At 53.9% G+C, this 60,948-nt stretch overlaps 1 protein-coding gene across 2 annotated transcripts; it reads left to right on the top strand.

Moving 5' to 3' along the window:
• Positions 1-3,558: 3,558 nt before the first annotated feature.
• Positions 3,559-43,517, top strand: KIAA1755 (KIAA1755 ortholog). 2 transcript variants are annotated; one of them, XR_008417730.1, is made up of 15 exons: positions 3,559-3,823; positions 13,767-13,964; positions 18,603-19,932; positions 20,379-20,549; positions 25,144-25,267; positions 27,762-27,855; positions 28,701-28,787; positions 29,710-29,826; positions 31,562-31,660; positions 32,616-32,764; positions 34,754-34,892; positions 36,125-36,247; positions 36,939-37,142; positions 38,499-38,738; positions 40,943-41,052. XR_008417730.1 is itself a non-coding variant. In XM_053890263.1 (14 exons), the coding sequence occupies exons 1-14, from the start codon at positions 3,821-3,823 to the stop codon at positions 41,528-41,530; spliced, it is 3,426 nt and encodes a 1,141-aa protein (XP_053746238.1). In that variant the 5' UTR covers positions 3,560-3,820; the 3' UTR covers positions 41,531-43,517. The 2 variants fall into 2 exon arrangements, 1 of the variants encoding a protein (XP_053746238.1); XM_053890263.1 differs by lacking the exon at positions 38,499-38,738 and having other exon boundaries at positions 3,560-3,823; positions 40,943-43,517.
• The last annotated feature ends 17,431 nt before the right edge of the window (positions 43,518-60,948 follow it).

Here is a 60,948-nt window from a genome sequence, read left to right on the forward strand (position 1 = left end):
CCTGTTCTGGGTCTTTGCTTCCGGCCCTGACAATAATCTCTGTGCCTCCCCTTAGTCCCAGCATCCCGGAGAGGAGCGCACTCCCTGGTAACCCAGACTCAGGCAGCTCAGCGCTGTGTGAACCACATCGTCTGCAACAGATGCCAGAGACAGAGTTAGAAGGGCAGGCAATTTGTTGGGGGTGATGCCTCTGAGGATGAAGGGGAGCTGGGGGCAGGAAGAGCCCGGGAGAGCCTGCAGACCGTGCCACAGTCCTGGCATCTGCGAAAGGAAGAGGGGACGAGAGAAGGACGGTGGAGAAAGAATGTCAGACTGTGGGACAGCGCTGAGAAAGTCTCAGCCAGCCCGGGGGGGACCTCTGGCACAAAGATTGTTCGTAAGAGAGCCCACATCAGGCAGACATGTGCACACTGTGCTTAGCCGGACGCTACCCCAGAAGCCTGTATCCTAGAAGAATCCACGACTCATGGAACTTCCCGCTAGAGGATCCTTCTTGAAGGGAAGTCTAAGAGGGACACTCCATTGCTGATACAGTGCCTCAGTCCCTACTCACTCTAATAACGGTCTACAGGGGATTTTCACACAGGAGTCAAACCCAAGCCTTCTGCCTCCAGAGCCTGTGCTGTTTGCAGTGTTAATCTTCCTTATACATCAGGGACCGTAAATAACAAATAAGCATTGTCTTAATGCCAACTCACATTGATTGGTAGTGGCTGCTTGGGCTCTGTGTTGAGGGGCGTTCCGAGGCTGCTTCTAAGTTCTGCAGGAAGTTCCATGATTAGTTAATGATGTCTACCATGGGTAGGGAAGGGGTGAAGCGTGCAAACGTGTGCCAAGTATTTGCTATTCTTATGGAAGGAACAGATAAATATGTATTGAAAATGAATGAATTCTGAAGTAGGCAACTCTCTTCCCCCAAGTGAGACCGTCTCCGGGTGAGGTGTCCTGGCACCCGGCCCTGGGGAATCTCAGAATCATAGGGACAACTGGCATTTGCTGAGGACCTACTATATGCCGGGCACCGAGTTCAGCTCTTGCAATCATTATCTCGTTGGATTCTCCCAAGAGCCTCATGAGGAAACGATGAGAGCCTCCATTTTACGCGGAGGAAATTGTGGTCCCCAGAGAGGAAGGATCTGTGCAAAGCTACCCAGCGAATCAGTAGCAGAGACCCATTTGTACAGCGCTTCCCCTTATATGCCACACCAGCATGTGTAAGACCAGTGATGGCTTTCATTATTTCTCTGAATCTGGCGTAGCAAGCGGAGCAGTATTCAGTGAATCGTTTGCCAAAGAGAGAGGAAATACTTTGAACAGTCCTTGGAAAGTCCTCTGGAAAGTCCCTGAGAAATACACCAAATCCAATCCAATAGTCAAGCCTGTGTAGCTGGAGACTGATTTCACAACCATTGGCCCCTAACATAAAAACACCATTTTTCCGGGTTCTGTATTGATTCTGCTGGGTACCAGAGACAGAGCAAAGTGCTTTACAATCATTAGCTCGTTTGATGTCCAGCATGGTTTCGTGAGGACGGAAGTTACATGCTCTCTGTCTTACGAAGGATGGATCTGACGCTCAGAAGGGTGAACTTCCTTGAGGTCACACCCAGAACAGAGCCAAGCCATACAAGGCTGTAGGTAGGTGTGTGCACATTTTTGGCTGCGTGCAGAACAGCACCAGGTCAACAGGGAGTATTTTTGGAAGAGTGTGGATGGGAACAGAGGTGCAAGGATGTTGAGGGGCCCAAGGGCTGGACTGTTATGAGTACTGATACTTATCAGCCGTTTCAGATCCAATCCCACCTTCTCACGCAGCCTAAGTTCCCTTTAGGTGACCAGCTCTTCCCGATTATGTTCAGTGTTAGGGGACCTTGCGCACACGGCCCGATTAGAATCTCTCCGTTAAGTCTCTGAATCTGCCAGGGAGCGGCACGCGGCTTGGGATTCATTCAGGTAGCGCAGGAAGGTGGCTAGCAACACGATTTCTGGGAATGGACAGCCTCGTTCAATTCCAGGCTCCACGGTTAGGACCTATCCCACACTGGGCAAGCTACATAACCTTTCTGTGCCCTGGTTTTTTCATCTGTAAAATAAGGACCGTAATAGAATCGACTTCATAAATGTTACACACGTAGAGAAGTACTTGACACAGAGAAGGTTCTCCTTTGGCGTGTTTTTCTGTCTTGTTGCATTGCCATCAGTCTTCAAGGGTTTGCAATTCATTCCCACAATGAGACCCCCGGCGCATCTCATTTGGTTCCTGTGCTTTCCAGAGGGCGGGTCCTTAGCCTTTTCATTGGTTCTGTGAGCTCCCGAAATTCTGCTAATCCATTGTTTCTTGATAAACTAACTCAGAGTCAGTCTCTGTTGCCTGCGACCCCAGAACACTAGATGTAGATGTCATGTCAAATCTGTCTCCCTGCAAAGCTGGGACTCTGGTCCCTCCAAGCTGTGATCCCTCCAATTCCCAGTAAATTCTGCACCTGACGTCAACAGGGCTGTTCTCTCCCAAGTTCATGTCTGGGGCAGTGTTACCAAAAGCAGACTGGCTCCTGAAGGCTGGAGATGATTGTTTGATTGCTTAATACAGACTATCGGGGGATTCTCTGGGCTGAAGCTTAATGGTATTCAGGGCCTTTGCACATGCTGTTCTTTCTGCCCGGAACTCTGTTTCTTTCCCCCAACCCTACCTCCACTCTTCACCTAATTCCTTACCCTCTTTCAGATCTCGGCTTCTCTGTCCCTTCCTAGACCACCAGCTCCAGGATGGTCCCCTACAGTTCCCAGAGCCAATATTTGCCTTTGCCTCGGTAGCTACCACACTCAATTATTATTTTTTCCTGTTTCTCTGTTTCCTTGTCCAACCAACAGGTATACACTACCTGAGGGCAGAGACTCTGACTTATTCTGGCTCAGGGCTTGGACCCTGTTTGGTCAATATATGGATGAATCCCAGATCAGCCAACCAGAAATCATTTAGTTTCTAGTCTCCCTCCAAAGCGGAGGAACAATGGCTTGACCAAGGTCACAAAGCTGTCATTTTCTAGGAGAAGGAAGCCCAGAACTCGCCAATAGCCACTGTCACCTCTAAGTCTTGAATTGAGCCATCTTGATGGTGTGCAACATGGGCTTCACAGGGGAAGGACGTTGGGACAGACGCCTACTCCTCGCCACCAACCCTAAGAGGCAGATACTATCACCATCATCATACTATTGCCAGCAGCATCACCCCCATGTTACAAATGAGGAAACTGAGGCTTACCACACTTCGTGACTTGCCCAAATCGCCCAACTGGGAAGTAGACGAGGAGGAGCCTCGAACCCAGGGCTGATGCCCAGGTCGGTGCGCGCCTCACCCGGCGGGGGGCCTGGCCCGTCTGTGAAGCGGGAGCTGAGGGGTTGCGAGGACAGAGGGGAGCAGGGGAGCGGTCGGAAAGGCGGCGGGCAGCCCAGCTCCTCTTGGCAGCCGAGGCCCTGGCCGGGAGGGGGGCGCCTGCCTGTCATCCCGCGCGGCGGGCGGGGCGCGGGCGAGGCGCCGGCACAAAAGGGCTGCCGTCGCGCCGCCCCGTCCCACGCGGGGAGCAGCGCTCCGACCCGCCCCTGCGGCCGCCGGCGGCCCCCGCTCGCCTCGCCCTGCCGCCAGTCTCCTCTGGCCCGCCGCCTCTCTCTGGCTCTCTCCCTGGGTCCCCGGCCTCCCCTTCCCCTCCCGGCCAGCCCGCTCCGCTCGCTCCAGGGCTAGGTGGGGGCTGGGGCTGCGCACCGGATAGACGGACCCGCGGACCGACTGACCCAGCACCGGCTACAGGAGAAGCCCGTCATCATGGTAACGCCTGCCAAGGCCTGGACCACCTGGCGCTGTCCCCTTTTGGTGGGGGTGTCAGGGCAGACCCCGACCTTTTATACTATGACCCTCAGCACCTCACCACCGGTCCGTGTTAACTGGTCCCGGGGAGGGGGGGGCGGTTGGGAGGGAGGTGGGCTGGCGGTGCCGGGTACCCCCCTTCTGGCCACGTCCTCTCTCCTCTCTGGGCCCCGTCGATCGAGGCGCGAAGTGGATGGATAAGATTGGATGACTTGGGAACTTCTGATGTCGCCCCATCGCAGGCACAGATCAGAGCTGAACTCCAGCCCTTGGGCCTTAGACGGAACGGGGGGGGGGGGGGGGGGCTGTTGCATTTTAGACTTGGGGTGGAAGGTCGGGTATGCCCAGTGTCCCCGCACAGGGTTTGGATGGAGAGGGAGGTTAAAGGCCCTTCCCAGTCCCACAGAGCTGGGCAAGGTGGGTTAAGGGTGCCCAGGGGAGAGGAGGGAGCTGCTCACCAAAATTTGGGGTGCTCTTGCCACTTGAGAGTCAGGGCAGGAAAGTCAGATGTGCACATAGTCCTGACATGAGGTGGCCCCATGGGAATCGGGTGGGGAGGTAGGCCTAGGAGGAGGGCAGGGGGAGGGCAATACCTCCACACTGCGGCTTCCTCAGCTGGCACCTCGATAAGGTTGGGATGCTCTGGGAGGTGTGTGTGTGTGTGTGTGTGCACCTCACGCATGCCAGTATCTGGGAACAGGGGATGAAAGAAAAGTCTGTTTTCAGGGAATCCCAGCCCCGCCCCGAACAGGCCCCGGAGCCCCGGGGCGGATTCATGGGAGCCGTGGGGATTTGGAAAAGTGCTCTGAAGACAGGCCAAGGCTTTAACCTCTTAGCTGTGATCGAGCGTGTCAGATTGGTGTGGACTTTCACTGGGTGCACGTTCACACGCAGACTTCTATTTAGAGACATGTGTGCACCCAGGCTGAGCACACCAAAACGCGTGCCACTGACTTACGTGGCCGAACCCACGCGCCCTCTCGCACACACAAGCCTTACCTACCTGCTCTCTCTACCGCTGAAATATGGGCACACACCGGCGTGCGTGCCACAGACCTGTTGCAAAACCAGGCTGCTAAATCCACACGCCCGCAGGACAGGTGGATTCACACATCGCTCTTGGAGCTGTTTGACGGTAACCTTCATACGCTAATGGGTATTCACCTCTCACCACAGGCAAGGTCCTGTGCTGTGGGATTTGTGTGCAGGAGCTCGCGTAGCTCACACCAGCTCTAAGAATACACCTGCTGGTATCTCCACCCCCACAGATGGGGACCTGAAGCTCTGGGAGCTTCCGTGACTGCCCAAGGTCACCCAACCAGAAAGCAGGAGGTAGGATGGCCTGAATTCTGAATGTGCATTCAGCTGTCACGGCCACCCCAGAGCCACACCTGCACCAAGCAGTGTTTGCTAAGCTTTACCTAGTTTTGGACCTAACTCTGTGATTACTTTTTTAAAATCCAGAAATTCCTTGCTGAACGCCAGACTCTCAAATCAAGAGTCAGGCCTTGGGGGGGCTCCTTGAAAAGGTTTAGCAACTCCTTCCTGAATAGGAATGACGGACAGATTTTTCTCCCACCCCCCACCTACCTCTCTGCTCTCACCTCTGTACTTCAGCTGCTCTGACATTGGTTCACAGCCTCGTATGCTTCAAGCTCCCTCCCGCCACAGGGCCTTTGCATATGCCGTGCCTGCTGGGTGTCACCCCTTCACCTAAAGAATTCTTATCCCTCCTATAAATCTCCACCCCGATATCGTGTCCTCAGGAAAGTCCCACTCTAGCATGCCATGGACATTTTATATCAAGACCATGAAAAATCTGTATCCATTGTCATCAACACAAAGTCACTATAAAAATGTATGCCATGAAGGCGAATTTGTATCCGTCAATTCTGGCCGGAAGAGGTCGGCTGTGGATGATTCCAAGCCAGGGGGCTGCTTTCTTTTTGTTAAAAGGAATAATCGCTCAGTGTCTGGGAGGTATTTTAAGATATACCGGCACCGAACTGAGACCGTCTCTTTGGTGTTACCGTGAGGACTGGATGAGAGTTGGGGTAACTTTCTTTCTGTGGTTTCACATAGAGTTCACGTCCTCCCCAACTCATCTTGTGGTTACTTGCCGTCCTATCCCAAGCTTTGAGAAAAGCCGGTTGAATCCAATTGAATTCATTCAACATTGCCAAAGTACTTACCTCATGGCGATCCCCCGAGGTGCTGCGCCCTGTGTAAGGACCCGAATGAGAGAAGACGAAGCCCTGGGCCCTGGCCTGGGGTTACAGTGCCCACTCACTGAGATTTCCAGGCTGGGTGATGGGCGGCGGGAGTTCCTCTCTTTGCATAGAAGCGTGTCAAAAAAGAGAGATGCGGGTTGTGTGGGTCTCTGAAGGGTGGGAAGGACGGGGCGCCTGGGTGGCGCAGTCGGTTAAGCGTCCGACTTCAGCCAGGTCACGATCTCGCGGTCCGTGAGTTCGAGCCCCGCGTCAGGCTCTGGGCTGATGGCTCGGAGCCTGGAGCCTGTTTCTGATTCTGTGTCTCCCTCTCTCTCTGCCCCTCCCCCGTTCATGCTCTGTCTCTCTCTGTCCCAAAAATAAATAAAAAACTTTGAAAAAAAAAAAAAATGAAGGGTGGGAAGGAGCTCACCCGATCCAGGGAGGGGTGCAACGCGAGTTCAGGCAGTGCTTTCAAAGTGGGGCACCTGCCATGGGTCCCAGGGCGGGGGGAGGGGGGAGGGGGAGACTTTGGCTACACATTTATCGTTCTACAATTTTTCGGCTTAGTGTTAGGAAGGTAATTTAAGCAGCGCAAACACGTGATAATAAATAAAAATCAGTGGATTTAAGTCGGAAACAAATTGGCCGAAAAGACAAACGTGAAGTAAGCAACAGTCCATATCAAGTAAAATAAATTGGGGTACGTAAACCACAAGCAAAACTCCTGTGCGAGGCGCGCGGGTGACTGGGAAACCCCGGGCCAGGGTGTCAGGTGTGTTAGGAGAAGTGGGAAAGGTGGGCTGGTGTAGACCGATGGCTGCTATTGGCAGGCTGAGTTGTTAAGACGGTGGGGAGCCACTCAAGACTGTTGAGCAGTGAGGGTCACAACCGGGTCTTGTGTTAAAAGGCCATCGTAGTGGCCAAAGGAGAGCCTGGCCTGGTGGGAGGGAGCAGGGGAAGGGGCAGAGGAGCTGGTGGTGATGTGCACGTGTCGATACCCCAACTCTACCATTTGCTGGTGGTAGAGAGCCTTGGGCTCAGTTTCTTACCCTATGGAATGGGAATAATAATACCTCTCCCACAGGATTATTGGGAAGAGGAAATCAAATAATGTTAATAAAAGGGGGCGCCTGCGTGGCTCAGTCGGTGAAGCGTCCGACTTCGGCTCAGGTCATGCTCTCACGGTCCGTGAGTTCAAGCCCCGAGTCGGGCTCCGTGCTGACAGCTCGGAGCCCGGAGCCTGCTTGGGATTCTGTGTCTCCCTCTCTCTCTGCCCCTCCTCCGCTCTCAGTCTGTGTGGCCCTGTCTCAAAAGAAATAAACATTAAAAAAAATTAACGTTAATAAGAGAATGGAAAACGCTTAGGATAAAACCTGATACAGAAGTTTGCTCAGTAAGCAGCTCTAGTTATAAGTGCTATTATCATTATGTTTTCTGGGTGGCAGACGGTGAGCCCCAAAGCAAAGGCCAAGGGGATGGGGAGCAAAAAGAACAAACACAACACTAAGCCCCAGACAGGTGAAGGGACTTGCTCAAGGTTACCCACAAGACGACACATGACAGAACCGGATTTCTGAATGTGGGTCTTCTAACACCTACTTCCTTCTCAGTTCACTGCATCTGGCCTGTTTTTCCAGTTTTTGAAAGTTTTTTTTTTTTTTTTTTTAATGAGGAGCCAATTCGCACCCCTACCTCCACCCACACACAAATACAAGGGATTTAAAGCAGGAGAAGTTTTAGTTGGACATGATCAACCACTTCCTGGCACCCAGGGCAGCAGAACCCTGGTTTTGGGACCTCCAGCCTGGAGAAGTTCAAGGGCAGAGTCCCCGATCGTTGAGCCTGGCGGCCAGAAGCTGATACCCACTGGGCTGTAGCTGACTCACAGACGTATTTGGCTTGGCTAAGCTTTAAAACATTGGGAGGCTTTACTAAAATATCAGCAGATCCGGCAACGCTGGGCCAAGGCAAGGCTGGGCAGGAGCTGATGAGGTGGGGCATGTGTCCCAGCCCCATGGCTCCCTACTGCTTCCCGGACACGGAGGTTGACTGTGAAGGGCCACTCACCGAGGGACCGGAGGGGTGATTTTCTCACACTTGGCCTACTTCTGTCTTCCCTGTCACCTGTCGGTCCCCTGTGGGCATTTGTGTCTGTGGCTGGTGGTGTAGACTCTTCCTGGGCTGAGTACAGAGATGGAGAAGGGTCTTTTCGAACTTTCCCACCAACTGAGGATTACGTGGGTCCCATTTAGAAACCACGTCCCAGCTCCAGACCTTCTGGAGTCCGATCACAGCTTGAATTCTAGAATGGCCCCGACTGGAAGGACCCTTAGAGATAGATAAGCCCAATGCCCCCATTTTACAGATGGGGAAATTGAGACCATGGTCACCCCATGAATCAGGGGTGGAATGTCACCTTCCCTAGATGTTTCCGCCACAGAGGACAGTAGGGGATGACAGCAGCCCTGGGACACTGCCTGCCTCAGCTTTTCCCAGCCTTCTGTCTTCCCAAGCTAGGAGGTGCTGATGCTAAGTGATGCGAAAAAGCTTTGAATCTTGCAGTAGATGGGTAAATCTGGGCCTTTAAGAAGAGTTCAGCACACATCTCAGAAAGCCCAGCTAACAACATCTGGTGAGACCATTTAAAAAGGGAACAGGCCTTAAAAACACACGCAATCGCACTTTTATTTTTCCCCCTTGATTATAAAAGCTACCCAGGCTGGTTACAGAACGTTCGGAAAATCCAGCAAACTATGAAGAAAATTAAAACGGTGCCTTACGAGGCCCCTGCCCCTCACAGCGCTCAGGGGTGACTAACAGTTAACACTTTATTTCATGGCCTCTTGGCTTACACGCGTTTTTACGCAACGGAGATCACACTGCATGGGAATTTTTCTTTTAAAAACTCCCAACAGTCGGAAGAGTAGTTAGCTTCGGGGTGAGGGCCATGCCGGGGAGGGAGCCGTTTTCTGGGCTGGTGAGATCCTGTGCGTTGACCTGGGTAGTGGTCACAGGGATAGGCACGTAGGTAAAGATGCATCGACCTTGTTTATTTTCCTGTAAAATAATAATTGAGGCTCATTGCAAGAGGCTGACACAGAATTCTAGAAACCCCTTTCCTCCCTGCTCCTCTCATACCCAGAGGGAACCAATGGGGACAGACACTTTTCTATGTGGCCTTGAGCTCCATACCAGGTTCCCCGAGTCCACCCAGAAGGCCCCTGCACATCACACATAGTTCTGCGGCCCCCCCCCCCCCCCCAGAGGGGACTCCTTGTCTCCTGCCTGGGAGGGGCTGGAGGGCTGAGGACAGACGGCTCTGGCTTGTCTCACCTTCTCCCTTTCCAGCTTCACGCTGGCTTCTGCCGAGGAACAGTTAAAGGCCCAGCCTGGCTACACTCACTGGGAAGGAATGGAAACACATCGATTAAGTTTCACGGAAATCATTTTGAGGGGCCCGCGTCTGGCCAACGGTGTTTGGGTTCCTGCGGTCCCGGGCAGGGCTGCCCTATTGATTCTGAGGGGAGAGTGGCCAGCTTTCCTTCGTGCAGGCTCCTGGGCTCGTTATCCCATACTTGGACAGCTTATGACGCCCTGGGGTGCGGGCCCGTAGCAGGTAAAGCTCTGGCCAAGAGCTTGGAGCCCCATTAACTTGGAACATTCTTGTTTTTTACTGGCTGCCCCTTAAACGGTTACAGCGTGTGGCCAGTGAGCCAATTTGCGAAAGCCAAAGGCGTCCCATCTGTGCGCTTTAGTGTGCGAGAAGTAAACAGCTTCTTCAGGCCCCGCTTGAAACACTGGAAGACAGGCAGCTGGGAAGTCCGCCCCAAAGGCTGGTGGCTGCTCGTGGCCCCAAGACAGGCAAGACACTGGGGGCAGGGGAAGAGAGCGCACCGGACTGCCCAAGGCTGCGTTGGATGCTGGGTCTGTCTTTCCCCTCCTCTCTGCGACCTTGGACAAGATCAGCTTTGGCTTCTTTATCTGCAAAGTGGGATGTTCCTTCCCTGCTCCAGTCCGATCATGTGGGGAAGCAAGAGAATGTGAGCACAGGGCCTGGTGCCCAGCAGGTGCTTGGAAGCTGTTGTTATTCTTGGGGTAACGGTAGTGGGTTCAGGAAGGGATCAAGAGGGGGCCTTGTCTTCACACAGAGGCGGGGACTCTAGGCTGGTGTGACAGGAGCAGTAAAAATAAAAAACAGGTGGTCGTACCTTTTCCTTTTCGTGGGACCCCTACATCCATCATTGCCCCGGCATCTGCAGAACAATCATCAGAGCAAGATAGGATAATTCTAGAATCCCCGTTTACAGGTGGGGAAACTGAGGCATGTCATGGCAGAGATTGTTTAGTTTGCTGTTGCCCAGAGGTTGGTATGCAGGCCATGGTTGGGCCACACGCTGTCACGGACTGGAGCGAAATAACGCGGGGGACCATGTGCTGGGAGCCTCGGTCTCTTTGAACTTCCCTCTGATCTTCTGAGGACCCCCAGCGAAAACCCCCCTCTCACGATAAGATGTCTTTACCATTACCACCTTTCTAACGCAAAGAGAACCTTAATGAGCCTTCAGGAGGTGACTACATGTCCTAGAAGTTCATTTAGAAAATGTATTTGTTCTCATTGGATATGCTAAAATTCATGACGATGCCAGTGAATGATTAAATTTCCAAAACTAAGATGAAACAAACCTAGCCCAATGCAATGTGCACAGGAGAAAAGAGGCCCAGAGAGGGAAGGCATCTACTCAAGGCGGCACAGTGAAGGGGAACCCAGGAAAGGGAGTGCCCCGAGAGAGGCTGGGTGGAGTGGGAGGGCATGTGGCTGGGCTTACCTGACTTAGTGTGTGTGTGTGTTCACCGATGTCAGACCGGGTCCTCTAACTCTGGGTCCCCATTCCCACTGCCGTCCTCATGATTGCGTGGGTGAGGGGGTAACTATTAGGGTTTGGCCTTACTTTGGAGGGGAAGAGCATTAGGAGAGGTTGCCAGGCCAGAGGAGCCTTTCCTTACTCTGCCAAGTCGAAGACGTCCCCCTCCCCCCTTACCTGGCCCCTCAGCGTGAAAATAGCCCTTCCTGGGCACGCGCAATTTTGTCATCAAGTGCCTGCCTGCAATAAATACATCATCCCCGTTGGGTTTCTGCCACGTCGGGGGCAAAACCCTCCTTCCTTCAGAATGGGGGTTGCAGACATTCATTCATTCCTCCTGCAGAGAGTAATGGGGGCCCTACGCTGTGTGGGTGCTGGGGACAGAACGGTGACAGGGACATTTGTCCAAACGCCATGGGCTAGCGTCCCTGTTTTACAGCCTCCTGGCATTGGACTCTTACTGAGGTAGAGTAGTGCCATGTTTCCTCCTCCTCAAAGTCCCTGTTTAATCTCCCCGGTTCAAGGGACCTCATTTGTTAAAAAAAAAAAAAAAAAAAAAAAAAAAGTGATTTTTCTGTCTTAAGTAAGCTCCTTTGCGCGGGAATCTTATTTGTTCTCAGCTTCCCTTACATCCCTCCGTGACAGATGGACCCAGAGCTTGCAATGAGTCTGGGCCACCCAGCCTGGCTTCCATTAGGCTTTTTAAGAGTTGAAAACCATAACCCATGGGTTCTATTACACTTGGTCAGAAGCCTCTGGTCTTGTCCAAGCTGTTTTTACAGATGGAAAACGTAGTGGTTCAGAGAGGGACATTTTGTTTGTCCTCCCACAACATCGACTCAGCCCCTAGGTTGGCCCAGGCCCCGTGCCAGGAACGGGAGACCCCAGATGAAGAGGAGCCAGTGCCTGCTCTGGTAGTTTCTGTCGCTGCTGAGGGTGGTCACAGACTTGGTAGCTTAAAGCGACACACAGTTATTGCCTCGCGGTCCTGTAGATCGGAAGTCCAACGCGGGGCTTGCTGGGCTTAAATGGAGGGGTCGGCAAGCTGCATTCTTTCCAGGAGACTCCAAAGGAGAGCCAGCATCTAGGGGCAGCCTGCATTCCTTGGCCCGTCCTCTGTTTTTAAAGCCAGAGACATCACATCTCTCGGATCCTTCTTTCATCATATTCCCCCCTGACGCTCACCTCTCCGGTGCCTCTCCCGCTTTGGAGGACCCTTGCGATTGCGTGGGGCCCACCTGGAAAATCCAGGAAACCGTCCCTATTTTAAGGCCAGTTGATTGGCAATGATTATTTTATCTGAAGCTTCAATTCCTCTTTGCCTTGTGAGGTAGCATATGGACAGGTTTTGGAGATTAGGTCACGGGCGCCTTTGCGGGGGGCATTATTCGGCTTACCTTTCCCGTCCTCAGAGAGTCTAGAGTCCTTGAGGGGGATGACAATCAGGGTGGAAACTGCTATGATAGGGGCACCATCGAAGCCCAGGAAAGGGGGCGCCTGACTCGGGTGGTGTGGGAGAAGGAAGTCAGAGAAAATCCCATGGAACAGATGAGGGCTGACCCAAATCTTGACGGGTGAGAGGGAGTTAGCCAGGTGGAGAGGGAGTGGAAGTGGAAGGCATCCCAGGAGGAAGGTACAGCATGTGCAAAGGCCCAGAGGTGAGTGAGAGGATGTACCGTGGCTGAAGCATGAGAGAGGCAGAGAGGCTGGGCGGGGAGGGGGTGGGGAGGCTGAGTATGGGATGCCAAGATCACAGGGGACCTGAATGCCTGGAGGCCAGTGCTTTCCTGAAGGCCGTGGGGAGGGAGCCTTTGAGGGTTTTGAGCATGTTACATCCGTGATCAGCTTTGCATTTGAGGAAGTCACTGTGGGGTCCTGGTCTAGCATGGTTGGAAGTGAGGCAGCCTAGAGATTGGACGGCAATGAGGAGGGGATTGAGTGGGAGAGCCAGAGGCCTGAGTCAGGGCGGGCACAGGGCAACAGGGTTGAGTGGGCAAGTTGGTGAACTCTGGAGGTGAGACAGGTATAGGAGGACATGGCTGAGGATTGTGTGTGAATAGAGGAGGCAAGAGGAGGGGCGGGATGATGAGCAGAGTTCTGGGAGTCTGAGTGGACCATGGGGCCATCACTGAGGTAGGGACACGGGGGAAGGGTAGGTTTAGGGAGGTATTGAGTTGGGTTTGACGTGTTGATGATCTGTGCCCGATGGACATCTAGGGGAGGCATCCAGGAGGCACCTGGTTATGTGAGTCTGGATATAGGAACTCACGAGGCAGCTACAGTAACTTCCACTCATCAGTTACCACTGTGTAACAAACCACCCCGACACTCAGTGGTAAAAAGCAACAATTATTTATTATCACTCACGCACCCGCATGCTGACGCACCTGCGTGTCGACTACAGGTTGGGCTTCACTGACCGCTCGGCTTCAGACAAGGTCTGCAGATCTGTCAGGTGGTGGGACTTATGGACGCTGAGCTCCCCTTTCCTTTGGCCCCTGACCTGAATCCCCCTTACTCTTCCTCCACTCGGCCTTTAGCCTGTGGGTGACATTTGAGCAAAGACCTGCAAGAGGTGAGGGAGTGAGGATGTCTCGAGGAAGAGTATTCTAGGCAGGGGGAGCAGCCGGTGCAAAGGCCCTGAGGTGGAACGGTGCCCGCTGTGTTTGAGGAACAGGAAAGAAGGCCAGTGTGGCTGGAGGGCATGATTGAGGGGTGCAGGGGAGGTCAGGGGCCTCGGTCATATGGGGCCCAGAAGGCCATGGCAAGTGGCCACTACCCTTATTATTGCTGCCACTGTCACTTTTCACACTCTCCTCCTATCCCCTACAGGACCCCCCGTCCCTGGACACAGCCATTCAGCACGCCCTGGCGGGCCTCTATCCCCCTTTTGAGGCCACAGCGCCCACCATCCTGGGGCAGGTATTCCGTCTCCTGGATTCTGACTTCCAGGGGGATGGGCTGAGCTTCCTCCTGGATTTCCTCATTCCTGCCAAGCGCCTGTGTGAGCAAGTGCGTGAAGCAGCCTGTGTAAGTTGGAAGGGACAGTGGGGCCGGGGGACACGCTCTCCCAGAACCGCGGGGCTGGCGCTGAGCAGAGAAGGAAGCGGGTCGGTGCGTGTCTTGTCTCAGAGCAGGAACCGAGGACACGGGGTGGTTCTCCAGGTACCACTGCTCGCCCAAGGGAGACTTCAGCCCCCCAGTGGAACGGGAGGTTCATTTGACCCTCTGCTCTCTGGCTTCTAGGAGCCCATCACGCCTATGCTTTTATCCAGGAGGAAGTCCTGGATAAAAGACATCCCTGCGTGATGGCCCCTCGGAGCCTGCCCTGGGGCTGGCATTGTGGGCAACACCAGGCTGCCTTGGCCGAAGCGGGTCAGCTTCAGTGGAAATAGAGAATGTTCCAGATCTTTCCTGGAGCCCTTGAGGCCTCAGGACTCACTTTCTTCCCAGCAGACCCCTTTGAACCCAGATCTCAGGGAGGCCTCTCTAAGGCAAAGTGGAAAGAAAAGTGTTTTAGGTAGGGCTCATTGGCTGCAAATAACCCGTTCTTTACTCAGACCGGGACAAGGTAATCGGTCTCAGCCCCGAGTTGATGCACCAATCAAATGCCTTAAGGGGTTTCTGTCTCTTGTCTCTGCTTCTCCTTGCTTGCCAACATCATTCTTTTTTTTTTTTTAATGTTTATTATTTATTTTTTAGAGGAAGAGAGAGAGACAGCATACAAGCAGGGGAGGGGCAGAGAGAGGGGGAGACACAGAATCCGAAGCAGGCTCCAGGCTCCGAGCAGTCAGCACAGAGTCCGACGCGGGGCTCGAACCCACGAACTGCGAGATCATGACCTGAGCCGAAGTCAGACGCTTAACTGACTGAGTCACCCAGGCGGCCCTTGCCAACATCATTCTTATAGGCTGTCTCCACACGCCTGGAGCCCAGGGCAGCTCTGGGTTCAAATCTTGTCCTGGGGAGGAGAAAGAACTTTTCCCCAACAACAGCAGATAGAAAAGTTGCAAGGAAGGATCCTGATTGGCCAGGCTTGGGTTCTATGTCCATCCCTGGGCCAATCACTGCAGCCAGAGAAATGGGATAGCAGGATTGGCCAGGCTTGAATCATACCCCTACATCTATGGCCAGACGTGGTGACTGTTGTAAGGGTGGGGACAGGCTGTTGGAGACCACACCCAGGAACTTGTGCACACCCTTCACGGGATTGCTCGGTCCCCTGCGGCTCCAGCCTCAGGAATCACTAAGAGGGTCCGAAAAGGTCCTGCTGGCTGATGTGCGTCAGGGACACCATACATCAGGCACAAAAAGTAAGAGCAGAGGCTGTGTGCATCATTGCAGTGGTAGAAAGAAATGGAATGTGGCAGTAGCTAAAAGCTCGGGTTTTGGAGCCAGAACTAGAGATGTGGGACCTGGAAGGAGATGGAGGCCATTCATCTCACGTGCTCAGGATGGTTCCTGATACAGATACAAACAGTGACGTACAGTCATGGTTACTGCAGAGGGAAGACTCACCGAGCTTGTGCTGCCGACTCCCACATATCCACCCCGACACTATTTCCCGTACGTCCTTCCCCTCCTGACGCCTTCCCCGTGGCAAGCTTTAGAAACTCCCGCTTCCCTTTTCTGGTCATTAAAACTGCATTTGCACGATCTCCTTCCCTGTTTCTCCCGGGAACAAGGGTCACAACGTTTTAATTTCTCTATTTTCAACGACAGGCGACTTTAATTATAATTATAGGTGACTCCCTATCACCTCCGAGCCAGGGGTGGGATCAATACTTTGGTTTTAGGAGTCAGGTGCCCCAGGTTCAAATCCAGCCTCCGTCACTGTGGAGCTGGGGTGGGGGGGTGGTCCGTGTCGCCTGTCTGAGCTTCACTTTCCTTAATGGGAAAGTGGGAATGTTAGTAACACAGCCCCTACCTCACAGAGATGATGCGCGCAGCTTAGCACGGAGCGTGGCGTGCAGTGAGTGCTTAGTAGCTGTTGGCCGTTTACTATCACACTCTTGCCTCTCTCCCTTGGAAGTAATGCGTCAGCTTCAGTCTGTCCTTGTAACCGCCAGCACCCAGAGGCAGCCAGCACCCTCAGATGAAGTCCCGTGGGGATTAGGGACAGACACAGGTGTCCGAGCCTCATGCCCCCTGAGCCTCAGTTTCCTCGTCTCTAAAGTGAGGACGGTGATGCCTGAACTCCCTGCCCCACTGAGTTACTGCGACGTTCAGATAAGACGATCATAACCATCATCTCTATGGTGCGTTGCCGTTTGCAAACTACGGCCGGGTTGTCCGGCCTCGTTCAATGAGACGGTGAGGGACAGCACGTTGTCAACAACAGAGCACTAAAGGAAAGTGGTGGAGGAACTCACGGACTCATGGGGTCGATGGATGTGAAGTTTCCCCGAGGCAGCTGAACTTACAGTGTCACTGACGTGAACCGGCGTATCAACTTAGGGTACAAATACACTCGGTTCTTGATATTTCCCCCAGTTCATAGTCCCAGGAAGCACCTGCTTCATTAGCGGGAACGTCAGCGTCATCGTGTGGAGGTCTCCCCGCCCCGACACATCCAGATTACATAAGATTATCCGGGTTCTACTCAATCCGCAGGAATCCGACCCTTTTCCAAAAGCCAGGTAGCGAGAGACCTGTTGTCAGTCTGGCGGGGCTGTTGTTGCCACGTGGGGTCACTGCTGGACGCGGGTCCCGCACCACCCAGTGGAGCGGTCCCACCAAGAGGGATCGTTGTGTTCAGAAGGGCTCCTGGATGCCCTGCCGTGTCTCTACAGAGAATTGCTGGCACCTTCTGTGTAAACAAAGCTTTTTTTCAGTTTCGCATCACCTGCCACGTTGTTGCCCAGGAAAGGGACATAAACAAGGAAGTAAGTAGATCATAAACCAGGAAACAATACACATTCAGGCCCAGAATAATGGAATGATTTTTTTCACGGTCATCCAGCAAGTTAGTGGCAGGGTCAGATTTCCTGACCTTTCTCTCAGTATCGTTTTGACCTCTCTGTAATCTCTTTGCCTAAAAATTAGAGAATGGGTGGGGGGGGGTTGTGGAGCGCCTGGGTGGCTCAGCCAGTTAAGCGTCTGACTTTGGCTCAGGTCACGATCTCACGGTTCGTGGGTTTGAGCCCAGCATCTGGCTCTCTGCTGTCATTGCAAAGCCCACTTTGGATTCTCTGTCCCCCTCTCTCTCTGCCCCTCCCCTACTTGCACGCTCTGTCTCTCTCTGTCTCTCTTTCTCGAAAAGAACATTAAAAAAAATTATAGAATGGTATAAATGCAGTAAGTGACCATGTTATTTTTTTTTTCAAGTTTTGTTTGAGTAGGGGAGGAGCAGAGGGCAAGGGAGAGACAGAATCCCAAGCAAGCTCCGGGCTGTCAGCACAGAGCCTGACACGGGGCTCAATCTCACGAACTGTGAGATCACAACCTGAGCCAAAATGAAGAGTTGGACGCTTCACTGACTGAGCCACCGGGGCGCCCCTGAACTGTTTTATTTTATTTTATTTATTTTCTAAAAATGTTTTTATTTACTTTTGAGAGAGAGGGAGAGACCAAGGGGGGGAGGGGCAGAGAAGGAGGGAGACACAGAATCCGAGGCAGGCTCCAGGCTCTGAGCTGTCAGCACAGAGCCCGATGTGGGACTTGAACCCACCAACCCATGAGATCATGACCTGAGCCAAAATTGAGAGTTGGACGCTTCACCGACTGAGCCACCCAGGTGCCCTTAGACTGTTTTATTATTTTTTTTAAATTTTTTAATGTTTTTATTTATTTTTAAGACAGAAAGAGACAGAACATAGCAGGGGAGGGGCAGAGAGAGGGGGAGACACAGAATCCGAAGCAGGCTCCAGGCTCTGAGCTGTCAGCACGGAGCCTGACATGGGGCTCGAACTCATCAACCATGAGATCATGACCTGAGCTGAAGTTGGACGCTTAACCGACTGAGCCACCCAGGCGCCCCCAGACGGTTTTATTTTTTAATTGAAAACTCCCACAATCTTTCAAAGGGCAAATGTCGAGAGGAGAAGAAATTAATGTTTGTTGAACATCCACTTAAGTAGTGTATGCCAGGCATACACACACACACACACACACACACACACACACACACACACATAATCTCACTTAATCCTCCTGCCAACCCAATCATATGATACATATTGTTATTCCTATTTGCAGATAGGAAAGTTGAGGCTGGAAGCAGTTATATCATCTGTACAAAGTAGTGATTCAGACCTTGGAACGCACGTCTCCTGGCTCCAAAATGGAGGGCTCAGACTTGAGCGAGGTTGAGAGAGGTTTCAAATAGGTGGGGAGAAGGGACTGTGACCCGAGCAGAGCGGTCTTCATGGGAAAGGCACCTGCTAATGGGTGCCTGCCACGCAGAGCTTTTCTCCCGTGGGCTAGTAGGCTAGCAAGCGTTTTCAAGGTCACGGCCGGGACTAGGGCGAGGCAAGAGAAGGCACCCACTCTCAGGTTTGTTCGACTTGCAAGAGACGGGCTGTCCTTAGGTGCTGCGCCTCTTAGAGGCCAGGCACCTCTCTTGCCCGACCTGCTCGAGTCCATCTGGGAGAGGGAAGGGAGCAGACCCGCGGGCAGGGGCAAGGTCTTTCAGGGCGGGGCTCTCTGACATTGCCCTTCTGTCCACAGGCCCCGTACTCACACTGCCTCTTCCTGCATGAGGGCTGGCCACTGTGCCTGCGAGATGAGGTCGTGGTGCACCTGGCCCCCCTCAACCCCCTCTTATTGCGCCAGGGAGACTTCTACCTCCAAGTGGAGCCCCAGGAGGAGCAGTCCGTCTGCATCATGGTCAAGTGCCTCTCCTTGGACCTCCGCACGGTGGACGCAAAGCCTGTTCCCGCGTCATCCTACCCTACACTCTTCACCCAAACGTGGCTGGAGGCCATCAACAGTGACTTTGACGGAAGCCCTCTGCACAACTGCCTGGTAGCTTCCGAAGATGGGATTGCCCCTGTGCCCTGGACCAAGATAGCCAGCCCAGAGTTTGTGGATGACAGACCCCAAGCAGTGAACGTCCTCTCCCGGGCCTGGGGGTCCCTCGAGTTAGAGGCCCTTGATTTGAGCAGCCCTCCAGAGCCTCATCAGCCCAGGCCCTCAGGCAGCCAGGGGCTGCTTGCCCGGAGCTTGGCCAAGGGTAAGGGCAGGACATATGGGAACAAGTACCCAGGACTCATCAAGGTGGAACAAGCCAGGCCGGGGGAGGTGGCCTTTAGGATGGACGATGTGGCCAGCCAGGACTTAGAAGGAGACTATGTGGCCCTCCTGGAGAGCAGAGGAGGGCCTCCCAGTAGGGAAGTGGAGACGTCCAGTGGGTGTCCTTTGGGGGCACTGGAGGAACCATCCAGAACTAAGGAAATCCTTCTCTCTCAAAGGATGCCGCCCCTCTCAGGGGCCAGGGGGGGACCTTCCTTGGAAAAATGGGCTTGTGAGAAGCCAGCAAGCTCAGAAGAGGAGCCCTGCAGGTTGGGCTCGAGGAGAAAGGTCAACTATAAAGTTAATGCATCCACCCAGGACTCAGAACCCCAGCCCCAGGAGCCCTACCTCCGCGCCCTTGAGGAGCCACCGCCCTGTGCCTCTGGCCTTGAGGCAGGTGGTTCCTCCAAGATGCAGGAACCTCTGGGAAGCCCAGAAAACATGGCGCAACTCAGGCCTGCACCAGAACGAGCGTCCTCCCTGCACCTGTGCTCGGCTTCCCCTCCTGCGGCTCCAGCCCCCGAAACCAAGTTGGAAGAGAGGGCCAAACAGGGGCACGGGAGACTTCCCAAGCCTGAGACTGGCCCCAGTCAGAATACCTCCTCTCCTACATCCCCTACTTCTGGGCTCAGATTCTCCCTCTTGAAAGGGCAGAGGCAAGCCCCTGGGCCCCCAGAGAAAGCCTCCCTCCAGCCCGACAGGCGCTGGAAAGTCTTGCGTTCACCCTCGTCTCCCACGACCAACCGAGCCAAGCGCGTGGGGAAAGGTAAGGTGTCCGCTCGCTCAGCCGGACGGGGGTGCTGTTCTCTGGATGTGACCAGGCGACAAGGTGGCGCGGGTCGCCAGGGACGGAGCCCCTCTGAACTGGCTCAGTCTCGGGGATTTGGTGCACAGGTGGCATGTCGAGAGGCTTGAGGTCTCATGGGTCTGGAACTGGCTTGGGTTGAGTCGGCCTGAGTCCGCACCCGGCTGGGTCTGGGTGACCTTGATCAAGGGCTCCTTCTCTGTGCAGTGGGGGCCTCACCTGCCTCCCAGAGTCGTTTTGAGGTTCAAAGACACGCCAGAGGTAAGGAGCTTAGCACAACGCCGGCCACCCAGTAGGAGATCAACAGCCGGAAGCTTCATCATCAGTCAGAAGGTGAAAGAGAAGACATTTCCTTTGGGAAAACCCAGAGGATTAATACCCTTTTCTTTGTTGTCGTTCATCCCCAGCTGGAAAGACTCAGACCGAAACATCTGGCCCGGCTGCTGACTCAGGCCCACGGACTGGGGAAAAGGCCGGCTTCCCAGAAGTCCCTCTGGATGAGGAGCCCCCAGGGCCTGAGCCTAGGATTGGGGCCCTGAGTGTGGAGATCCTCCAGTCGAGGATGGCTTGCCTGCCAGGTCTCGGGGGTCGCAGGGCAGCTGGAGGTGAAGGGGAGGGTGCTGGTGGGGGTGGGGTGGGGTGGGGCTAGGGCGGCCTCTGAGCATCCTGGTGCTGGTGGGTGTGGAGGAGACAGGGAAAGTCCTAGAGGCTTGTGTTCGGGGCCAAGCCTCTCTGAGACTCAGGTTCTTCATTTTTCCAGCGAAGGAGTTGGATTCTATGAAGCAATTTCTAGATACCCGTCCATCCATCCAGCCAGCCATCCATCCTACTTTCAGTGAGGCAGCCAGGTGTCTTAGGTCAGTTCCGTAGAAGCAGGGCCTGAGACAGAGCTCCTTGGGAAAGCGATTTGTTGAAGGTTGCTCTCAGGAGAAGGGGAGTGAGAGAAGCAGGACAGGGCAGGGGAGGAGCTAAGCAAGGATGTGGCCTGACCCCATGAGGAGCATCAACTCATACCACGGAGCCGGTTCCATTTTAAGGTGTAGGGGGCTGGGCTTTTGTAGGCTTGGGTCCGTTGGTCATCACCCCAGGCTGATCCTGGGATGGGGGTGCATGATCCAGGATGCATGAATGCTGCCTGAGCCCATGATCCAGTTCAGTTGGGGGCAATTCTCCAGAGAAGGGAACATCTGTGAGCCAGTACAGCCAACGGCCAACCGCCTCTGGGGGATGGGTAGTCTGGTCTGGCAAAGGGATCGGAGTGGGGTGTTACCCGCATCCAATACAGACGGTGTTATCACTCCTGTTTAATATTTATGCATCTTTGCAATAAATATTTTTTTAGTACCTGCCGTGTACAGCTAGGCTCTGGGCTTAGCACTGAGGACTCAGCAGGGAACACATCTGATGTGGGCTCTGCTCTCAAGAAGGCTATATTCTAGTGGTAGAGAAAATTCGACAGGTTTTTACAGCAGGTTATTACAACCCCGCGTAAACATATCGCAGCTGTGGGGCAGTACAGGGCTCTGTGGGAGGACAGATGTGCACCGTGGCCCAGGCTTGGGGTGGAGGAGAGGTCAGGGAGGAAGGAGGAAGCAATATAGAGCTCAGTCCTGTGGTATGAGTAGGTGTTATCCAGGTGAAGGGGTGGGAACAGTGTTCCAGACAAAAGGAGCAGGATGTGCAAATGCCTGGGGTTAAGAGAGACCACAGTGGTCTTTGGGACCTACTGTCTTGAAATTCTATTTTACCTTATAGACTTCGGCATCTCTGCAGGATCCGGGACAGTGCTGTGTCTTTTCGAAGCTCCTAGGGGAGCACTGTCTGTCTTCTTCCTGGTCATCTTTGTTGAAGCTCATGCTGTTTTTTCCCCATATTAATTGCACACAAAGGATCTCACCGTCCTTTTAGGGCTGTCACGTTCCAAGCGCTCAGATTTTATCCATCGAAGGGCCCTGCTCTGGGAGGTGGGAGACCCTTCTAATTTCAGATCTGTCAGCTTCCTGTGTGACCTTGGAAGAGTCACTTGCCCTCTCTGAGCCTCAGGCTCCTCCTTGCGTAAAAGGAGAAGCAGCAGACAGGACCTGGCTCACCGTCACTCTTTCCACAATGACTCTTGTTGTAATTTTGGGACTTGCCACATACACTGATGGGTCCCAAGTGCCTGGAGCAGGGTCTGGTACATAGTAGGTGCTCAAAAGGCATATGCTGAGTGAATGAATATTTTCCATGTAGATGCTCCTTCCAGTTCCTCCCTTGACCCCCTCGTCTTCGGTGATCTTGTCCTCGCTCCCCCAGCGACTCCTGCCACAGCCACCTCTGTAATTACACCATACTACCCCTCTTCCCTGCTCCCCCACCGGCCCAATTTTAACCATCTTTTGGTCCCCCAGGCCCTCAACCTGTCGGTCCGACCGCCTTCTCATTGTCCCTCCTCACCTCCACCCTGTGCTCACTCCTTCCCAGCGTAGATCCCAGGCTCATTACAATCTCTCCCTTTCGCTCACAGGCCCCTAGCCTCTCCCTGCCACCTGCCAGCTTCCCTGGATACATCCCGGCCCTCCATTAAGTCCAGCTCCCTGCCTGTTCCCGACCCGCACCCTCATAGCTGGACAAAGCCGGGGATTCACACAAGAGTGCTGACCGGTGGCCCGCCAGACTAGTGACCACTGACCGGCCATGGGGCCCTGTGGTGCTGTGGATCCCCTCACCTCCCGAGTCCTAAGTGAATTCCCCCACCGGCCTCATCGATGACTTTGCACTCCACTTCTCTGACCTTCCCCACTGCCTCCCTCAGCTTTCCTCTCAGCCCAGAACCTTCCTCTATCTCTCAATGATCAAGGAGAAGCAACCCCAAGGAGGCTACAAACTCCTGCTGCCCCACGTAGCTACCTTTTGGCCTCTGCACAGCCAGCGTTCTAGAACAGGTGAGCCCTCGCCGGTGCTCCGCTGCTACTCACCTACTTAGAGACATCCCTCCAGCAAGATTCTCCTCTCCTCCCTACGTGTTCACCTTCCTCTTCTCTCCCGGACCAGTCACACCAGCATAAGATGAGCTGGTACATTACCCATCTGTCTTCCTACCTTTCTCTGACCGCCTGAAGCCAGGGAAGGTGTTCGGCTTTTAAGGATCCCATGATTAGATTAGAGTATGTGACTAGAGTGCGTGACCCAGGCTAATCTTCCAACTGGAGGTCCTGCTTTAATCATATCTGCAGAGTCTCTTTGTCCGGTAAGCTGGCGTTACTCACAGGCTGTGGCATTAGGACGTGGGCATCTCTGGAGCCATAACTCTGCCGACCGCAGGCCCAGGCCTTTGGAGAGGGCTTCTCAGAGTTGTTGCAGAGAAACCCCGGATGCAGAAGAAAGTGAACAGGGTCCCAGGGGTTGAGACCTCACCCCCAGCTCTCAGTTGCTCTGCACATATCTTTGAAATCTTTTCCGTCTTTAAAATTTCTGTCCATTTTGTATGCGACTTAAGAATACATTCGTATGTGTTTCAGTATTAGAAAAAAATGCTCTAAATTGCTTGCCAGTTAGATCACGTACCATTTCCCCCCGAACTGGGAGTGAATAATGCTGCAGAAAAGTGAAACAGTTTTTTCTTAACGTTTATTTATTTTTGAGAGAGAGAGAGAGAGAGAGAGAGAGAGAGCGCGCGCACGAGCAGGAGAGGGGCAGAAAGGAGGAGACAGAGGCTCCGAAGCAGGCTCTGCACTGTCAGCATAGAGCCCAACACGGGGCTCAAACTCATGAACCATGAGATCACGACCCGAGCTGAAATCAAGAGTCGGACGCTTAACTGACTGAGCCACCCAGGCACCCCAGCATTTTTTTTTTCCACTTGAGAGAGAGAGAGAGAGAGAGCTCAAGCCAGCGAGGAGCAGAGGGAGAGGGAGGGAGAGAATCTTAAGCAGATCGGGGGACAGCTGCCCATGGCTCAAGTAGACCCAGCCAGCATCTGGGTGCTCAGTTAGCCCTGGTGGTGTGCAGGCCCTACCCCAGGCAGGGCTTCGTGGGGGACCAGACACATGAACAGATAGCCGTGTCCCCGTGGGTAATGTTCCGAGTACTTGAGCCCTCTGCTACTCAAAGTGTGGTCTGGGGACCAACTATGTCGGCATTTCCTTGGAGCTACAGAGAGATGCAGACTCCCAGGCCCGGTGAGTCAGAATCTGCGTTCTAGCAGGATCCTCAGGCACATGGAAGTTTGAGAGGCACCCCTCAAAGTTTGGGGTGCAAAGTTCGAGGTCTGCACCCCTGTGTATGACAGCACTTGTGAAGGTAGTTAAGTCTATGTCTGAGACTTCACGAGCCACAAAGGGTCTTACACACTTACACACTGTAGAGGGCTGTGCCCACGTGGAGTGGGGGTGACCAGTGCAGGAAACTTCTGTGTGAGGCGACTCTGGGGTCTGAGCCCTGAGTGTGAGACAGGCCCCGTTTCCACGGGTCTGAGCCTCTTATTCCCATTGTCCTTCTCCCTCGCCCCGGTGCGACCGGGCCGTGCTGATTCCCCGGACCCTGGACCCTCAACCCCCGTGGGGAGAGTGGGTCACACAGCCCCGATTCCCGGAACAGGAAATAGTCTGTGGACAAGCCGTGGGTAAAAGTCTGCAACAGTAAATAGTGAGCTGGCGGCCGTGGCTGCATACCAACCATGCGGGGGGCAGAGACGAGGACAGGATGATGATCCTTATAACAACCGCTGTCACCGAGCCCTCGGCTCAGCGTCCTTCTCAGGAGCTGTCTCCTTTAGTCCTCGAAATCACCTAATAAGCTCAGCATTTTATTCTCCCCATTTAGCAGATGGGGAAACAGGCTCAGAGGCACATTGACGAGCCCAAGGACACAGTGAGTCAGTGCAGAGCTGAGACTTGAACCCATCCACGTGGCTGCAGTCTGTTCCGCGAGCTGTGCCTCCCAGGGTGCCCTGTGCAGGGTCCACAGAGGGGGAGGCTAATTCTGCATGCGGGGGGGGGGGGCATTCAGGGACAGATTTTCTGATGAAGTGGCGTTCAAGCTGGGTCTTAAAGGCTGACTAAGAGGTCAGACTTCATGGGGGACGAGAGAAAGGGTATCCCAGGTGGAGAGACCCGGAGGCCCCAGAGCAGATTCCTGGAGTGAGGGCTCCACCAAAGTTCTCGCTGCTCACGTGTGTCCTCTCTCCTCCAGGTGGTCGGGACAGGGCTGGGAGGCGCCTGCTTCTGGTGTCAACCACCGAGGGGGCCTGGGAGGCACCGTGGTGCACGGCCTCGGAAGTCACCAAGCTGCTCTCCTACCTGTGCACTGTCCCCAGGTAAGGGGTCGGGCCAGCTGGTCGCTCTGTCCCCCGTCAATTTCTTGGCCCAGAGCCCAGGACCGGGGACTGAAGGGAGAGACCCCAGGAACTTCTGTTCCCAGAGCCAGTCCCAAGCCAGATGCTGGGGTGACAGGGGGGTGGGGTAAAGCAGGACAAACTTAGTCCCTGACATCAGGGGGTTCCCAGGTTGATGGGGAGGTGGATGGAGTGCAAGAAACAGCATGGAAAAGAAGCGCTCAGGGGGGTCTGTGTGGTGAAGAAAACGGGGGGATGGTGTAGATCAGTGGCTCGCAAACCCGAGCATGCATGAGTCACCCTGAGCGCTGTTAAAAACACATCACCGGCTCACACCCCAAGTTTCTGAGCCGCTAGGTCTTGGGCCTGAGAATTTGCATTTCTAACAAATGTCCTGATTCTACTCATGCTGCTTGGCCAGGGACCCATTTGGAGAACCACGGTTGTAGAGTGGAAAGGGTGGGTGACTAATTTCAATTGGGAAATAAATCAAGGAGGGCATCTCCGAAGAGGTCATAACTGAGCTGGCAGGTGATAATCATAAATAATATTAAACAAATAAGGGGCGAATGGGTGTGTATGCGTGGATGAGTAAGAGAGTGAAAGAAAGAAGTTGTGAGTAATGGGCGATCCAGGCTGATGCTAATACCTCTCCTCCCCCACCGTTCAGACGTCACATTGGACCGGCTGGGGAAAGTCACCATTTTTCCTCGCGAGTCCCAGCCCCCGGCTAGGAGGGTCTCAGAAGTGGTGTCTGCTCAGGACCGTGGCGATAGACCCCAACCCAATCTAGAGGTTGTGCAGCTAGGGGTAGGGGGTGGAGGGACTCGTGGAACCCTTTGGAACCTTCTCCCCGTGCTCCATCTCATGGGAGCTATCACTGCCACCTGCTGGCCATTGAGATTTTTCTTCCTCTTCTCCAAAGTGGTGTGGCTTTTCTGGCCTGAGGGGGGAGATGGGACCCCCTCTTCCGTGCTGAGAAGTGGCCAGTGTGGTAAACAGAGCCCTGGAATCCCACCAACTTGCCGTGTGACCTTGGGGCGGTAACCTCCCCCTCTGAGACTCACCCGATCAAAAGGAAACACCAAGTGGACTCCGATGGCCAGTGTAAACTGTGGGGTACTGGGCCCAGCTTCACACTGGGACATGCCAGAGCCTCTGACTCCTCACATCGGCCGCTGCCCTCCAGGGGCCTCCAGGCTGGTGGCAAGGCAGGTGTGGAAACAGACCGCTCTCCCAGCACGAACACAGCCAGAGGCAGGTGAGGTGTGGGACATGAACACAGGGGCTTCATCTCCAAGAGCCTCTTCTCACTGTCTGCTACGTTGCTGCTCTGTGCCTCAGTTTCCCTTCTAGGGGAATAGCAACGGAAGACATTTATATTCCTCTTACTCTACAGCAGTCACTGAGTGCCTTACGCTCATGAATTCATCGGTCCTCACCGCAGCCCCGCAGGGCCGAAACTACCATTCTCCCCATTTACAGATGGGAAAATTGGCTCTCGGCAAGATGAAACAATTTACCGGGGTGACCAGGTACTACGGCAGTGCCGAAACCCCACCTCCACACTGGCGATCTCTGGTTTTATCTATGAACTGGCTGGACATAAGGCTGGAAGGCACTGGGGGTTATTTTCCCAACCTGCCTGATCATCAGGATGGCCAAGGGCACTTGGAACCACACAGACGCCCTGCCCCACCCTGTCCGTGCTGGGCCAGACGTCTGGGGGCTCGGGGTAGGGGCGGAGGTGAGGAATCGATATTTTTAACAACTCCTGACCATTGAGCCAGTTTGGGAAGTCCTAACGTAATCGCTGACAAGAACAGAGTGAACCAGTGACAGCGTTTCGGCTGCAAGTAACAAGTTCCAATTCGAAATGTCTTTACTCATGAGGAAATTTATTTCTCTTGGTCTCTGCTTTAGAGCTCTTAGTAAGAGCCTCTTCAAGGAGAGCCTGTCTTTCCCAGAAGTCCCCCGGCAAACGTCCCCTCACTCCTCATTGGACAGAAACATGTCACGTGACCCCTACGTAAAGCAACCATTGGCCAGAGGAATTGGCTCGCTACTCTCGGCCTCAACCAATCAGAAACCATGCCTGGGGGACCTGTTCTATGGAGGGAATTGGATTCTTGAACGAAACCAGAATTCTGCCCATGGGAAGGGGGTGGGGTAAATGCTGGGCGACTCACCCACAGCAACTGGGATGGTGGCTGATAGCTTATGATTGTTAGGGTGTGAGAGAGGGCTGTGTGAGGTATTGTGGGAACACCAAAGAAGAAGCAATGGGCTCTGCCTAGAGAAAGATCACGGAGGGCTTCCTGGAGTGGGGTGGCCATGGGCAGTCGTCTTGCGAGATGAAGAGCTCACCAGTAAATCAAGGCTTCTGGCAGCCAGCCCCCTCCCCTTCCACGAGGTCCTTCCCCCAAGAAAGTCCCATCCATCCAGCAAGACTGCCGATTCCGTTTACCACCCACAGGCCTGAAGATAAAACCAAGGGGCTGGCGGTTATGATTGATTCCAGGAAACAGCCTCCACACCCTGGTCTGGTCAGTGCCCTGCAGGCCACCCAGGTGAGTGGGAGGCGGACAGCCTCAGCCTAGCAAGGAGCTTGGGAGCTCCAGGTGACTTTTGACATTCATGGGCCCCAGGGGGCACAGACCTGGGACCGGAAACCCCAGGCAGGAACTCTTCGTTGCAGATACAGAAATCCCAGCCCAGTCTTGAAGACAGAGTGAGCTCATTGGTCCACGTGACTTGATAATCCAGAAGTTAAATGCCTGGATTCAGGGGCTCAGATATTGTCACCAAGACCTGGTTCCTGTCTCCATTTCCGGCCGAGTTCTCCTGGGAGGGCGCTATTCTCAGCCAGGCTTCCCGCCCTGGTGGCAGTCTGGTTCTCACTTCCCATGGTTTTTCATTGAAGCCCACCCAGTAGGAAAGAGTGAGAGATTCGCTTCCCAGAGGTCCCAGGAGGTTTCTTTCTGTCTCCTTAGCTCAGGTGTTCATCCACCAACCGATCTCTGTGGCCACCCCGATGGGCTTAGACTTAGGTCCCATGAGCCTCATGAACAGAGGAGCAAGGAAGAGGTTCGTAAGTTGCTGGCTTAGGCAGCGAGAAAGTGGAAGGTTGGCATACACTTACTTTATGGTCTGATCCCCTCCTCTTCCTTCCCCTCCTCACTTTATAGATGGGGAAACTGAGGCTCAGAGGGGACTGGTCATCTAGGAAGCTTGCAACTCGGCTTGGACCTGGTGCTCTACTGACTTCCAACCATTCATCTTCCAAACATACCACATAAACGTCCCAGCCGAGCCCCCCCCCCCCCGCCCCCGGCCCCAGCTGTTTGCCTGAGTCTTAGCAGGGGGCTCAGTGAAGGTCTAGACAGAGCACCTCTGAAACGGTTCTCTCTGACAGGCCCTGGCCCCAGCCTCCATCCGTGCTGTGTTCTACCTGGGAGAGAAGGAGGCTGCCCTCCAGCTGGAAACATTGCCTGACGTCCAGGTGAGGGGGAGGCTGAGCTGAGCCGGGGTGCAGAATTCACCAGCTGGGACCCGCCTGGAGTGACCTAGTGGAGGCTGGGCGTTACAATTGTCAGCCCTGCCGCCGTGGCAGGTGTGGCCAAATCAATCATCTAGTGCTCGCTCTCTGGCAATCCCAGAAGCTCTGTGCTTTTTAAGGGTTTATGTGCCAATGAATCCCTTGGGGACCTTGTCAGAGTGCTGGTTCTAATGAAGTAGCCCTGGATGGGGCCTGGGATCCTGCATCTCTAACATGCTCCTAGGTGATGTTGATGCTGCTGGTCTGTGGACCACACTTTGAGTACCGAGGATAACAGATGGGCCCAAACAAACAGAATCTGCCCAATCCCAAGCTTAGGTATCTGGAGCTGTTCCTAGCATAAACCTCCAACTTCACTGTCTGGGAGAAGCAGCCACCTCGTCCCTCCTCCATGTCTTAGAGGATATGGTCAGGATTTGGTGACCTTTCTCAGCCCCAAGAAGGAGACGGCACCTTGGTGGGTCACTGGAGAACAGAACAAGGATTACAACAAAGAAGTTACGTGACCAGGGTCAGCTTTCATCCATTTGTGTGATTTCCTGGAGATCTGTGTTGGGAAAGAGCCCAGCTTAGAGGGAGTCAGTGTGGTGATTGATTAATGATGTCTGCCTCGGGCACGTGCTGGGGAAGGGGCAGTAGGAGTGCCGTTTATTTACCATTCCTTAGCCAGGGGCTCATTCTGAATTTTGATTTGTCAGACTTTCCAGAGAAGATCCTTGCCCGGAAAAGCAACTCTTAACGCCAGGGCCAGCCTTACCTGTGGCAGATGGAGTGGTGTTGGGGCAGGGATCTGGCAGGCCCTTCTCAAACAGGTGTGGCCACGCTGAGCCCCCTGGTCATCTTGACTGTCTTCTTTCATCTGCAGGTAGAGGTGGTGACCTCACTGAGAGCTCTCAGCCACTACGTGGACCCTGGGCAGCTGCCCACAGCCCTGGAAGGCCCCTTCCCCTACTGCCACAGCGAGTGGGTGCAATTCTTCCAGGTGCCTACCCTCAAAGCCTTTACCGCCCACCCTAACTCCTTCTCTTCCTCCCTTCACTCTCCTGCCCCCTGGATCTAGTGACCCTGTCAGGTCCAGAGACAGTCATCCAACATACATTTATGATGAGGGTGCAGAGTCCAGTAACGAGGAGCTCAAGCTCTGCACCCAGACTGCCTGGGTTCCAGTCCCAGCTCTGCTGTGTGACCTTGGGTAAGTCACATAGCTTCTCTGAGCCCTTTTCCTCCCCTATAAAATGGGCGGTAATGGCAGTACCTCTCGAGGGGGCCGTTGTGAGGTTTAATTGAGTTCATGTGGGCGAAGAGCTTAGAAGAGTGTCGGGCGCATGCTAAGAGCTGTGTCTACGCTAAGTGCCGATGAAATTGACGGACATTCGTTCTGTGGACCCACGCAGCTCGGAGAGCTCAGGGTCTGGTGAGGGAGGCAGACTCGTTCCCTCCTGAAAGCGGGAGGGAATAAGGAAACTCCTTCTCCCTATGATCTCAGGCTCGTCTCCGCACAACCCTGGAGGGGGCATTTCGTGCCCACTTTAGTACATGAGGACACACAGGACGGGGGTGGCTGGCACAAGAACACACAAAAGATTCCTGGCTTAACTCGCACAGAAAGCAGTGCCCGTAAGTGCTGCCCCGGACTTTCCCTAGACCAGGGCTGCTCACCTTCGGCCCCAGTCACGTTTGGGACTGGCTGCTTCTTTGTTGTTGGGAGCGATCTTGTGCACTGCAGCGTGCTTAGCACCGTCCCTGGCCACTACCCACTCTGACAGGAGCACCTCACAAATGATGACAAGCAAAAACATCTCCAGACATTGCCTGTTGTCCCCTGGGGATCGAAATCACCCCTCCCCCCGCCCAACAGTGAGAACCACGCGTCTCCACTAACAATCTAATGCGGTGCTTTGTTTATTTGTTTTTGGCCCCGGTGCTCTCCCGCTTATCATGTGTCTGTTTTTGAACAGGCAGTATGTGAAAACTTCAATTGGTACTAAAGGGTATATATTGAGTGGTCTCCTTTCCTACTCATCCCACAGGCGCCCCCCCCCCCCCCAGTTCCCCTCTGGTGAATCCAGTGGCTCTGAACTGTATTTTCACTTTAAAACCTTCCCTCGAAATGACATCTAACCTGTAGACCCAGAATGTGAAACTGATAATGATGTTGGCTAATCAGATACACTGAGCACCTCACACAAATGCACACGTTTCACCCTCACGCTAGCCCCTAAGGTAGGAACGACTGCGATCCCATTTTACAGAGGAGCATGCCGAGGCACAAAGAGGTTAGGCGATTGGCCCAAGGTCTCACAGCTAGTCGGCGGGGAAGCTGGGCCGAAGTGGGACCCAGCAGAAGACGCCCCCTAACTCTGCCCTCCCCCATCTGCTCCTTCCCCTTCCCCAAAGGATCCCCTTGGGGGCCTTCTTTCTCCTCCTTCTTTCATTCCCAGCACCAGTGGTTCCCAAAGTATGGTCCCTGGACCAGCAGCATCGGCATCACTTGGGAACTTGTCAGGTGCACATTCTCGGGCCCCACCCAAAAGGAATGAAACCGGGGACTCGGGAGTGGGGCTCAGCAGTCCGGATTTTCTCCAGACCTCCAGGTGATTCTGATGCAGCTGAAGTCTGAGAACCACTGCCTAATGCCCTCCCTGTGTCCTCCTGGAGTGGGCAGGTGGCCTCACTGGCCCGGGCTGACACTCCCACTCTGGCTTTCCATCGTGCAGAAGCTGGACCCCTTCCTTGCTGAGCTGCACCAGGTCTCCTCCTTGCTAAAGGCTTCCATCAAGCAGTTTGAGAAGAGCGACCTCCCTGGAGGGGTGCAGGTGAGCCAGGAGCATGGGGTGGGGAAGCCTCACTATACCCCAGATTCCATGGACCAAGGGCTCAGGGAGGGGGGCAGCCGGGGTGGGCGTCATCATCCCGTTTTTTTTTTATCCGCTCACTTGACTAATATTTACTGGACACTCACTATATGTCATATCCTGGAGACCCAGCCTGGGGCACACTGTCCTGTCCCTGCCCTCATAGGGTTTAGGGTGCAGAGGTAGGAGTAGTCATTAAGAAAATAAGCAAAGAAACGGGTGCGTAGTTCCAAATTGTGCCAAATGCCATGAAAATAAGATTGAGAACAATGGGGAAGGAGGGAGGGCCTCCCTAAAGAGATGGCATTTCGGTTGAAGATGAGAAGGAGCTGGCCATGGGAACAGAGGGGGACTGCTCCACCTGGAGAACAAATACGTACCAAGGTGCTGAGGTGGGGTTGTTCTGGTATGTTCGAGAATAGCATGGAGGCCAATGTAGAACAGAGCGGTGGGAGCGGGGCAAGAGAAGAGAAGAACTAGAAGAGAAGAAACCAGAAGCGGTTGTATCAAGGACTTGGGTTGGGATTCGACTCTAAGCCAGCAGGAAAAGCCCTGGAGAATTTTAAGCAGCAGGGCGAACACATTGCCGCTTTGAGATCCTGCCAGCTGCCATGTGGGGAACAGACTGCAGGGGGAGCCAGAGAGCAGCAGGGAGACCAGTGAAGAGGCAGGGGTGAGTGTCCTAACAAGAGGTGTAGACCCTGGATTGGTGGGGGTTGCTCCCGTGAGGTTGCCATGGTGACAAGAGGAGGCGTGGCTCGAGGAGATGGTTTAGCGATAGAAAGGATAGACTTGATGATGCAGGACCTTGAATGCCGAACTGGGGGAGTCAGGCATGATCCGGGTGTGGGGAGCCCTGGAAGGCTGTAGAAGGAGAGTGGGGATGGGGCCTCAGGCCACCTCCCTACACTGGCAGGAAGCCTCCAGGTGTCTGAGCAAGTCCAAGGAGCTGATGGAGACCGTGCTGAGGGACCCAGGGCTGCTGGGCCTCCAGCGGGAAGGGGGAGCCACTCTGGCCAGGCTACGGCAGGAAGCCAGTAGGCTGGACTTCAACCCTGATGTCAGGTATGAACAGCCAGGTTTTTCCTCCCCAAGCTTTGTCCACTGGCCTGGGAGCTGGGAGCGCATAGGGTGGGCCCTAAGGATGCCCAGCATGGGGGCATTTGCAGGGTCCATATCCTGGGCTGAGGCTTTGGTAAGGTCCCTTCTCTGCTGCCCCTCCTTCAGCCCCGGCCATCTTCAGCCCAAAGTGGGCATCAGAGGACAGCCCCTGCTCGTTTCCAGTCACCCTCAAGCACTTTCTCTGGCTTTCTAAGACACTGGGCTGAATCCCTTCAAGGGTCCATCTCGTTGATTCCTCAAAAGAACCTTGTGAGGGCCACATCGTCCTCATTTTGCTGATGGGTAACCGAGGCTCAGCGAAATGATAGATGAGCCAGGACATCTGAGCAGTAACCCCTGCACCACCCAGCCTTCCCTGGTGGGCTTCTCAGCCTGGCGGAGAGAACCGTCAGCCGTGGCCATGGTCTCAGAGCCACAAAACAAAACAAAACAAATACACGTTCCTGGAAATTACGGGTTTTCTTAAGTTTAGGGGCAGGGGTGCCAATCAGTAATTAAATCAGTTATTGGAGATATTTTGTCTCCGTTAGAACAAACACAATTACTAAGTTCGCCTAAGCTTCCAAGAACAACTTGTTTATTTAACTAACACCTAAATAGCGCTTAGTATGAGCATAGCCTTGTGCTAAGGGCTTTGCAAATATTAACATGTCTAATTCCCACTAGGTGGAGTCTCGTATTATCCTCATTTTACAGTGGAGGGGTCTGAGGCTCGGAGAGAGGTTAAGTGACTTTCCCAGGGTCACACAGCTGAGATGTGTGGGGGTCAGGACTTAACCCAGGCAGCCTGGCCCAGAATCTCGAACACACCGCCCTGAGCTGCGTCCACGGACAGATTCGCACTGAAGTGGGTCCTGGTGCTTGTCACGCAGCCCGGCACTGTCTTTCCCAGCGTGACCCCGCCTCACTGTCCCTGTCGGCCATAGGCCTCCCCAGACTGTTGGCCACCAGCAGCTCCACCAGGGGGCGGTGTGGTCCCACATGAGTCGCGGCGCTTGTTCTGCAGAGGGGTCCCTGCAGCTCCCGCCTGCCCACCCCTTCCTCCCGGTGTCTGCCAGGCTGGCTGGCATTTTCCATGCATCGACCCTGGGCCTTCACCCCTTCCTGGAGAGGCAGTGATCTGCGGGAAGCTGCAGTCAGATGGGGGAGGCCCAGAGCAAAGATGGCAGGCTTTCCTTCCGTGTCCTTTTTTCCCTTTTCCATCTGAAATAAGACCCTGTAGGGCAGAGGAGGGTGGGGTGGGATTCCGGAGAGTCCTCCCCTCACCGGAGTGTCACCGTGCCAGACTCCCGTCTGCTCCCTTTCATTTATGTCTTGCTGGCTTTGACTATTTTTTTAAATTATGTGCAAAAAAAGCTGTAGACTGGATTCCAATTCAGAATGCGATGCGTGAGAGTCAGTTCCTCTCTCTGGACCTCAGTTTTCTCATCTGTAAAATGGAGGCTGTGGTGGAAAGGCGGGTTACAGCCACTCCCCATCATTACAATAGGAATAATAAGCACTAACAGTGGGTGTTGGATACTGTTAAGAGTTTTGAATGTGTGAGGGCTGGTTCTCAGCCCTTGCTGCCCCCCTGAAGCCATCTAAGAAGCTTTAGAAAATGCTAATGTCCAGGCTGCACTCAGAGCCTGACTCAGTTGGCTTAGGGTGGGTATTGAGATTTGACCCCAGATCTGTCCAACTCGGATTCCCAGGGCATCTCCCAGGGAAGGGGAGGGTCTTTCGGTTTCCCACTGTGTCCTCTGGCCTTCTCCGTCCCAGGAAAGGCCGAGTCTGAGACCCAGAGAGGTATAGGGACCTGCCCAAGGTCACCCAGCAAGTCGGCAGCTGGAATACCCAGGCTGGAGCCACGGAACTGGTGGGGGCCGGGGGGGCAGGCGTACTGGTGGGGAGGGCATCTTGGGCCCTCTTGCACCCTCTTCCACCTCCCAGGAGCCATCTGGCAGAAGCTGTCGCCTGGTACGGCCTCGTGGATGAACAGCTGCATGTCCTGGTCACTGCCTCTAACCACCTCCTGGGGGCGCTGGAGCTCCGCGTCCGCCTCGGCCGCCTGGAGGCTGCCATCCACCAGGTGAAAGGGGAGGCTGGCCTCTGGGTGGGGGAAGGCCCTGCTCCAGGCCCTGCCCCAGCCAGGCACTCTGCTCTGGTGTAAGGACACGAGGCTGGCCGTTCTTCAAGAGCCAGGCGGGCGGCCTGTGACGCAGCGTATGACACGGCACTACAGAAGTGCCGCGCGGGTGAAGACATAACCCCGAAAGCTGTTCTCATCCTGCCGAGCCCCGGGCCAGAGCCTTTGCGTATACAATGATTTTCCAACCTTACCGCCTACCAGGGATGGGGGAAGATGCTAGGATCGCTCCCACTCATCGATGAGGAAACTGAGGCCGGAAGACATTACGTCACCTGCCTGTGGTCACACACCTGGGAATCTGATGTTGGAGCCCACCCCCGGCATCACCTCACCCGACTGCCAGCGTCTAGAAACAGTGCAGCCCTTCGTGCTGGGGGCTGGGGGGCACACGGACGGCCTGGGTTCTAGTCCTGGCTCCAGCACTGACCCGGACCCCAGACAAGTTATTTAACTATTCATTGCCTCAGTCTCCTCATCTGTCAGATGGGGGGATAATATGAGTGCCTGCCACGAATGGGCTTTTCGAGGGTAAAGGGAGTGAGTACATACTCTTTAAGGCATCCCAGGGTAAGAAGGGGACTTCTGCTCCTGGGTTCGAGGGCCGTTTTATCCCCTCTGTCCCTCATCGAATCCTCACGCCTACCCCATTTTGCCACTGGATAAACTAAGGCCCAGAAAGGGGACGCGACTTGCCCAGTTCGCACAGTGAGTTAGTTCACAGCGGGCCCACGCACCTTGCTCTACAGAAGGCAGCATTTCCTGTTTGCATAGCCCCGGGGATGAGGAGCTCATTACTCTGCAGGCTGCCTCTTTTCTGATTAGCAGCGCTGAGTGGTTAGAGTAAGCTCAAATTTGCCACCGTGAGACTTCATTCAGACAAGCGCGCACGGACGGCCTACTTCGTGCATGGCACTGGCCGGGCCAGGTGCCCCCTGGGGTCCCACTCGGAGAGTCCTGTCCCCTTCAGCTACTTGAAGAACATGACAATGCACCCACCCTCCCCAAACTGTCCCTTCTGCCCAGAACCGGGAGGGTCTCGGTCCAGGCCAACGGGCGCAGGCCCCGCCACCGAATCAGTGAGGACACGATCCCCACTTCCCAGGGAGCGGGGAGCTGGCCGAGGGACGTCTCCCAGGCACCCCTCATGTCCGCACTTCCCTCCCCTGCCCCAGGTCAGCAAGTGGATGGAGCAGGAGGGGAGCCGGTGCCTGCAAATGCTGACCCCCAAAGACAGAAGCTTGGAGACTGTGGAGAAAGCCCACGCGGAGTTTGAGGACTTCTTTCTCCAGGCCGCAGTGCGTTCCTAAAGACTGAGGAGCAGGATCCGAGCAAATGGAGAGGGCCGTGGGGGGCGGGGGTGGGGGGCACTGCTAGGGCAAAGGTGTGCAGGTGGGAGAGTGCAAGGAAACGTCCAGAGACAGTGAGGAGACCAGCATGGATCGGAAAGGGTTCCGCTTAGATGCTGTCTCCTCCAGGAAGCCTTCCTGGATCACCACATCCAAAAGAAGACCTATCTCAGAATCCCTGGAAGATTTTATAAAATGCAGACTCCAGGGTCCCACCAGAGACCTATTAAGTCAGCCTCACAGGTCAGGGGCAAGGAATTTGCACCCTTGACGTACGGGAGCCTAGGACACGGGTGATTCAGCCCCTCTCAGCCCTCAGGGAGCTCCCAGGCCAGTGGGGGCTAGGGGTGCCAGAAAAACAGGGCAACACACAGAAAGGGAGAAATGTGGGGACGCATGGCAGGAGTCCCTAACCCAGACCCTGGGTCAGGGAAGTTTCCCCGAAGGAGGTGACAGCGAGCGGAGTCCCAGCTGGGCAAGTGAACTGCTGAGGCGGAGGCCCGGTGCCCATTTTGTAGATGACACAACAGAGGTCTGGGAAGCCCGACAACTCAGCAGTGGGGCGGCAGAGGTTCCTGGCCTCTGAGGGAGGCCTCAGCTAAGATGGCACCCGAATGGACACCTCTCCTCTCCCGCTCAGGCCCAGTACCGCCGGGGCCTGGAGCTGTCCAAGCAGGCAGCTCAGCTGGGAGCTGCGGCCGGAGGAGCAGAGCTCCCGGAACTGGTGGCCTTCACCTCCACCCAGCGGGCCTTCCAGGCCAAGCTGACCCACTTCTACATGGCGGCCGAGCGGCAGCGCACGGACCTGGAGACGCTGCTCCGTCTATACCACTTCTGCAAGAAGGTGAGCCTGTGGCCGCCCGCACAGACCCTCCCCGCCCCGTCCAGCTGGGAAGTGAGGGGGGAGGGGGCAGGGAGCAGCCCACACACAGCACGAGGCCCTCTGGAGGATTCATTCTATTGTTACCTGCATTTTCCAGAAGAGAAGCAAGGTTGGAGAGGATAGGTGACCCCCTTAAGTCAGTCCCAGCCGATCTCGGACCCCAGCTTGTCCCATTATACCAGGCAGCCTCCCAGCAGCCTAGAAGTCAGCTCTCAAAGGACACTCAGATATCATCTGCCTCTTAAACGTTGGGATTAGGGGAAGGGGACCTGGTATTTCCGAGAATCCAGTCAAAGCCATAGACTTCCTCTCTACGCATAGCTCTCCTCAGACAACTTCAGGCGGTCAGACCAGCCTAAGAAACTTCCGTTGCAGAGTTGGGGAAACAGGATCAGAGAAGGACTGACACTTAGCCAGTGTCACACGGGAAGCCCGTGGCACCATCGTAGTGCTCTTTTCCATGCCTCGCCTTGCCTTACACAGTGGGTGGGAGCTGGGGAAGGAGGGGACAGTTGGCGGAGGGTGGGCCCGGAGTCTTTTCTGAGCACCCCCAGAACAGAGGCCTTAGTCCTGGCCAGGAGCCCAGAGTTTGGCCAGCAGTGGGGAGGAAAAGACAGGGCTCCTCCAGGGGAGGGGATCGGGGGCAGTGCTGGGGTCGGAGGCAAGACGAACTCTGCTGCTTTGCATCCGTCGTCTCTGGGCAATCCAGTGTGGCAAGGCAGAGTGGTCCCATTTTACAGATGAGGATGCTGAGGCCCTAAGAAGAGAAGGGCCTTGCCCAAGGCCACACAGCTGCAGAAAAGAAGAGCTGGAATTTGAACACAGATGCGTTCCTGCTCTGTGTTCTTCTCCAAAGGTGGGGGTGTGGATGGTAACAGGTTCCCATGTTCAATCAGGTGTGATGATGATAGGATTATTATGAGAGTAGCCCGCATTCGTGACTGTGAACTCCCTGTTGGACACTCTTCTAAGTGCTTCACAAACCTTATCTGATTTGATCTCACCATATCTTTCTCTTTTTTTCAATTCTTTTTTTTTTTAAGTAGGCTCTATGCCCACTGTGGAACTCAAACTCACAACCCTGAGATCAGGAGTCACATGCCCTACTGACTGAACCAGCCAGGCTCCCCTAATCTCACCATATCTTTATGGGGGAGGGGCGCGAACATTGTTTCCATTCTGCAGATGAGGAAACTGAGGAATGTGCCTTGCACAAGGTTCCCCAGAGGGCCGATGGTCAAGCAGGATTTGACTTAAGAGACCCCACCCCCCAATCCATTTGAGCAAATCTCTCACTTTTCTCCTGGGGGCACTGAGGCCTAGGGGGACCAGCAGCAGCCTGGGAGAGCTGTACCCTGGATGGGACAAGAACCCACAGCTCTGGTCCAGGCCCAGCACCCCCAGACTCGCCCCTGAGGACAGAGCGGGGGAAGAGCCTGACCCCAGCCTCCCAGCTGTCAGGCTGGCTCAGCACACAAAGGATGGAGAAGTCAGGATGCTTCAGAGGGGAAGCGAGAGGGACTCTGCTCAAGTCCCCCTGGGGCGCTGGGAGGACAGGTCATTTTCTCTGCCTCTGAGGCGCAGCGGGCAAGGAATAGGGACGGTGGCAGCCAGGGGATCCCGCTCCCAGCTGACAGAAGAGAGCCAGGCAGTGGCAGAACCTGAGGCTTAGAGCCAGGGGCGGCTCCTGCCCCCCCAAGGCTGTGTGACCACAGCCACGGTCTTCACTGCCCTGGGCCTCAGCTCCTCGTCAACAATAACGATCAAAATAGTAATAATAACCAAGGCTTCTGTAGCTCTTACTATGTGGCAGGCCCTGTCTGTCATTTCACATATCATTTTATTGCCACACCCATCCTCTGAGGCAGGTGCTATTATTATGCCCAATTCACACACAAGGAAACACAGAGAGGTCAAATAACTCATCCAGGGTCACACAGCTGGGAAATGGCCGAGCTGAGATTCAAACGCAGATCATCCGGCTCTTGCTGGGTAGTGAGAGAATTAAACTCAATGTAAGTAACCCCCCCAGGCTTTACTCAAATTTGGGATGATTATTATAAACGCCAATATTATTATCATTAGCAGCAGTAGGAGTGGTAGCAATGCCCCGCGCGTCAAGGGCAGCTGGCCCCTTCTCTCCTCGCGTGCTGATTCCGGCTGATCTCAGCCCCATAAAACACACTTGCTGCACCTCTGGGCCTTCTCACTTGCCCTTCCCTCAGTTGGGAACGCTTTTCCTTAAGACCGGCTGGTTTCTTAACTTTCTTCAGTGCTCAGCTCACATGTCCCCTCCCCGCCGAGGCCCCTCCTGGCCCCCATTCCCTCTCGTCCCCCCCTGTTTTTCTCACTTCACGGTGCTCACCGTGATCTGGAATTTTCCTGTTGCCTCCTCACCTGCTTGTCTGTTGTCGGTGACCAAGTGGATGGAGGAACAGTGAGGAGGGAGGAGGGAGCAGGAAGGTTGGGGGCATGTGGGAAGATAGAGCCCCACCCAGGCCTGGGAATCCTACGGGAGGTGGCACCCTGACCTTGAATCCCACTGCGCGTGGCCCTCTCGCTGTTTGACCCGGTTCCTCTCCGGCCCCGGATCTTCATCCGCACAACGAAGGGTTCAGCAGGCTGCCCCCATCCCTGTCCAGCTCAGCCTGGAAGATCAAGTGCCAGACAGACAGACAGACAGGACAGCCCTGTGCTGGGCCCAGCCCTGGGCAGAGAGCGCGCGTGCGGTGGCTTTGGCACTAAATAATAATAACACAATCGCGCCGCTAACAGAGATTTATGGAGCCCTTTCCCAGCCATGAGCTCCGTGTGCTTCCGCGAATATGAAGCCATTTATCTAAAGACAAGTTCCCTTAATCCGCGGAAAGATGGTTTCCTTGGAGAAAACGGTTCTCCAATCCCCACAGCTAACAGCTCGCTGTCGGTTCTAAATTAATGGAGAGAAAGATTATGTTTTTCACGAGCTGCTGGGAAACGTGTTGGCTCCTTTGCAGCCTGTAGACATTTTGTGGGTGAAATAGGGACACGCAGAATCCCACAGTGGGGCAGAGGCCGGGCTGAGGGAGGAGGGCCACCCCCACCCCCACCCCGGCCGGGTTGGCTGATGGTCTCTCCAGCGACTGCCTCGGGACGCAGCCCTGCCTGGGCCGGTGTCGCCCGGACAGGGAGGTGCTTGCAAGATACTCTGTCAAAGACTGGATACATTGGAGTTCAGATCCCACACTGAACTGCAGTGTGACCCGGGGCAAGTGATTTCCTGTCTCTGAGCCTCGGATTCGTCCTCCGTAAAACGGGCTGCGGGGTGCGGTTCAGTGGGATCGCGCGTGAGATGCACAGAGCCTGGCCAGCCGGAGGTGCTCCGTAAACATCAGCGCGACGCCTCCCTCTGCGCCAGTCGTGAGGGGTGAATGCAGTCGTTAGGACAACCCGAGGAGCCGAATGCCCCGCTCTGGATCGCCCCCCGAGAGGGGTGAGGCTTGGCTGGCCCCCAGGTCATGCCTGAGGATCCCCAGGGGGCCGGGGGCTGTTTGCTGGTCGCAGGTGTGTTGACCTCAGGGGTGAGAGCGAAACCGTGGCCTTGGCTGGCGGCAGAGACTCTCATGACCCCACAGAGGAGGCCAGGGCATCGACTGGGCAACGTCTTAAGAATTCAACCCGGCAGTCCGTGTTTTCTGCTCGGAGATGCACATCCCATCCTCGTGGAGCCCCACGGCCCCGCTCCCAGCCTGAACCCCACATCCCTCTCTTCTCGCCCCCAGATAACCTGGTTTCACGTGGACTGTCAGGACCTGATGAGGCAGCTCAGGCTGGGCAAGACGCAAAGGGCCAGCCCCGGAGACCAGCGCCTCCTCCACCGCTACCTGCGGCGACTGGCATCCGAGTTCCCTGCCGAGAAGCTCACGGCCATGGGGCTGCAGGTGGCCTCTCTGAGCCAGGAGGGCCCCGGCCAGGCCCTGTGGGAGGAGGCCCGGGGGAGACACGAGGAGATCCAGACCCTCCTGAAGAGGGCACTGGCCCACTGTCCGTGCCCAGCGGGGCCCGCCGCCCACTCGGCACACCCAGAACTAAGAAAGGCAGCGGCCGAGGGTCGGGGTCTGAATGCAGCGGTCGCTTCCAGGGGAAGGGGAAGGCGGGGCCTGCCCCTCCGGGACTCCCTGGGCCTGGATCGACCGCCAAATTCCTATTGGCCTCGGGCCCCCCGAGAGGGGCAGAATGGAAGTTTCCAGGCAGGCCTTCTGGCCCAGGAAGCTGGCCAGGCTGTAGAGGCTGATGAAGGCAAAGGTCCCCGGGAGCCCTTTGATCCTGCCTCGGAGCCTCTCCTTGCCCCTCTCGTCTCCTGGCAGTGACTCCCCAGGCAGAGTCACACCCCCCACCCCGCTGGAGGCAGCTTCTCCTCAGAGGGGACAGACTCACAGACGTCTCTGTAGGACTCACCCCAGACAAGTCCCCTGCATCTCTCTAGCTAGGACCCCCACCACTCACACCAGGCTCCAGGGGGTGGCTGGGGAGGGGCCCAGCGACAAGAGGCAGTTCGGGAGCCCTGGCTGAGCCCCTCTGGACGTGGCTCCTGACACTTGCTGTATGTGTCGCCAGGAGATGGCAGGAGCCTGAACCCGCTCTGAGCTCCAGAAAACTCCAGGAAGACCCGACTCACATAGAAATGGGGAGTATGGAAAGCAGGGCAGGACACAGTAGAGCCCGGGACCCCGGGACCGACTGCATAACCCCCGGTCCCGTCGTGGAAAGTGTAATTGGTACAGACCCTTCCAGAAGTCTCAGAGGCAACCACCTGGAGTTCAGGGGTGCACAAGCTTCCCCGGGGGGCCCACGGGGCACCCTTGTCATGAGCGGGGGGACTCGGGAGTGGCTTCTTATCTGAGACACGGATTCCAGTGCCTGTTTATCTGGCGGTGAACTCAGGATCCTCCGGTGGAGGAGTAGAGGGGAGTCTGGAAAGGGAATAAAGGGTGTGTTGTTGTCAGGTAAATCCCTGCACAGCCGGCTGTTTATTCTCTAGGCCGTTGGCCTCCGCGAAGAGAATCATCTCCTAGAAGCCAGTTAGCGCACCCCAAAGGAGTAAGAATGCACTCTCTGCTCTGCTCCTCCCACCGGCGAGGGCCCTCTGTCTCACCTTCCAGGAACCCCACTTGTCCTGGCCCTCCAGAGAGAACCTGCTTCCCCTCCCCACATGTCTTCTCAGACTCTATGGGGCCCACTCCCCCGACCCCAGGACACTCTTTAGGCACAGCGTCATGGGGTTCTGCTGGTGTTGGGACTGGGTGAGAGTGGGGAGCCACATCCCCGTGAAGCAGGGGGTCAAGGTGGGGAGGCCTTCGCACCTCTGCTCTCAGAGTATCTAGAAGACAGCCGGCCTTTCACATGGCCCAGAGTAACCCCTGCTAGCACCTCCCCGGAATGTCCTGATGCTGAGAAACTGTGAACCCCTGTCTCCACCTCCGGTACGTTACCAAGGTGGCCCCTGGCAGCCCGGCCCTGGAATTTTCCTGGTTCCAGACAGAGGGTGGGGCCCTTAGCTCATCTGTGGAAGGAGAGGGAGGCGGGACTGGTGTGGAGGACAAGGCGAGTTTTTCCAGAGACAGCTCAGCAGGGAAAGCAACACAAACCTCAGTGCCCAAGTTGGCTTTCAGGAATCTTCTAGGACTTAAGATTTTGGCAAGTGTGGTCTGTGGCCTGCCTGCCTCAGGACCACGAGCAGAGCTGATCAAAGGCAGCCTCCTAGGGGGTCCCGCCCAGATAATTAAAATCAGGCCCTTGGGGCCAGGGCATGGCTGGAATCTGCATTTATAATCAACCGCTCAGGTGTTTCCCATGTGACACAGCGAGGTGGGGTGCTGCTGGGCAACACTTGGGGCTGGGGTCTGAGCTGGCCCCCCACCCCAGGCTAGCTCTGTTTCTTGCATTCCACTCTCCTGCCTTGCAGTCCAGACGGGCCTGAGGATACAGGAGGCATTTGATAAGCCCACCTCCCTCCATCCATGCCTGTCGCCTCAGACAGGGGGCCGAAGGCTCTTAAAATGCTGTTGCTATAGCAACAGCATCCAACCAGTGGGGACCACAGGCAGGGAGCCAGGGCACCTGGGGTGCAAGGATGGAAACTAACTTCTGAGAGAATACAGACACTGCGAGGGTTGAGGGGGGCTGAGGAAGGGGACGGATGGTCCTGGAATTCTTGGAAAGGAGGGCTCCCCAAAGCCATCTTGCACATCCCTCTGCTTCCTAAAAAGAGCCGAATCCCATCACAGTAGCCCATGGAGAGGGGATGCCGAAACGAAATATAATAACGAATAAAATAATACATAATGTAATAGCTGACGTTTACTCTGCATTTTCTTCCTGCCTAGCTCGGTGCTAAACACCTGAAAAGCTGTACAGGGTTCACTGAATCTTTCACGACAGTCATGTGAGGCCAATACCAATTTCACTCCGTTTTACTGAGGAGGAAACAGACTCCGAGAAGTGCCACGCAGAGAGTGGCAGAGCCAGGACCTGATAACACGCTGATGCTTTGGACTCACCTCGGGACAAGCCCGGGCGGATCGCTGGTTCTGCGGTGGTCGCAGCTTTGTCCCCTCGGAATTCCTGCGGAGCTTGGCCGCTGCTGTGTGCCCAGCTGTGTGCCTAGGCTGGACCAGTCTTGGTCCTTTGGGCCCTTCACACCTGGTCTCCAGTAGTGCGCGAGCCAGTGTGGCAGTGTGGTCAGTCACGTGGCTCTGGAGTTGGACAGACTGGATTTCTGCCCAGGCTCCGCGGCTCATGAACTGTGAGTCCTTGGCCAAGTTGTGTGGTCTTTCTGTGCCGTGGTTTCCTTTCTCGAGAGAATAATCAGATCTCAGAGGCTTGCTGCATTACATGAGTTAGTATGTAGAAAGTCCTTAGAAAGGTGCCTGGAGCATAGTAAGTGCTCATTAAATGGGTATCTTGTATTATACTTTAGCACTGGCCCGGCCAGCCCCTGCTTTCATTACCTAGCAAGCCAAGGGAGACATTTCTCCAGAGGCCACCAGTAGATTCCCAAAGAATTTTTTGGTCTTGGAATCGTGTGGATCTCTTAATTAATTTCTGATTAACTGACTTCTGCCCTGACCCACCCGTGGAAGGGGCGTGGCGTGGCCTCCCCCTAGAGATGTCGCTCTAGTGACAACAGAGTTTTGTGTCAGCAAAGCCTCAGCCCCAAGAGGCTGCTGTGCAGAGGCGAAGGTGCAGTTCCTCTGTGCCGGTGGGAGGAAGGTGGACCGTTAAGGAACCCCGAGTCCGCCAGTGACATGACGGTGACAGGAGCCCCTTTTTCGTGCTTGAGGGGTTGCAGGAGGAGCACGGCCTGGGAGGCAGGGGCCTCAGGTGACGCACCATGTTGCAGACCGCCTGCAGGACCCCAGGTGGGTTGCTTTCACCTCTGGCCCTCAGTTTGCCCTATCCGTCCCATCAGATCACTAAATGGATAAGGATTTTTCTTGTCTTTGGACTCAGAGAGCCCTGCCTTTGAATCCAGGCTTGACCGCCTGGCGGCTGTGACCAGGGCAGCCTCTCAGTTTTCCCCACCTTCCAATGGGTTTATCAAGCCTCCCGGGCCAGCACGATAAGATCTCCGGATCCCTGAGCTCCATACCAAGCGTTTTTCTTCTCCAGAGGGGTGACTGTCGTGTCAAGGAGCAAAGCCTTAGGAATCCACTGGGCCGTGGCAAGAAGCAAGATGAGCCCAGATTGAAGTTGAGGCACTTCACAGTTTACAAAGTATTTTTTTTTTGTCCGTCTGTTTTTTCCTCTGAGAGTCACTGCAACCCCGAGGGCACCAAAGTCATACTCTGGGATGTCCCCGTGTTGCATTTGAGAAGACGCAATGAAGACCGGAGAGGGGAGGTGACGTCCCCAAGGTCAAACTGCAAGGAAAGGGGTCACAGGGCAAGAAGGGGAAAGCCCAGAATCTTGTCCCGCTTCTGGTCAATGCCAAATCTGGGGGCGCAGATAAGCCTCCAGTTGTCAGCCACTTGGAAGGGGGTGCCCCGCACCCTCCTGCCGTCAAGTTACCCACACCAGACCCAGACAGGGCAGCCGGTTGGAGTCAGGGCACAGGCAGCCGTCATAAAACAGAGATATTCTGTTCTCTGGGGGCTGTGAACTGGCTTCCAGCCCGGGACAAACCCGTCTGGCTCAAACCCCCGCCCTCTCCTAGCTGACAAATTAGCTTTCTGAGGCTGGAGCCAGTGGGTCCCCCAGAGAGTGAGTCTTCTGTCTGGGCAACAGGATTCCTGAAGTCCTGTCCCTTCTGTTTGGGGCATTGTGGGGGCCCCGGGGGAACCACTGCACCCCATAGGCCTCACTTCCTCCATCTGTGAAACGAGGGGGTCGGGCCCGAAACGGATGGCAAGCTGGGGTCGTCTTGCATGTGGAACTCTGCTCTACCGTCCCAACGCCACCTCCTCCTCTGTGCACTGCCCACGCATTCAGGTGCTCAGGCTGGAAATCTGCAGCTTGTCCTTGAACTTCCCCACAGCCCTGAAATCCGCCTGCCTATCCTCTGATGTTCCATTTCTCTCTCCCTCCGCATCCCCACCGTCCTCCCAGCCTCCATCCTCTCTCCCCTGGACGGCTGTAACCGTAGCCTCTGCGGTCCTCCCGAGCCACAGAATCTAGAGGAACCTTTACAAAACGTAAGATAACATCGATGTCACCACCCAGTGGCATCCCATGGCTCTCCGGGTGTAAACCCAGCCCTCGCTGTGCTGCACGAAGCTGTGTGTGGTCAGGCTTCTGCCTATCACTCTAGCCTCGCCATGTGCCCCAATCTCCACATTCTCTCTGAATTGTGGCAACACTGACGTCCTTTGAGTTCCTCAGCCACTCCAAGCTCTTTCTGAGGTCAAGTTCCCCTAAAAGCAGAACCTGGAGATGAGGCTCCGGTGCGGGTGATTTGTCGAAAAGGCGATCAAGACAGAAAGGCAAGGAGGCCAAGGTGTAATTGCAGAGCGGTGTCAGCCTCTGGCTGGTAACATGGAGACGCTGGAGGGCATTTTACACCCGCAAGGCACACGGGCTGTGTGCAAAATATGCCGCGCTAAGCAGGGTCCAGGAGCCCGAGGGCAGTCTTTGGAAGTCTTTGCAGGTGTGGGTCCATCCGTAGAAGATACTATTCTGTATAAAGAATATGCGGGAAGCTCTCGCAACTACATAATAATAGTGAACAATTTAAAAATGGGCAAAGGGGGGCACCTGGGTGGCTCAGTCGGTTAAGTGGCCGACTTCGGCTCAGGTCACGATCTCGCGGTCCGTGAGTTCGAGCCCCGCGTCGGGCTCTGTGCTGACAGCTCAGAGCCTGGAGCCTGTTTCAGATCCTGTGTCTCCCTCTCTCTGACCCTCCCCCGTTCATGCTCTGTCTCTCTCTGTCTCAAAAATAAAAAAAACGTTAAAAAAATTTTTTTAAAAATAAAAAATAAAAATAAAAAAATAAAAATGGGCAAAGGATCTGAATAGGCCTTTCTCCGAAGAAGAGACACAACATGCCAATGTTGGAAAGCAGTTTTCCAGGTCCTTAAGTGGTTACCATATGACCCAGCAATTCCAGTATGAAGAATATACCCAAGAGAAAACGTGTGCCCACACAAAAATTTGTACGTGGATGTTTACAGCAGAATTATTTATAGTAACCAAAAAGTAAAAGCAACCCAAATATTGATCAACTAATGAATGGATAAACAAAATGTGTCATATTCAAACAATGGGACATTATTCAGCCATTAAAAGGAATGAAGTCACTCCCTCACTTACTCCACAAAGGCACCATTATCCTAACGCCAGAGCCAGATAAAGATATTGCAAGAAAAGAAAATTATAGACCGACATACCTTATGAATGAATATACATACCAAAATCCTCAACAAAATACTAGCAAAGTAAATATAACAGCATATTAAAGAGATTATACAGTGTAACCAATTGAGATTTATCCCAGGAACGCAAGGGTAGTTAAGCATATGAAAATCCATCAACGTAACATACCATAGTAGTAGAAAGAATGGTTCAAAAACCCACGTGACCATCTTGATGCAGAAAAGACATTTGTCAAAATCCAACACCTCTTTGTGATAAAAAAAAAAAAAGTCAGAAAACTAGGCATAGAGAGGAACTTATTCAACATTCTAAAGGACACTTAAGAAAAGCCCACAACTAACATCACACTCATAGGTGCAAGACCTATGATCTTTCCCCCGAAGCTTTCCCCCTAAGATCAGGAAAAAGGCAAGGAGGCCTGCTTTCACCCTTGCCATTCAACATTGTACTGGAAGTTCTAGCCAGAGCAATTAGACAAGAAAAACAAATAAAAGGCATGAACAGTAAAACTGCCTCTATTCACAGATGACATAACCCTGTGTATAGGAAATCCCAAGTAACCCGCAAGAAAGCTACTAGAGCTAACAGTTGCAGGGTACAAGATCAACACACAAAAATGGTTGTGTTTTTATACACCAACAATGGATAATCTGAAAAGAAAATGAAGAAATCAGCTCCATTTACAATAGCATCTAAAAGAATAAAAGCTAGGAATAAATTTAACCAAGGAGGTGAAAGATTTATACGCTGCAAACTTTAAAACATTGCTGGAAGGGCACCCGGGTGGCTCAGTTAAGGGACCCACTCTTGATTTCGGCTCAGGTCGCGATCTCATTGTTGGTGGGTTCGAGCCCTGCATCCCCACTATCGGTGCGGAACCTGTTTGGGATTCTCTGTCTCCCTCTCTCTCTGCCTCTCCTCTGTTTGTGTTCTCTCTCTCTCTCTCTCTCAAGAGTAAATAAACTTGAAAAAAATTGCTGGAAAAAATGAAAGAAGCCCTAAAAAAATGGGAAGACATCTTAGGCACATAGATAGGAAGACTTAACATTATTAAAATATCAATACTACCCCAAAGCGATCAACAAATTCAATGTAACCCATATCAAAATTCCAACAGCCTTTTTTGCAGATATGGAAAAGCCAATCTTCAAATTCCCATAGAATTTCAAGAGGCCCCAAACAGCCAGAACAACTTGAAAAAGAAGGACAAAATTGGAGGACGCACAGTTCCCAGTTTCAAAACTTACTACGAGATTACAGTAATCCAAATAGTGTGGCATTGCCATAAAGACAGACATCCAGACAGATGGAATAAAACTGAGAGTCCAGAAATAAACCCATATATCTACAGCCAATTGATTTTCAACAAGGGTGCCAGGTCCATTCAACAAACCATGCTGAGGCAGCTGGGTTTCCACATGTCAGAGAAGGAAGCCGGACTCACACCATATACAAAATTAACTCAAAATGGATCAACAACCTAGATATAAGAGCTGAAACTATAAAACTCTCAGCAGAAAATATAGAACTAAATCTTCATGACCTTGGATTTGGCAGTGGACTCTTAGATATGACGCCAAAAGCATGAGCAACAAAAGGAAAAATTGATACATTTGAGGGGTGCCTGAGTGGCTCAGTCCGTGGGGCGCCCGACTTTGGCTCAGGTCATGATCTTGCAGCTCGTGAGTTCGAGCCTCACGTCGGGCTCTATGCTGACAACTCAGAGCCTGGAACCTGCTTCGGATTCTGTGTCTCCCTCTCTGCTCCTCCCCCTCTCGTGCTCTCTCTCTATCAAAAATAAATAAACATTAGAAAAAGTTGATACATTTGACTTTATCAACATGAAACCTTTTGTGCATCAAAGGACCTTATTCAGGAAAGTGAAAAAGACAACCTACAGTATGGGAGAAAATATGTCGAAATCATATATATATTAAGAGTTTAATAGTTAAAATCTATAAAGAACGCCTATAAGTCAACAAAAGGATGCAACGCAATGTAAAAATGGGTAAAGAACAGGTATTTCTCCAAAGATACACGAATGGCCAACAAGCACGTGAAAAGATGCTCAACATACTTAGCCATTAGGGAAATGTAAACCAAAACCACAGTGAGATACCCCTGCATACCTGCAACGAGGGCTGTAATCAAAAAGGCAGAGAATCACAAATATTGGTAAGAGGGCAGCGACGTTGAGACTCTTGCCTTGCCGACAGAAACGTAAAATGATGCAGCTACTGTGGAAAAATGTGAGGATTCCTCCGAAAGATCAACATAAAATGATCCAGCAATTTCACTCCTAGACGCATACCCCAGGGAATTGAAAATGGGGACTCAAACAGACATTTGTGTGCCAATGCTCATTGCAGCATTATTCACGACGGCTCAACGGTGGAGGCAACTGAAGCGTCCATCAACAGATAAATGGGCAAACAAAATGTGGAATGTACACGAAATGGGAAATTATCCATCCACAAAAAGGAATGTTCTGGTGCATGCCACGATATAGGTGATCCTTGAAAACAATATGCTGAGTGACACAAGCCGGGCAAAAAGGACCAATAGCGTATGAGTCTGTTATACGAAATATCTAGCATAGGCAACTTCATAGAAATATAAGGCAAGTTGGAAGTCACCAGGGCTCGGGAGGAGGAAGGAATGGGGAATTATTGTTTGATGGGCACAGCGTTTCTGTTAAGGTGATGAAAATATTTTGGAAATCGTGGTGATGATTGCACACTTCAAATGTAAATGAAGGCCACTGAGCTGCACACTTAAAAATAGTTAAAATGGCAAATTTTATGTTATATATATTTTATCAAAATACAAATTTTTTAAGGAAAAAGTACTGATAAATGCTACAACATGCATGAACCTTATAAAGTTTAGGTTAAGTAAAAGAAGCCAGTCTCATATATGTCAGTATATAATAAGAGATTATATATCATGTGATTCCATTTACATGAAATGTCCAGAAAGGTAAATCTGTAGAGACAGAAAGTAAATTAGTGGTTGCTTAGGGCTGGGGGTGTGGGGTGGGAGAGTATGAATCCTTAAAGGGTAAAGGGTTTCTTTTGGAGGTCATGAAAATTGACTGTGGTGGTTACATGTATCTGTGAATACACTGAAATACTATTAAATCATACACTTTGCATGAATTGTATGGTATGTGAACTCTACCTCAATAAAGGTGTTTGTTCTTTTTTAATATTTATTTATTTACTTATTTATTTATTTATTTATCTATTTTGTTTGTTTGTTCTTTTTTTAAAGCCACCAGAAGGATGCAGAGAAACAAAAAGTGATCATAGGGAATGTGGGTGTAGCAGTGACGATGTCTGCTTACAAGCTCTTCCTTGTCTCAAGGCCAGGAACGTTCTTCCCCCACCTTTTTAATTAGTTAAGCCCTTCTCATGCTTCAGATATCAGCAACATCAGCCTTTCCTGGCCACTGTGGACAGGTCAAACCCCTTTGTGTTAGAACCAAGGGCTTCTCCATCACAGCACTTATCCCAACTGCCGTTGTGGAATATTTCATTAATGCTCACGCCCTCTTCTAAACTGTGAGTTTCGTGAGAGCCGGAACTGAAAGTCTCTGTTCAATATATCCTTGGCAACCGGGGAAGAAACTCAACCAAATTCATCAGAGGAGTGGATGAATGAATGCCAACTTTGATCAATTAGTAGGGACTGCCTAGAGTGCACGTTGGGCTCAGTAAAAAGAAGTCTATGATTGATTAATGATGTCTGCCATGGATGCCAGTATAGACAGAAGTAATAGATGTGTCCCAAATTTGCCATATCCCTGAGCTAGATAGGGCCATGCCTCAGGGTCCCCCATCAGAGGGCGCTCTAGAAACAATCTCATCTCCGCCCAGCTCCCAGGAGGGGAGTGCAGTTGTCATCCCAGCTGGCCTTGATAATCAATCACACAGCCATGCGGTGCCCGTTAGGATTTGTCACCGACCACATCCAGGTGCGCCAGGCAAGAGCAGGCAGGTTCATTTGCATCTCATCTGCATGGACATTTGCATACGCCTCCACAGCCCCGTCTCCTTGCAATTTTCAAGTTAAAATGTCATTATGGCTCCTGTGAAGCCTGTTATTTCTTGATTTCCTTCTCCCTGCTTCTCTACCCCCACTCCCCCCACCCCTCAGACACTCAAGCCAGCAGGGCTGGGAGAAGGACCCGGCTTTGAGCGCTGGTTCGGCTGCTAATTCACTTTCGACTTCCCTTTTCTCACCCACGTGTGGGCCACTGGGCACAGAGGCAGGGCTGTGGCTGCAGCAACCACCCTTCAAGCAGCCACAGCGGGGTTGACACGAACTCAGCCATTGGGTGCCCTTCACGCAAAGCCTCCGCTTCCCCACCTCTAGGTTTTTGCCCCAGCGGCGCCCCCCCTCCTGCAAAAGCGACCTCCCTTTTCTGAGAGTGGCGGTCCAGCACCCTCAGCCAGGAGTCCTCTGTGAATCCCAGGTCCAGGGTCGCTGCAGCCGGTTGGATGAGGAGGAGACATGTGACCCAAGTTCGCCAGTAAGATTCTTTCCCCAGGATTTGAATTTGGGAATCGGCGATGCCAGGCAGTTTCTGACTATGACCTTACTCTTACAGAAGGGCCTGGACCAGAACCCTGCCCAGGGGCTACCTCTTTCAGGAAGCCCACCCTGATGCTCCCAGCCAACTCTGGCCCTCCTACATCTCTGAACTCCACAGCCCTGGGTCTGTCTTTCAAGACTTCATTCCCACCAGAGTGTGCATACTTGAGGACAGGGCCCTATCTGAGACCTCAGAGGTCTGCCCCTTTCAGTGCCTGGAATCATTCATTAATAACAATAAAATTAATACAAAATAACAATGGCCTCTTATTCTCTGAGCCTTTAATCTGTGCCAAAACTGTTGTGATGATTCCCCTGCATTATCTCAGTTCACCTTCACCTCAGGCCTTTGCAGGTAGGTCGGTTTTATGGATGAGAAAACTGAGGGTCAGAGAGGTTAGGTAAGAGACCTGAGCTCACACAGCCCTCAAGAAGTAGAATCAGGAGGTGAACCCAGATAGTCTCATTTCAGAGTATATGTTTCTGAAGCTCTGCACATAGAGTTGAATCCCCCTAGGCATGTCCTAGGACTTGAGGGGTTCTCAAAAATATATCTTCCAAAGAACTCTTTTGCCCTAGTTTGTGGCCGGAGCCTTGGTGTCAGACATTTGTGTGCTTTCAGCACTTTGAGCTGAGCAATTAGCCCAGCAGTAGAGTGATCAGACTTCCCTGTTTGCCTTAGAAAGCCTAGGTTAATGCCTCCTGTCCCCACATAATTATTAATAGCTCCCCAAAGCATTCTGCTTTGGACAGTAAATTACATGGTCACCCTACCCATCTGGTGCCTTTCATTGGAGGACAACGCTTCCCCAGGAACGGGGAAGGTCTGGTGCCATCCTCACTGCTGCGGAAGGAGGCTGGGGTAAGGAGGCTGAAGCTAGAGCAGCCTCGGGGCAATGGGGATGTGGGGATGAGTCATGGGGACTATCTGATCAGTTGATGTCTGCAGGGAAGGAGCTTCTGGCTCATTCCTGTTATTCCATCATTCCTACACATCCTAGTCACCCTGGGGAAACAGCAGTGTGGGCAAGATATTAGCTGGGATCCAGCTGTGGCTTGTGCTCCCCGCCCTCCCTCCCCCCCCCCCCCAACTCAACTCCTCCAGAAGAGGAATGATCTGATTTTTCCTCTGGGCCTCAGTTTGCCTATCTGTTAAAATGGGGACAATCATCCTGACTCTGGTTGCCGGGAGGCCGGGATACAATGGCTGGGAGCGGGATGTCTGTAGGGACCACCTGTTTCCACACCCCCCCACCCCCACCCCGAGGAACTCCTGTTGACATAGCCACATCTGGCTGGGGTTCTTGGGAGTTCTAGTTGCCAGGGATCCAGGGCAGGAAGTGCCAACACGCTTGACCAAGGACTGGGAATATGCCAGCATGCCCAGCCCTCTCAGAGCACGACGCTTCCCTCTCTCAGAGTGAGTGAGTGCCAGGCTCAGGGTCTCATCCCTGCTCAACCACCTATTTGCTGTGTCAGTAACAACCCCCACCCTTCCGCCCTGCCCTACCGTAGGGCTGGGTGAGGAAAGGCATGTAACGCTCAGCTCAGCGTAGGGGCTCCACGAATGGGAGGTCACATTGTTATTAACATTTGGATCCATTTACAAGAGACTTTGAACCCTAAGAGGACTCTGCCGGGCCACCTCAGCAGAAGAAGGCAGAACCCTGGGTTCAAGTCCCAGCCTGGCCACTGGTTTACTGTGAGCCCTTCCCCTCCTCTGAGCCCCAGGCTCTTCTCGCTCTGCTGGGGAGAGTAGAAGTCGGGAATCAGCTGGATGTGATTCTAGGGACCTGTCGTTAATCTAACTAGGGGGCTGGCCCGCCTCTCACATCTGCCCCCAGAACCTCAGCAACCCCAATCTCAATGGCTCTTTCCACTCAGACATCTGCTCACAGCCAGGTGACCCTCGTGTGCTCCTGGCCTCTTTCAGAGGCCCCATTTTGACAGCCGGCTCTCTGAGAGTCTCCCCACTTTGGGCCAGGCCAGGACCCCAGCTCCGCCCTCCAGCCCTCGCGCAATTGCATCCTCTGGCTTGAGGAGGCGTTTCCCAGTTGGTTTTGTCTCAACATTTCCCCATCCGTTTGGCCAGCCCTCCTGCAAATCCTGGGGTCACAGGGCTGATGTGTGTGTGTGTGGGGTGGGGTTTGCTTGTGTTTCCTTCACTGCTTGTAAGAAAAAGACTTCACCACTCTTCCCTCTGCAGGAAGGGTCCCAGGATCAGCTCTGCGTGGAGACCTGGGATTGAGCATGGGCTGAGTTGGACCAGAAAAGTCTTGACTGGGTCTGAGGGAGGGGTCTGAGCAGAATGGGCTCCCAGCGACAGCGCTGGTGCTGCCTGGAACCGGCAAAGGAGATCCCGGGCCCAGACGCCTCTCGGGGGCTCTCCCACCATGTATATGTGGGACAGACTGTGTTTCCCAAAGATGGGCATGACATCTCCCACGTCCTCCATTATTCTTACGATGTGACCCTGACTTTCCTTTCATAGAGTGGGGGGGGGAGAGGGCGGGGTGTCTATATTCCCTCCCCTTTGTGACTGACCAAAAGAGCCCGGCCAAAGTGATGCCATGTGGCTCTCAAAGCTAAGTCCTAAAACCGCTCATCTACTTTGCTCGCTTGGAACCCAGCCACGATGCTGCAAGGAAACCCACACTAGCCCACAGAGAGACCCCACTGGGAAGGGTCCCATGGAGGTGTTCTGGCCAGAGCCTCCCCGAGCCCCCAGCTGACAGCCAGCGTTGGTCGCCAGATCTGCAAGTGAGGACGCTTCTGGATAGTTCCAGACCCTCGCCATTGAATCATCATGCAAGTGTTCCCAGCTGACATCATGGATCCGAACAAACTGTCCCTAATCGGGCTGGGTCTGAATTCCTGACCCACGGGACCTAGGAGCGTCATGGAATGGTCATTTTACCCCATGGAGCGTTGAGTGGTCTGTGATGCAGAGAAAGTACTGGAACAGCGTGCCTTGCTGAGGGTTTCCCACCCGAGGTTCTCAGGTCTCCCCACCATGGCTGCTCTCCTCCCCTCTCGTTACCCAGCCTCCCCTAGAACATCCCCTCACTGCTCGGGTGAAGAAACAGATTCAGAGGGACCAGCGACTGGTCTGGGGTCACACAGCCTTGGGCGGCTAAACGCTCTGCGGCAGGGGAAGCTCTGATTAAACCAGATGCCTTAGAGCACTCGGCCCAGGACAGCCTTCAGGTTGGGCCACCGCCTGTTTTCGTAAGCGGGTTTATTGTAACACAACCACACCGGCTCTCTTACAGAACTCCCGTGGCTGCTTACGCTATGAGGGCACAGTCCAGGATGGCCCACAAAGCCTAGAACATTTATTTCCTGGCCCTTTCCAGAAAGTTTGCCTTCCTTAAAGGCCCGGGGAAACCGCAGCCCCTTCTAGAAGTGCAAACCTCCCCAGAGACACATTGGAAACCTCTCAGCAAAAAAAAAAAAAAAAAAAAAACCCTCTAAGTTTGTCCCCAGGAGGCCTGGGTTCTAACCTCCTTCTCTCCAGGCCTCGATTTCCTCTTCTGTGAAATACGGCAATAATTCGCTGCTTCTGACAGGTGCTAGATGCGCTGAAAAAGTGATGAAGGTAAAACCACACTGTGCCCAGGCACGTGGCAAGACTTCACTTCTCTTCCCTTCTACCCAGAGAAGTTTCTGGCATGCAGGAAGGGGCAAGAATGGAGCTGGAACCCCCAGAGAAATTAGTTCCTTGGCCTGGGTGGCTTCACCTCATTTGTGATGTTAATCGCATAGATTTGCATAATGTGCTCACTGAGGAGTTATTTTACTTGCACATTTAAATCATTTAATCATCTGTGTTTTTCCCCTCTTAATCTTGATGAGGCCAAGAGGGGGAGGGGGAGGAAGAAGAAAGAGAGGAGACAGTCTCTAGGTTTCTCTCTGTCTCTCTGTCTCTGACTCTCTCTCTCTCTCTCTCTCTCTCTCACACAAACACACACACGCACACACACACTGACAAAACACACTCCTGAATGCAACTCCGATGTTTAACACACTCTCCCTCTCCCTCACTGGACTCCAGTCAAGCCACACAGGCCTTTTGGCATTCCTCACACATTAAGCACATGGCTGTCTCAGGACCTTTGCACTGTCTTCCCCCCCCCCCCCCCCCCTTTTCCTGCTTGTATGATAAAGAAAGATAGGATAAATAGGCAGAGAGGCAAAGGTTAGGACCTGAGGGCCCTGGGTGGGGAAAAATACATATTTTGGAACAATGCTGTTAGCGGTTGACCACAGCAAACCCCATAGGGTGCAAGGGCCCTCTTCGGAATGTGACAGACATCACCTACTCCCCCTCAGTTTCCTCTCAGGAGTTTGACAATCCAAATACCTAACTAAAAAAGGTAAACCATAAAACTTGTGTCATACAAGGGACAGTATGACCAGTCTGATGCCTCACGCAATGGAGCAGAGCCAATCAGGAATGGACCACACAGCACCCAGTGATCCAGCCAGTAAGGACAGGGCTTGAGAAGGAACAAGGGGGAAGGGAAAGGAGGGGGGGTGGTGGTGCTGACCAGAACCTTATAAAACAAGGACCCTTGACCCTTGACCCTTGAATGCCAGGGGGCACTCACCTTTGAAAGCCCCTCTCTGTAAAGAGAGCTCTCCTGCTATTCTTACTTTCTGATCTTCTGATCAACTTCCCCCCGCTGCTCATTTTGTGTCCCACCTCTTCATTCTTGGAAGCGGTGGGACAACGAACCCCGGGTATTAAGGTAAAAAATCCTGCAGCGCCTGGTGTATCTTTTCTCCACGTAGTCCCCTCTCTTACCTCCTTCAGGTCTATCCTCAAACATCACTTCTTCAGAGAAGATTACTACCTTGACACCCCTGTCTTGTTTGCTGGCTCCTAGCCTGGATTTTTCCGCAAAGCGCTTGTCACCGCTGGCACTGTGGTACGTTTGTCTGTTTGTCCCTCGTTCACCCCCTTAGTCGAACGGAAGCTCTGTGAGGACAGGGTTCTTGGTTTGGTTTTGCTCTGCTTGTTTTTTGTCGGCTACGATCTCTCTTAGCGCCCAGGAGAGTGCCCGGCACGTAGTAGAAAGTCAGTAAATATTTGTCAATAATGGACACCCATTGGAAGCTCAAAGACCCCCCCCAGGATACGATGTGATAACTATGCAGTCATGGATGGCCCAAGAACATACGCCGAGGCACTCGTGGCTCTGTGAGCCCAGGACCCAGCTTTGCTGCCACCGAAGGCAGACTTTCTCCAGAAATGGAGCTGTTTTCTGCAAGGGCCCTCAAAGCACTGACCCCAGGTCAGTTTCCCCTGGGGGCTGACATTTCCCAGGCAGGCAAGAACAGCGGTCTGGGCCAAGCGGGTCTGGACAGGCCGTCTTCTGGGGAAGTAGGCAGTTTTTTGCAACCCGTATGCAACATCATATGTGGGGGTAATCGGAGGTCAGGCTGATAAGCCCGGAGGTCACTCGTTATCTGACCACGGGAGGACACAAAGGAGGCATCTGTGGGTCACAGGGACAGAGGTCACTGAGAGCCCTTAGATGGCTGCCGTTGCCACTTGTTGGTGGATATTGTGAGGCAGCAGTCAGGTGGAAGTCCAAACTTCATTGTACACGTGAGGAAACCGAGGCTCGGCCAGAGGATCTGCTTGTTCAAGTGTCCCGAAAAGGACCCGCCTCACCCAGGACGTCCCAGGCTGAAAAGCCTTGGTCAGAGAAGCATCGGGCATCTGTTCCCTCTACCTGTGCTGTACCTCTCACTCCTCTAGGTCTCGGCTCAGATATCACTTCCTCAGGGAAGCCCTACCTGATACCCCTGACTTAGCTCAAGTTTCTTTGCTCTCCAAGAATCGCATTCTTTCCCTTCAGAGCCCACATCTCTTTGCAGTGACCATCTGGCTAATCTGGCACCTGTGTCCCCAGCCAGGCTCTAAGCTCGAGGCGGGCAGGGAGCATGCAAAGCTGTTTCGGTCACCTCCCTGTCCCGAGAGCCTACGGCGTGTGCGTTGCGGGTCTTGGTGACAACGGGTGGAGTGGCTACGCACAGCAGGAGCAAACGTGTGGAGGCGGGACAGTGCGGAAGCATTTTGCAGATGACAAGGCGGCCACAGGCACTGGCCCGGGGACATGGATGGTGCTCAGCTCCTCTAAGCATGGGTAGCAGAAGCTCGTGGGCTTTACTCGGCCCAGACCCTTAGCTCTCTTTCCCATTTTCCACACACCAACTCTGGATGTGCATACACTCCCAGCAGCCTGCACCTGCGTCTCTGTCGTGGGCGGCCTCAGGCCATCGGGAGCCCCTTTGCCTGTGGCCAGGGGGCGCTGGAAGTGCCTGGGCTTTGATGCCCCCCTGCCCACTAGGGGCCTGCCCGGACGAGGTAATAGAGACCCCAGCTCTTTGCACCATCTGCCCGGCAGGGGGACTTACCTGGCACACCTTTGCTTGACCGCCCGCCCTGCCTTGTCCCGCTCCCCCACTGGGTTTCTGGTGCTCCTGGAGACACGCCCCGATGAACCACATTTGCACAAATCCTCTCTCAGGGTCTGCTTCAGAGGCGCCACCTAGACAGTCCATCCCACTCAGGAGCCCTTGCCCAGCTGGCTGAAGTAGGAGTCAGACACACCTCGGCCCAACCTCCACTCAGCTTCTGACCGGCCGTGCAGCCCTGGGTGACTTCATCGACCTCTCTGGCCATCGCTGTGACACAGTGTGGCAAGAATCAGAAACGGTATTTAAGAGGTGCCAGGCCCACAGGGCAGAGAAGGGGGGTGGGCTCAGTGAAGGACGCGTGCTCATCGTTATCACCAGCAGTGATGAGTTAGATTCTAACTCTGAACATCCTCCCACCTGTTGGAAGCCTCAGATGGGAAATACAGACTCAGGAAGGCAGCCGCCCTGCCCCCGAATACGCATGTGCCAAGAGCTCAAGGGTCTGTTCTAGAAAGTTCCAGAGAAAGTGCCAGGCCTTCAGCTTCCCTGTCTTTGCTGATTGTCCTTGGCGCCGTCCCCAGCATCCCTGCAGCATCTCCTGACCCTAGTCTAGGTCACAGCAGGTCCTCGGGGAGCTCAGAAACATCAGCATCAGGACTTGGGTGGCCAGTGGAAGATCTGGGCTAACTCCTACATACAATTCAAAGCCCACCTCCGACATCACCTCCTCCTGGAAGCCCTCCCTGATCATGCTCTTCCCCAGGTTGGGTTTAGCACCTCTTCTGGGTACGCCCATCTCCTGTTCCTGGACCACCACAGAGCTGGCCGTATTTATACATTTTTGTAACTGCCTCTGGACTTGTTTGTCTCCACGAGAATCGGGACGGGTATGCTTATAACTGAATCCCAAACAGCCAGCATAGAGCCTGGAACACAGTAGGTCGTCAAATGTGCGGTGCATGAATGAATGAATGAATGAAGACAGAGTCCAAGGTGGGGGTGGGTACAATTCCTTGTGGCTTTGTCTGGTTTTGGTTTCATTTCATTGTGTTTTTTTCTGTTTTTAAGAAATGGCTTCAGTCTGGAGACGCCCTTTCTTAACCATCTCTTTATCAGGAAAGTGTGGGCTCTGACATCACAGGGGCATCCAGCAGGGGCTGGGGAACCACTGATACCGGCTCGCCCCCAGCCTGCCCCACCTTCTCCTGAGCCCCTGCAGCGTTGTGGAGAGAGCTGGACCGAAGAGTCGCGCCGTCTGGGCTTGGCCTGTCCCCTCACTAGCTGACGGACCTTGGGTAAATCCCTTCCTCGCTCACTGCCTCGGTCTCCCCAGCTGTTAAGTGAACAGCTTAAAAGTCCCTGCAGGCATTCTGAGGTTCCTCTGCCAGTCTCTTGCTCCTGGGGGAAATAAAGGGCCAAAACATGTGTTCAGGGACAGAACAAAGATCCCATCTCAGGAGAGAGGGCTGGAGCTTGGGGCAGGGCTGGGGGGGCCTCACGCTCTTAGGGCTGAACATCCTGACTAGCCCAACCTTAGCTCTGAGGAGGACAGCTGTGCCACTGAGGTCTCTAGCAGGGCGGGGCAGGCTGAGTCGGCAGAAGGAGGAGGCTTCCCTGGGGGAAGCCCTTTCTTGGCCTGCAGGGCTTGCCCCAGCCCCTGGCACAGCCAGGCCTCAGCTGGGGGTGGGAGATACTAATGGGTGACCCTGGCCTGGTCCCAGTCTCCTGCTCTGACTCTGACCTGGTCCCACTTTGGCCTTCCCTGATTTTTAGCCTGGGCATACATTCCCTGGAGGCCACCCCCACCCCCCCACCCCGATGTTGGTGGTGGTGATGCGGGTTTTTTTTTTTTTTTTAGTTTTACTTCTTCATTCCGAGAGAGACAGAGAGAGTGAGCGGGGGAAGGGCAGAGAGAGAGGGAAAGAGAGGGAGAGAGAGAATTCCAAGCAGGCTCTGCACTGTCAGCGAGGAGCCCGACGCGGGGCTCAAACTCATGAACCGTGAGATGGTGACCCGAGCTGAAACCCAAGAGTCAGACGCCTAACCGACTGAGCCACCCAGGCGCCCCATGGTGACCGCCTTTTTGAATCCCGGCTCTGTCTTTTAACTTTTCTGGGCCCCGGTCTACTTATCTGTAAAATGGAACTAATAATAGAGTCTGTGTACCTCTTGGGGTAGCTGGGAGGGTTGGCTAAGTGATTGTTTGTTGGCTCGTAGCAGCGTATGGCACCCAGTCAACGCTCTGTAATAAGTTTGTACTTAGCTCTGTGGATGTGTGGGCCACCGCACGTTCAGACCCTTCTCTGAACGTCTGGTCCCCGGAGGCCTGAGTAATCCCAAGAAGATGGGCAGCAGGACAGATGGGGACAGTGTCCAGGGAGCGAGGAAGGAGGAGAGGAGACTCTCGGGGAAAGGAGAATATGGAGTGGGAAGAGGGAATTTTTCTTTGACCGGGAGGATGGACTGCTTTATGTCCAGAGATCCCCAGGGTGTGTGCACTCAGAAGAGACAGAGCAGGGGGTGGGAGCCATGCCCCGGGCTGGGTCCCAGCCTCGGCTCAGACCTGCATTGCTGTGTGACACAAGAGAGGCATTGCCCATTTGGAGGCCTTTGATTTCTTGGATGCCCGAACCGTCTGGTCTCAGGGGGTTGCTTCCAGCACAGTCGATGGTTGGACCCAGCCCATCACACTCTGAGCCACTTAAATAAACTGTGTGTCTCTAAAGAACAACGGAGTGTATGTTTACGCACGATGGGGTCATGTTTGGGGTGACCCGAGCTTAAATATAGGCCGCCTCTGGTTATAGAGCTCGCCTTGGTGCTCCCAGGTCTAGCCAGAGCATCTCGGGGAGAAAGCAGCTACCATTTAGTGGGACCAAGCTACCATCAGAAG

This window comes from Panthera pardus, unplaced genomic scaffold (genome assembly GCF_024362965.1).
Source record: "Panthera pardus isolate Hobbes unplaced genomic scaffold, ASM2436296v1 HiC_scaffold_25, whole genome shotgun sequence".
NCBI lineage: Eukaryota > Metazoa > Chordata > Mammalia > Carnivora > Felidae > Panthera > Panthera pardus.

Coding starts and splice junctions, on each gene's coding strand:
- KIAA1755 (XM_053890263.1), top strand. Junction 31,661..32,615: donor ACCTCCCTGGAGGGGTGCAG/GTGAGCCAGGAG, acceptor CTACACTGGCAG/GAAGCCTCCAGGTGTCTGAG. Junction 36,248..36,938: donor ACTTCTTTCTCCAGGCCGCA/GTGCGTTCCTAA, acceptor TCTCCCGCTCAG/GCCCAGTACCGCCGGGGCCT.